Below are 72,089 nucleotides of genomic sequence, written 5' to 3' on the forward strand. Positions count from 1 at the left end.
GGAATGCTTAACCCACTGCCGATTCCAGAGTGGAAATGGGAGCACATAGCTATGGATTTTGTAGTGGGGTTACCGGTGACGTCCAACAAGCTAGACTCCATATGGGTGATTGTGGATAGACTGACTAAATCTGCTCACTTCATTCCAGTCAGGGGCAACTATTCTGTGGACACGTTAGCGCAGGTATATGTAGACGAGATAGTCAAGCTGCATGGAGTTCCAGTGTCGATAGTATCAGATAGAGGACCGCAGTTCACCTCCAGGTTTTGGCGGAGTCTGTAAGCTGCTATGGGTACAAGATTGGATTTCAGCACTGCTTTCCATCCACAGACAGACGGTCAGTCAGAGAGGACCATCCAGACCATAGAAGATATGCTGAGAATGTGTGTGTTAGACTTTGGCGGTTCTTGGAGACAGCATCTACCTCTGGTGGAGTTTGCCTACAACAACAGCCATCATGCTAGCATAGAGATGGCTCCTTATGAAGCTCTGTATGGGAGGAAGTGTAGAACATCTGTTGGCTGGGAAGAGGTAGGAGAGAAGGCTCTTGCAGGGCCAGAGTTAGTTGAGATTACCAGTCAGTTAGTGCCTATCATCAGAGAGAGGATCAGAACAGCTATAAGCAGACAGAAAAGCTATGCAAACATCCGTAGGAAGCAGATAGAGTTCCAGGAGGGGGATATGGTATTGCTGAAGGTGTCTCCAATGAAGGGAGTGGTTCGCTTTGGAAAGAAGGGTAAATTAGCTCCACGGTACATAGGTCCCTTTGAGATCTTGCAGAAGATCGGGCCTGTGTCGTATAAGCTGGATTTACCTGCATCGATGGAACGAATTCACCCGGTATTTCATGTTTCTATGTTGAGAAAGTTTGTGTCGGATCCGAGTAAGGTGCTCAGTGAACCTGATGTAGCGATCCTTGGGGATCTCACTTATGTGGAACAGCCAGTGCGGATCATTGACACCCAGATTCGAAAGCTGAGAAACAAGGAGATACCAATGGTGAAAGTCCTGTGGAACCACCACAACCAAGAAGAGTGCACCTGGGAGACACGGGAGTCGATGCTCCAGCAATATCCATATCTGTTTTAAGGTTAGTTTTTCCCCGTTTCTATGTGTTTATGTGTTTAGTTGTTTGAGGAACATTCGGGGATGAATGTTCTTAAGGGGGGGAGAATGTAATACCCGGCTCGAGTCCGGCCTCGGAATTCCTGTAGTCTGGTGGAATCTCGGGTGTCGAAACCCTCGAGAAGGGTAATACATATGTTTTCTTATGTATTTTGACTTGTTTTAAAGTTTTAAGTATAAAGGAAAATGAGTTTTTGAAAGAAAAGAGCCAAGGGAGAAAATGGCAAGTTCGGCCGCCGAAGGTGACTTTCGGTCGCCGAACCTTGCATGGTTTCGGATTCACGTTTGGCCGCCGAAGGTGGTCTGGCCAGCCACCTATAAAAGGGCGCCAAGTCGGTGGAAGGATGATATTTTGCTTCCATCTTCAGCCAGAGGTGAGTCCAACACCCTCCCTAGTTGACTTTCATGATCTTGCTCAAATCTTGTAAGGTTTTGAAGAGTTTTCATGTGTTTTTGAAGGTTTTGAGAGTTTTGAGCAAAAGAACCAAGTTTTGAAGTTTGGGGAGTTGTGAGGAGATTTCTCCATATCTCCACGTTAGGACCACTTGATCGCTTGTTTGGAAGAGGTAAGTCAAGATCCAGAACCTCTTTTACTGATTTTTGAAGGTTTTATGGGAGTTGTATGGATAGTATGCATGAATAGGGTTTTGGTTGAGGTTTTGCATGATTTTGTGTTTAAGCATGTTTAAGTGTTGTTTGATATGTTTCTTGGGGTTATAAGTGAGTTTTAGGCCCTTTTATGCATGTTTGATGGTATGTGCTAGTTGGGAGTAGTTGATATGCATGTTGGGTAAGTTTGGGGGAAAGGTTTGCATGAAACAGAGCAGGGTTTTGCCCAGCGGGCAAAACCAGGTTCGGCCGCCGAACCCCTTGTGGAGGCAGTTTCGGCTGCCAAAACTTGCCCCCGAAAGCTAGGCTTTCGATTTAGAAAGGGACTTTCGGCCGCCGAAAGAGGGAGTTCGGCCGCCGAAAGAGGGAGTTCGGCCGCCGAAAGTGTGTGAGTTTTGTCTCTGGACGTGACCTTCGGCCGCCGAAGGTGCCGCTGAACATGCATGAGTTTCGTCTCTGGAGAGGGATTTCGGCCGCCGAACCTGCCGCCGAAAGTGCCCTGTCCAGCTTTCTTTTGCATGTTTTATGTGATTGTTTGGGGATCTTGTAGAGGGTTTTTGAGGAGTTTCTTAGAGATGTTCTTGAGTTAGTTTGGTCCCTCATTTGAGTCCACCTATGTAGGTACGGACCAGAGGAACCCCAGAGAGCAGCAGTGAGCACTGCTTCAGAACCTGCAGAGTTAGTACAGAGTCAGCCAGAGGTGAGTGGAACTTCTCTTTTCAGAACTAAACGGCTTTGAGCATATGTCATGCATCATAAGATTATAATAGGATGATTGCATTAGTTTCACGAAGATGACGCATTGCATAATACGATGTATATGAGGCTGTGGATAGACCAAGGTGACTTCAATAGCCCAAGCTCTGTTATAAGACCTAGCCGGGCCAGGCAGCCATCTGTAGGTAAGACCTGACTAGATCAGGCAGCAGAGATAGTGATAGGCGGTTGTCGAAGCCGTCAAAAATAACCTATTATCAATCAACAAATAAATTTGCAGATAGTGGCAATAGGGTCGAACCACAGGGATTTGACACTACGGATTTTCCTAATAATGACTTGGACAAGTAAATAACAAGAAATTAAAAGAGGGGGGTTTTGTTTTGATGATTAAAACTAAAAAGCAAGAGAAAGCAATAATTTAAAGATGAGTAAATCAATAAGAGAAAAGCTTCTAGTTGAAGTATGGATCTATTTCAGATTGTTTAGAATTGATCATTGATTCTTTAATACTCCTATTTATTTCAATAAATTAGTTTAGGATGTGGAAGACGCTTCTCACAATCCAAATTCCTCCTTAGTTCTAGTTTGATTAGGAAACGTTCGCTAATCAAACACTAGTTAACAAGTTGCCAAGGAACGTCCTTGGGGCCTTTGGCATCGAACAACTGTTAACTGCATTAAGACTTAGAGAAACCTAATTCTAACCTTGCCAACCGCGTGGTCAAGTTTAGATTATGCAACTTGATTAAATGTGTGTTTAAATAATCTAAGCAATTACGGACCTAAACTGTTCAAACAATTGTTACTCAAGCAATTAAAAGCAATAGGCCTAAATTGATTCTAAAAGCAAAGCAACAATTATAGAAAGATCTAATTGCATAAATATTGAAATAAACAAGAGTTCAACAATGGAGTATTAAACCTCCCAATTCATCACAAATCTGAATTTTCCAACTTCAACTAGAAAAGAAAAGTGTTTAGCCACTCATGGTGGACAAAATCACAAAAGAAAAGAAGAAGAAAAGAAGGAGACAAGCTGCTGTATTTTTCTGCAGAATTGCTGAAGATGAGATGTTATGCTGGTTTGGATGTTGCCCTTATATAGCTGGAGAATCCCAATTCCAATTTGATTAGGGTTTTGGAATCTCAATTTGATTTGGTCTTCTTTGTAGTCTTTGATTCCTCTTTGGTTTTTGTATTTGATTGAGAATGGAACTCTCTAAGTGAAGGGCGTGGCTCTTGGGACTGATCTTGTGGTGTTTGAAGTGGACTTGGACTTCTTTTCTTTGAATTTCTAATTTCTGCTCTTTTCCCGCCTCTGCTGTATTTTCTGCTATTAAAGTGATTTGGGCAAATCCTGCGAGTGATTTGGGCAAATCACTTGCTCATTTTGCCCCAATCGCTTCCTGGGGTTCAGTCCAGTTTCTGTCTCTGTCTCTGCGAGTGATTTGGCCAGTTCCTGCGAGTGATTTGGCCAAATCACTCAGACCCAATCACTTTTCCAGCTTTTTCTTCACTTTTTCTCCAACTTTCCAATTTCTTCCTTTTCTGCAAAAACATGACAAAAACACAAATTAAGCTAGAAAAATGTGTAAATAAACAGTAATAAATATAATAAAAATGTGGCTAAATTATGCTTGATCAAATACCCCCACACCTAGCTTTTTGCTTGTCCTCAAGCAACAAACAACTTAGTCAATCAAGCTCCTTTTTCTTTTGAGCCTAAGTACCACTTAATCAGCCCCCCTAGACTCCTAAATTGAAACACTACAGTGTAGGATGCATGTACTAAGGTTGTCCCCTTCTTTCCTTGTTTCCTATCGCTCACCATGGCCAAGGGAAAGTTTTTTATTTGATCATGCTTATTAATTTATATTAGGTTTAATGCAATCCCTTAAGAGTGACTTGCCCTATTTTAAGCATTTTTAATTACCAGCACTTTTTATCCTTGCCTGAAAAAATCACCAACCTTTTTACGCGATGGTGCATATGGGTGATACACCCCCGGTTACTCAGTTGGTCACTTGTCCAAGTGGCTACTAGCTCTGTTCATAATCTTAGACCATCGAAACTTTATTTTATGCTTGAAAAGTCACCAACCTTTTTACGCGACGGTGCACATGGGTAATACACCTCCGGTTACTCAGTTGGTCACTTGTCCAAGTGACTATTAGCTCAGTTCATAGCCTTAGATCATAGGAACAGGTTGTGCTTTTTGATTTGCTGAGTTTTTCTTTTTCTTTTTCCTTTTTATATCAATTTGGGCAAATCAACTCAAAGAGAATTACATTAACTTTTATTGCATGTATTTTATTTTCCTTTCCTATTGGCCACAGCAGTTTCAAGAACTCAATTTAAGAAGAAAAACTTCCTAAGTAAAGGCTACACACTGTGCATGGTTCAATTTAGGTTTAAAGGGTTGGATAATCAATGGGGTCATGAGATAGGGAGCTCTTTTAACCTTGTTATCTATGCTGAGTAGAGCAAAAGCTAAGTCAAAATTCTGTGTGTGTGTGTGAAAAAAAATGTGTGAAAAAAGAAAAAATTTTGGTGTGTGTTTATGGGGCAAAAAGATGTAAAAAGAAACAAAAAGAAAGCAAAAAGATAATGTAAACAATGCAAAATAACCTAACAGTAAATACCCCCACACCTATCCCAAACATTGTCCTCAATGTTTAAACATAAATATGAAAAAATTAATAAGGAGAAGGAAAGGGACTGCCTGGGATGTGGGTGATTAGGCCAAGTGATTTGGGCAAATCACTGGTCAAATCACTGTTGTGGCTGGTCTGTGGGCAGAAAATGTTGAACTAGCAGCTGCAACATGCTTTCCATGTGCTGCATCCTGTCTTGAGCCTCCACCGAATGGTCTTGAGGTGCCTTTTATGTCCTCCAAGGTCCACCCAATGGCTTTCTTGTGCTTCCTCAACACATCAAGGAGCTTTTCCTCTTCTTCTTGGCTGAGCTGGTTGGAAATAATTACTGAAAGTGTATTTTCAGCTCCCAAGTAGGCATATTTGAGGTGGCTGGGCAAGGGTTTCAGATCTGGTGCAGTTGCTGTCTGGGACTCTGCTTGGATGGTTGTTTTGGGCAGATCAACATCTGCCTTTCCTGGCGATTTGGGCAGATCACCGCTGATGATTTGGGCAGATCGACTGTCTGATTTGCCCCAGTCGCTTTCTGGCAGTTTTTCTTCCATGGCCTGTTTTTGCAATTTTTCAGCCTTGCTGTCTTGCAACTCTTTTCCACTCCTCAATGTGATGGCACTGGCCTTTTTCCTTGGATTTATCTTAGTTTGGGAAGGTAGCTTTCCTTGTGACTCAAGTTTGCTCAAGGATGAAGCCATTTGCCCCACTTGTTGCTTCTTTGCTGGCTGTTCAGGAGCTGTTTGCCCAACTGGTCTGGGCATCCTATTTTCTGCTTGCTGAAGTGGTGTGGGCATGCTGCGTCCTGCCTTAGTTGGCTGCTGGTCCTGTTTGGGGGCTGGTTCTAGAATTTTTTTGGTAAAAATTTCTGGTTTTTGGGCTGGTTTGGTTACAACAGCTTGCATATTGTATTCTGCCATTCTATCGGCTGTTTGGGCAATTTCTGCAGCTGTATTTGCAAGGGTTGGTTCTGCTGATTCTGGTGCAGCAGATTTTGGTACAGCAAATTCTGGTTCAGCAGTGTGTGTTTCAGCAGGCTGTGATTTTTGGACAGCAGCAGGGAATGCAGGCTGTGGACAGCTATTGCTGTCTCTGTTTTCAGCAGCTTGGACAGCCAGATTTCCAGCTTGAATTTCAGCTTCTTCATGTGCAACAGGGGGTTCTGCCTTTGCTGGATTTTCTGCAGTAGAAGGCGTGGTAGTGGGTGAATTTGCTAATGCAGAAAATTTTGCAGCAGGTGCAGCAGCAAAATCTGCTGGTGCAGAAAATTCTGCTGTAACCTGGACTCGGGTTTCTGGTTTAATTTCTGCAGTGGTGGGCGTGGCAGCGGGTGGATCTGCTGGCGCAAAAAAATTTGCTGGTGCAGTAAAATCTGCTGGTGCAGAAAATTCAGCAGGTGCAACAGCAGTCCTGTTTGATGGTGCAGTGGCAGATCGGATGGTAGACTCCGGATTAGTTGCTGATTTTTGGACAGTAGGTTCAGCGGCTTGTTCTGTTTCTTGGGAACTTTCATCATCGTCCCATAGATCTTGAAGCTCTTCCTCTTTTCTTAATATGTGTGTATTCCAATGGTCAACCGCTTGATCCACTTGCTGTTGGAGAATTTTCCCAGAAATTTCCAACTTCCTTACCATCTCTTCAAGTTTCATAGTGGAGTTTTGAGGTGTTGCTTGGGCTTGATAGTTTTGGTAGTAGTTAGCCCTTGCATAGTCATAATTCGGGTGGTCCCTCCAACATGGATTGTAGGTATCAAGGTAGTAGGGATCATGTCTTGGCTGGCTATTGAATCCTCCAAAGGCATGTACTTGCTGGTCATATTGATAAAGTGTGGGACATTGATCAGTTGGGTGTCCCTCATATCCACAGATCCTACATGGTCTTGGTGGCTGAAAGTGTTGAGCTCGACCTATGACATAACTATCCACAAGAGAGGTTAGTTCAGAAATTTGAGAAGAGAGAAAAGACATACTTACCGTAGCCATACTTGTAAGGTCTTGGTAGTGCGTTCAATTTCAGGATCGTAAAGAAGAGCTTCTTTACGATCAGCCCTGGTCATAAAAGGAAAATACGTTAGTTAGATCAAATCCCCGGCAACGGCGCCAATTTTTGATAGGCGGTTGTCGAAGCCGTCAAAAATAACCTATTATCAATCAACAAATAAATTTGCAGATAGTGGCAATAGGGTCGAACCACAGGGATTTGACACTACGGATTTTCCTAATAATGACTTGGACAAGTAAATAACAAGAAATTAAAAGAGGGGGGTTTTGTTTTGATGATTAAAACTAAAAAGCAAGAGAAAGCAATAATTTAAAGATGAGTAAATCAATAAGAGAAAAGCTTCTAGTTGAAGTATGGATCTATTTCAGATTGTTTAGAATTGATCATTGATTCTTTAATACTCCTATTTATTTCAATAAATTAGTTTAGGATGTGGAAGACGCTTCTCACAATCCAAATTCCTCCTTAGTTCTAGTTTGATTAGGAAACGTTCGCTAATCAAACACTAGTTAACAAGTTGCCAAGGAACGTCCTTGGGGCCTTTGGCATCGAACAACTGTTAACTGCATTAAGACTTAGAGAAACCTAATTCTAACCTTGCCAACCGCGTGGTCAAGTTTAGATTATGCAACTTGATTAAATGTGTGTTTAAATAATCTAAGCAATTACGGACCTAAACTGTTCAAACAATTGTTACTCAAGCAATTAAAAGCAATAGGCCTAAATTGATTCTAAAAGCAAAGCAACAATTATAGAAAGATCTAATTGCATAAATATTGAAATAAACAAGAGTTCAACAATGGAGTATTAAACCTCCCAATTCATCACAAATCTGAATTTTCCAACTTCAACTAGAAAAGAAAAGTGTTTAGCCACTCATGGTGGACAAAATCACAAAAGAAAAGAAGAAGAAAAGAAGGAGACAAGCTGCTGTATTTTTCTGCAGAATTGCTGAAGATGAGATGTTATGCTGGTTTGGATGTTGCCCTTATATAGCTGGAGAATCCCAATTCCAATTTGATTAGGGTTTTGGAATCTCAATTTGATTTGGTCTTCTTTGTAGTCTTTGATTCCTCTTTGGTTTTTGTATTTGATTGAGAATGGAACTCTCTAAGTGAAGGGCGTGGCTCTTGGGACTGATCTTGTGGTGTTTGAAGTGGACTTGGACTTCTTTTCTTTGAATTTCTAATTTCTGCTCTTTTCCCGCCTCTGCTGTATTTTCTGCTATTAAAGTGATTTGGGCAAATCCTGCGAGTGATTTGGGCAAATCACTTGCTCATTTTGCCCCAATCGCTTCCTGGGGTTCAGTCCAGTTTCTGTCTCTGTCTCTGCGAGTGATTTGGCCAGTTCCTGCGAGTGATTTGGCCAAATCACTCAGACCCAATCACTTTTCCAGCTTTTTCTTCACTTTTTCTCCAACTTTCCAATTTCTTCCTTTTCTGCAAAAACATGACAAAAACACAAATTAAGCTAGAAAAATGTGTAAATAAACAGTAATAAATATAATAAAAATGTGGCTAAATTATGCTTGATCAAATACCCCCACACCTAGCTTTTTGCTTGTCCTCAAGCAACAAACAACTTAGTCAATCAAGCTCCTTTTTCTTTTGAGCCTAAGTACCACTTAATCAGCCCCCCTAGACTCCTAAATTGAAACACTACAGTGTAGGATGCATGTACTAAGGTTGTCCCCTTCTTTCCTTGTTTCCTATCGCTCACCATGGCCAAGGGAAAGTTTTTTATTTGATCATGCTTATTAATTTATATTAGGTTTAATGCAATCCCTTAAGAGTGACTTGCCCTATTTTAAGCATTTTTAATTACCAGCACTTTTTATCCTTGCCTGAAAAAATCACCAACCTTTTTACGCGATGGTGCATATGGGTGATACACCCCCGGTTACTCAGTTGGTCACTTGTCCAAGTGGCTACTAGCTCTGTTCATAATCTTAGACCATCGAAACTTTATTTTATGCTTGAAAAGTCACCAACCTTTTTACGCGACGGTGCACATGGGTAATACACCTCCGGTTACTCAGTTGGTCACTTGTCCAAGTGACTATTAGCTCAGTTCATAGCCTTAGATCATAGGAACAGGTTGTGCTTTTTGATTTGCTGAGTTTTTCTTTTTCTTTTTCCTTTTTATATCAATTTGGGCAAATCAACTCAAAGAGAATTACATTAACTTTTATTGCATGTATTTTATTTTCCTTTCCTATTGGCCACAGCAGTTTCAAGAACTCAATTTAAGAAGAAAAACTTCCTAAGTAAAGGCTACACACTGTGCATGGTTCAATTTAGGTTTAAAGGGTTGGATAATCAATGGGGTCATGAGATAGGGAGCTCTTTTAACCTTGTTATCTATGCTGAGTAGAGCAAAAGCTAAGTCAAAATTCTGTGTGTGTGTGTGAAAAAAAATGTGTGAAAAAAGAAAAAATTTTGGTGTGTGTTTATGGGGCAAAAAGATGTAAAAAGAAACAAAAAGAAAGCAAAAAGATAATGTAAACAATGCAAAATAACCTAACAGTAAATACCCCCACACCTATCCCAAACATTGTCCTCAATGTTTAAACATAAATATGAAAAAATTAATAAGGAGAAGGAAAGGGACTGCCTGGGATGTGGGTGATTAGGCCAAGTGATTTGGGCAAATCACTGGTCAAATCACTGTTGTGGCTGGTCTGTGGGCAGAAAATGTTGAACTAGCAGCTGCAACATGCTTTCCATGTGCTGCATCCTGTCTTGAGCCTCCACCGAATGGTCTTGAGGTGCCTTTTATGTCCTCCAAGGTCCACCCAATGGCTTTCTTGTGCTTCCTCAACACATCAAGGAGCTTTTCCTCTTCTTCTTGGCTGAGCTGGTTGGAAATAATTACTGAAAGTGTATTTTCAGCTCCCAAGTAGGCATATTTGAGGTGGCTGGGCAAGGGTTTCAGATCTGGTGCAGTTGCTGTCTGGGACTCTGCTTGGATGGTTGTTTTGGGCAGATCAACATCTGCCTTTCCTGGCGATTTGGGCAGATCACCGCTGATGATTTGGGCAGATCGACTGTCTGATTTGCCCCAGTCGCTTTCTGGCAGTTTTTCTTCCATGGCCTGTTTTTGCAATTTTTCAGCCTTGCTGTCTTGCAACTCTTTTCCACTCCTCAATGTGATGGCACTGGCCTTTTTCCTTGGATTTATCTTAGTTTGGGAAGGTAGCTTTCCTTGTGACTCAAGTTTGCTCAAGGATGAAGCCATTTGCCCCACTTGTTGCTTCTTTGCTGGCTGTTCAGGAGCTGTTTGCCCAACTGGTCTGGGCATCCTATTTTCTGCTTGCTGAAGTGGTGTGGGCATGCTGCGTCCTGCCTTAGTTGGCTGCTGGTCCTGTTTGGGGGCTGGTTCTAGAATTTTTTTGGTAAAAATTTCTGGTTTTTGGGCTGGTTTGGTTACAACAGCTTGCATATTGTATTCTGCCATTCTATCGGCTGTTTGGGCAATTTCTGCAGCTGTATTTGCAAGGGTTGGTTCTGCTGATTCTGGTGCAGCAGATTTTGGTACAGCAAATTCTGGTTCAGCAGTGTGTGTTTCAGCAGGCTGTGATTTTTGGACAGCAGCAGGGAATGCAGGCTGTGGACAGCTATTGCTGTCTCTGTTTTCAGCAGCTTGGACAGCCAGATTTCCAGCTTGAATTTCAGCTTCTTCATGTGCAACAGGGGGTTCTGCCTTTGCTGGATTTTCTGCAGTAGAAGGCGTGGTAGTGGGTGAATTTGCTAATGCAGAAAATTTTGCAGCAGGTGCAGCAGCAAAATCTGCTGGTGCAGAAAATTCTGCTGTAACCTGGACTCGGGTTTCTGGTTTAATTTCTGCAGTGGTGGGCGTGGCAGCGGGTGGATCTGCTGGCGCAAAAAAATTTGCTGGTGCAGTAAAATCTGCTGGTGCAGAAAATTCAGCAGGTGCAACAGCAGTCCTGTTTGATGGTGCAGTGGCAGATCGGATGGTAGACTCCGGATTAGTTGCTGATTTTTGGACAGTAGGTTCAGCGGCTTGTTCTGTTTCTTGGGAACTTTCATCATCGTCCCATAGATCTTGAAGCTCTTCCTCTTTTCTTAATATGTGTGTATTCCAATGGTCAACCGCTTGATCCACTTGCTGTTGGAGAATTTTCCCAGAAATTTCCAACTTCCTTACCATCTCTTCAAGTTTCATAGTGGAGTTTTGAGGTGTTGCTTGGGCTTGATAGTTTTGGTAGTAGTTAGCCCTTGCATAGTCATAATTCGGGTGGTCCCTCCAACATGGATTGTAGGTATCAAGGTAGTAGGGATCATGTCTTGGCTGGCTATTGAATCCTCCAAAGGCATGTACTTGCTGGTCATATTGATAAAGTGTGGGACATTGATCAGTTGGGTGTCCCTCATATCCACAGATCCTACATGGTCTTGGTGGCTGAAAGTGTTGAGCTCGACCTATGACATAACTATCCACAAGAGAGGTTAGTTCAGAAATTTGAGAAGAGAGAAAAGACATACTTACCGTAGCCATACTTGTAAGGTCTTGGTAGTGCGTTCAATTTCAGGATCGTAAAGAAGAGCTTCTTTACGATCAGCCCTGGTCATAAAAGGAAAATACGTTAGTTAGATCAAATCCCCGGCAACGGCGCCAATTTTTGATAGGCGGTTGTCGAAGCCGTCAAAAATAACCTATTATCAATCAACAAATAAATTTGCAGATAGTGGCAATAGGGTCGAACCACAGGGATTTGACACTACGGATTTTCCTAATAATGACTTGGACAAGTAAATAACAAGAAATTAAAAGAGGGGGGTTTTGTTTTGATGATTAAAACTAAAAAGCAAGAGAAAGCAATAATTTAAAGATGAGTAAATCAATAAGAGAAAAGCTTCTAGTTGAAGTATGGATCTATTTCAGATTGTTTAGAATTGATCATTGATTCTTTAATACTCCTATTTATTTCAATAAATTAGTTTAGGATGTGGAAGACGCTTCTCACAATCCAAATTCCTCCTTAGTTCTAGTTTGATTAGGAAACGTTCGCTAATCAAACACTAGTTAACAAGTTGCCAAGGAACGTCCTTGGGGCCTTTGGCATCGAACAACTGTTAACTGCATTAAGACTTAGAGAAACCTAATTCTAACCTTGCCAACCGCGTGGTCAAGTTTAGATTATGCAACTTGATTAAATGTGTGTTTAAATAATCTAAGCAATTACGGACCTAAACTGTTCAAACAATTGTTACTCAAGCAATTAAAAGCAATAGGCCTAAATTGATTCTAAAAGCAAAGCAACAATTATAGAAAGATCTAATTGCATAAATATTGAAATAAACAAGAGTTCAACAATGGAGTATTAAACCTCCCAATTCATCACAAATCTGAATTTTCCAACTTCAACTAGAAAAGAAAAGTGTTTAGCCACTCATGGTGGACAAAATCACAAAAGAAAAGAAGAAGAAAAGAAGGAGACAAGCTGCTGTATTTTTCTGCAGAATTGCTGAAGATGAGATGTTATGCTGGTTTGGATGTTGCCCTTATATAGCTGGAGAATCCCAATTCCAATTTGATTAGGGTTTTGGAATCTCAATTTGATTTGGTCTTCTTTGTAGTCTTTGATTCCTCTTTGGTTTTTGTATTTGATTGAGAATGGAACTCTCTAAGTGAAGGGCGTGGCTCTTGGGACTGATCTTGTGGTGTTTGAAGTGGACTTGGACTTCTTTTCTTTGAATTTCTAATTTCTGCTCTTTTCCCGCCTCTGCTGTATTTTCTGCTATTAAAGTGATTTGGGCAAATCCTGCGAGTGATTTGGGCAAATCACTTGCTCATTTTGCCCCAATCGCTTCCTGGGGTTCAGTCCAGTTTCTGTCTCTGTCTCTGCGAGTGATTTGGCCAGTTCCTGCGAGTGATTTGGCCAAATCACTCAGACCCAATCACTTTTCCAGCTTTTTCTTCACTTTTTCTCCAACTTTCCAATTTCTTCCTTTTCTGCAAAAACATGACAAAAACACAAATTAAGCTAGAAAAATGTGTAAATAAACAGTAATAAATATAATAAAAATGTGGCTAAATTATGCTTGATCAGATAGTAAGACCTGGCTGGGCCAGGCAGGCAGAGTTGTAAGACCTGGCCGGGCCAGGCAGACTGAGGTTATAAGACCTGGCTAGGCCAGGCATCCTTTCATTGGGATTTTTGGTGGTCATGTCTATCCCTGAGATGATGTGCTATAATGCATTTCACAAGATCATGTTTTCACATTATGGTTTATAGTTCTGCTCATTGGGCTTGTATAGCTCATCCCTCTCCCCTATCCCCCAGGTTTGCAGGTTCAGAGTCTAGAGGGAGTGTGATAGGCGGTTGTCGAAGCCGTCAAAAATAAACCTATTAAACAATCAACAATAAACTTGTAGATAGTGGCAATAGGGTCGAACCAGAGGGAATTGATACCAATGATTTTCCTAATAATGACTAGGTCAAGTAAATAACAAGTAATTAAAAGAGGGGGGTTTGAGTTGATAGATTAACACTAAATAGCAAAAGAAAGCAATAATTTAAAGATGAGTAAATCAATGGATGAAAAGCTTCTAGTTGAAGTATGGATCTATTTCAGATTGTTTAGAATTGATCATTGATTCTTTAATACTCCTATTTATCTCAATAAATTGGTTTAGGATGTGGAAGACGCTTCTCACAATCCAAATTCCTCCTTAGTTCTAGTTTGATTAGGAAACGTTCGCTAATCAAACACTAATCAACAAGTTGCCAAGGAACGTCCTTGGGGCATTATAGCATCGAACAACTGTTGACTGCATTAAGACTTAGAGAAACCCAATTCTATCCTTGCCAACCGCGTGGTCAAGTTTAGATTATGCAATTTGATTAAATGTGTATTTGAACAACCTAAGCAATTACGGACCTAAATTATTCAAACAATATTACTTAAGCAATTTAAAAGCAATGGGCCCTTATTGATTCTAAAAGCAAAATAATAATTATGGAAAGATCAAATTGCATAAATATTGAAAGTAAATAAGAGTTTAACAATGGAGATTTAAATCTCCCAATTCATCACAAAATCTGAAATTCACCAACTTCAACTAGAAAAGAATGAAACTAGCCACTCATGGTGGGCAAAATACACAAAAGAAAGAAGAGAAAAAGGGAAGAAGCTGCAGAATTTCTAGAGAGTTTCTGACGAGTTGAGTTGCTGATCAGAAGATGCCTTTGCTGGTTTGGAGGCTCTCCTTTTATAGCTAAAGAATTCTATCTATCTAGGGTTTTGAGATCCCTTTTTGATTTGGTGTTTGACTCCTCTTTTGATGTTGAATTTAATTGCAATTGGAATTCCTTGGATGAGAAGCTCTTTCGTGGCTCTTGGTTTTATGTTGGTAGTGATTGGGTTGGATTTGGACATCTGAAAATTCGAATTTCTGTTTTCTGCCCAATTTCCCGCTCTGCTGTCAGTTTCTGCTGTCAAAGTGATTTGCCCGGTGATTTGACCAGTTTCTTCAAGTGATTGGGCAAATCACTGACCCAATCACTTTTCTGTGAGTCAGTCCAGTTTTCTGCTCTCTGTCTTCTGCGAGTGATTTGGCCAGTGTCTTCGAGTGTCTTGGGCAAATCACTGCCCATATCACTTCTGCCTGTTGCCTCCAGGTTTCTGCTGTCAAAGTGATTTGCCCGGTGATTTGAGTGTTTTGGGCAAATCACTGACTCAATCACTTTTCTGTCAATTTTCTGCACTTTTTCTCCAATTTTCCAATTTCTTCCTTTTCTGTAAAAACAAGATAAAAACCATAAATTAAACTAAAAATGTGTAAATAAGCAATAAAAAGGATAATAAAAATGCGGCTAATTTATGCTTGATCAGAGTGCATCAGGGTATGGAAGAAGAAGAGTTATGTAATAGCTAGTGTGGACATGTACATGTAAAGAGATTGTAGTTGTGTAATAAGATGTATAGACTTGTGCTTGATCAGTTAGAGTAATCTCTTGTTGTAGACACATGATCAGTTTATGTATGTTTCTTTTATTGTTAATGTATATGAGAAAACCCAGGCTTAACATTATGAGTTGATAGAACAGAAATAGTGCATGCACAGGTTAAACCCTGGAGTAAAGAAAAGTTTTAATGGCGTGACAGAAAATGTATGATCATGTATGGGATTTCACAGGTATACAGACAGTATAGCAGGCTTACTACGGGTCCCGGCGACCTTAAGTCGATTTGGATCCTAGTGCCGGTAGCAGTTCGGTTTCCGGGCTGTTACAACTTTATTGTAAATTTGTAAATTTTTATTACTTATAGTAGTAGCAAAAATGGTTTAGTTGTATAAAATGTTTGAATGAATGGAAGTATTTGTTTTATAATGTTTACTTTTGACCGTGAAAAATAGGTGAAATTGAAAATGCTGAAGATTTTAAGAAAATTATAGATTTTAAATCAAAAGACCGATCTGTTTTAATATATAAAAATTAAAGAAATTAAGTGTTTATAATTACTACTATAAAATTATTACCTTTGAAATTATTATATCTAAACTAAGTCATAGATTATCTGATACTAACGTGTAGACCCTGTTTGAATCTATTGTATTTAACTTTCTCATAAGCCAATATGTCTAAAATAAAACAATAAAGGTCCTCAAACTTGTCAACATACTCTCTTACTAAGAGGCTTCCTTAACCTGAAAAAGGCATCCTATTTTTTCTTTGTGTAACTTTCTGACAAATGCTCTTGGCAAAATTCATATACAAATTGATCTCAAGTCAATCTGACTCTATGTCTATGATGTATGCTATCAAACCAGCTATCGGCCTTACCTTGAAGCAATCCATGTACATTATCTACCTTATCTGCATCAGCCAACCTCATTAATTCAAACTCTTTTGTCACTTTCTTTAACCATTTATTTGCAATATCAGCATCAGAACCCTCAAAATCATAAGCCCCTAAATGCCTAGCATGATCCACTATCTCCCACGAATCTCTAAGTTTAGCTGTAACGGCTGTTGTAACTACTTGTACTACAAAAGCACCCAGGTCTGTATTTAACTGAAAAGGAATGGTTGGTGCTACAAGTGGAACAAGAGGTGGAGTTGCAGGTGTAACAGGAGGTGCAACTGGAGGTGTCGAGAAAGGTGGTGGTGTAGCGGGATATGCCCCTAATTCAATACCATCAGAAGTAGAATCTCTATGCCCATCTCCACTCTCAGGTAAAAGATGATCCGCCACCCCTTCTAGAGGTGGAGGTGTAACTGTAGGATCGCTACGAGATCGGCCAATATTAGCTAATCTAACTGTATGAACATAAGGCCTCGACTTCTATTACCTATTCTGGGCAGTATTGTCCTACAAATAAAAATACAAAAAGAATTATCAGAATATAATTAAAAACATTAACCCAAAAAAAAAGTCTACAAAATCTATAAACTTAAGCTCTGATACTAAAAATTATCACACCCACTCTCTAACCTGTAGGGACGGATATGACTCGAAAACTGACAGAATTTTTCTTGAATATATATATAATGAATACGTATAACCTGCTATAATTTTAAAATATAAGAAAAACATTAAGGAGAGGACTCTCTAGTTAATTCATAATATATTTACACCACTATTCCCTCTATGAAGATAAAAAAAATTATATATATACACCAAATAAAATACATTCAGTAGCCTGTTCATATAATTTATATACTAGACTCTGAAATTGACGAAGTGGAAGAAATGACAATACTAGAAGATGTAGACTGTTAGGAGTGGATGAAACAGTCCGGCTCAAACTGACCCAAATAATTTTTGGATCCACTTTCCACTTGGCCCAAAATGGTTAACCCAAGTTATTTAGTAGTTTCATGCTAGCTATTATATACAATTCGGAATTGTCGTATTCTGTCGATGTGGGATGCGGTACAAGTAAGCAGCTGACCGTTACACTCGGTCCCGCTAAATTTATGACATACTCATCGCAACTGAATCGAATACAATTGCTAAATCAGGACCGGACCCTTGGATATTGTGGTTCGCTAGTACCTCGAGCGGCTCCACCTCGTCTCACACGGGTAGCCCTTTCCTTGCAGGTCCACTAGCTTTGCACAATTTATCTGATCCAGGGTGACTCTGATACCAATTGAAACAGTCTGGCTAAAACTGATCCAAATAACTTTTAGACCCACTTTCCACTTGGTCCAAAATGATTAACCTAAGTTATTTAGTAGTTTCGTGTTAGCTATTATATATAATTCAGAATTGTCGTATTCCGCTGATATGGGATGCAGTACAGGCAAGCAGCTGACCGTTACAGTGGATCACCCAAAAGAATTTGTAATATTAAAAATATAAGGGGTAAGTACAATTTACTCAGTGAGTGGATAAATAAATAATAAAAAGGGAATAGATAAACTTTAGGTACTTAGTAGTATCAAATATTAAGTTAAATTAGGTCAGCTGAATAAATACAATTTAATTCATTTAATATAAATTAAGTTGAATGAACATTTTGCTAAGATATCACCGCTGAAATAATAAATACAAAATCATGAATGTGATAAATAAAATCCGCATACACAAATATAGAATCATGAATGTGATAAATAAAATCTGCATACACTCATAACATACTCCTTGTGGATAATACTGGTATATCAAATGTGTTAAAATAAAATAATAATAGTCTGAGAGCAATACTAATATAACGACTCGAAAATCGGACCGCTATCGGCACTAGGGTTCAGATAGACTTAAAGTCGCTGGAGCCCGTAGCAAGTCTATTATACATCCTGTTACACCTGATAAAATCTCATACACGATTTAATAAAAACATAAACATTTTATGAGTCAAAACTCACCTGTGCATGTATTAAAACTGAAATCATAAAACTCATATTAGACCTCTCATCAAATGCTCCAATATGGTTAACATAGCATGCCTCAAGCTTAATTCAAACATAAACTCATACTTAAAACTTTTACATAAGGATCATGTAAACAGGGATTACAAGGACAAATACTAGGGCAAAGCACAATTCTAAAACCATAAAACAATACATGTCTACATCTATACTATTACAATAGACTATACCAGCAACTCAGCCGACCTCCCTGAGCTAACTCTGATCCTGAAAACCTGGGGTTAGGGGAAAGGGATAAGCTACAAGAACCTAGTGAGCAGAACATAAAAACAGTTCAATAAACATATGATCGTATGAATGTGTCACAACACAAACAATTCACATCAAGATAGATTTGTCACCAATAACCCTTTACAAATTCCAATGGTACCCGACCCACGACGGGTGCTCCTCAAGACTTCCTCTTAAACATATCATAACATATCCATAATGTCAAGGGCGTAGAATAGGCAACCCTGGTCTTTTCCTTACATAGTACCAAGGGCAAAGAATGGGCAGCCCTAGTCTTTCTATATCCGTCATAGCATATCATATCATACTCGAGGACTAGTGGGTCATCCAACATCCATCCACAACAACAAATAAATTATGCAATGCATCATATTCGTGAATTCTAATGCAAACAACCTAATTACATATACATGGCATTCGTGATGCATGAGCATGCTTAAAAATTTTGATTTCTTTAAAATAATATATCAGTTCAGTTCTACTCACCTCTGTCTGACGCTCGCCTAAAATTGACGCAATTATCTCACTACAGGCCTTTATAGTCTCCTAAGTTCGATCCTACATAGATGGACTCAAATGAGGGACCAAACATAACTTTTACAATACTCTAAACAACCCCCCAAGAACCCCTAAAAACATACCAAAATATGCATAGAAAACAAGCAAAAAAAGGCTAGGCAAGGGACTTTTGGCGACAGGTTCGGCGGCCGAAGGTCCCTCACAGATCTAAAAGTCAAAACTTTTGGGGGCAAGTTCGGTGGCCTAAAGCTCTTCACAGATCCGAATATTACAACATTTGAGGGCAGGTTCGGCGGCCTAAAGCCCTTCACAGATCCGAAGATCAACCCTTCGGGGGTAAGTTCGGTGGCCTAAAGCCCTTCACAGATCCGAAGGTCAACCCTTCGGGGGCAGTTTAAGCGGCCAAATAGCTGCCTCCACAGGCAGGTTTGGCGGCCGAACCTTGCTTTGGCGGTCGAATATGAGTTTTCCAACAAGGCAGAACCCGATTCTGCCATATACTCACAGCCATAAAAAAACTCCCTTTCTCACATGCAACAGCCTAACAGCTACCACAAATACTTAACGCACATAAGAGACCTCAAAACTTGCTCTGAACTTAACATGCATCAACAGATACCCAACAGAAAAGCATCTCACATCAAAACTAACATAAACATTAAACTTTTTGGATAAACGATCATGCATGCCCTAAAGACTTGTAAAACTTAGGTTTTAAAATCTTGAGAAAACATAGGAGAAGCAAAGATCAACTCACCTCTTGAAGAAAACGGAACACACAACAATTAAAACTTGAAGGAAGAGGGGAAAATCGTTTTCCAAAGGTCTCCAATGGCTAAAACCTGAAATCCAAACTCGAATCTTCAATAAAAACAAGGTAAAAACTCATGAATTCTCCAAGAAATTTAAGAAATTCTAGCAAGAACATCTGGAAAAGGGCATGGACTTGCTTGTACCCGAAGATGGAGAAAAAACCGAACCTTAAAACCTTTTCAAAAAAACTCAAATTCATTTTATGAAAACTCCATTTTTCCCTTCTAAAGATTTCAGTTTCGAGATTCCGGATTCCAATGAAAATCGCGTCAGAAAGTGGAAATTCCGACTCGCGGAGTTTAACCGGGTATTACAACTGGCATTTTAGACTCTATGATGACAATGTTGACTCAAAGGCAAATAAAATACAGGTTATACACATATGCAGAACCGCCCCAAAGGGTGACCACCTGACATACGCCCCCAAAGACTGTATGTATATCAAGCGTTATCCCAAAGACAATATAAATAAATGCTAAACTGAAAATAAATTATCTATCATCAGGTGTTATATACAGAGTGTAATCGGCTATTTATTCAGCTGTATTTTAAATTTCATTTCCATTAATTTAAGAAATCTGAATTCGTTTTATCCATTTCCATTATATATATATATATATATATATATATATATATATATATATATATATATATATATATATATATATATATAAGAAAAATATCAATGTTATATATTTATCCACTCACTTTGTAATACCGGGCTAGACTCCGGCATCGAAATTCCTACCGTCCGGCGGGATCTCAGATTTCGAAACTCTCTAGAAGGGTAAAACATGTGTTTTCTAAAATGTTTTCACTAATTTCATGGTTTTAAATGAAAAAGAAATTGAGTTTTGAAAAGAAAAGGGCAAGGAGGAGGAACCCAGGTTCGGCCGCCGAACCTCAAGTTCGGCCACCGAACATGGGGCTGTTTCGGGAGTGCTTTAGGCCTCCAAAGGCTTTAAGGGAAGAAACCAGGTTCGGCCGCTGAACCTCAAGTTCGGCCGCCGAACATGGGAGTGTTTCGGAAGCAGGTTTGGCTTCCGAAGGTGTTCTGCTCAGCCACCTATAAAAGGCCCCCAGATCGGAAATGGGAGAGTTTTCTCTCCCCATTTCGGTCATAGGTGAGCTCATGCCTCCTTTGGTTGATTTCATGTATTTCCTTCAAATCTCCCAAGGTTTTTATAAGTTTTATGGTTGTTTTGAAGAGTTTTAAGGCTTAGATCGAAGTTTTGGAGCTTGGAGATCTTTGGAGCTTGGATTCTCCATATCTTCAAGTTAGGATTGTACCAACCCTCGATCTTCAAGAGGTAAGTGTAGATCCTTGCTTTCCTTTATGTTTCATAAAGTTTTAAGTAAGTTTAAAGAAGTTTTAATGCTTGAGTATGGGTAGATATGCATGTTAGGGTTTATGTGGGTTTTATGCCCAATGTATGTTTATGTGATGTTTGTGTTGGGGTTTGAGTTAGTTTATGCCCCTTTATGCATGTGGGAGTGTGTATGCATGTTTGGGAGAGAGCATGTGTAACAGCCCGGAAACCGAACTGCTACCGGCACTAGGATCCAGATCGACTTAAGGTCGCCGGGACCCGTAGTAAGCCTGCTATCCTGTCTGTATACCTGTGAAATCCCATACATGATCATACATTTGCTGTAAAAACATAAAAGTTTTCTTCATTCCAAGGCTTAACCTGTGCATGCACTCTCTCTGTGCTCTACTAATCCCTACTAGAGCTCCTCATGGCTCTAGGCGGATCAATCTCATAATGTTAAGCCTGGTTTTGCTCATAAACAAGAATAAAGAAACATACATAAACTGATCATGTGACTCCACAAAGGGATTACAACTTTTATAAGTCAAGCACTATGCTATACACTGTACATATACACTATCTCTATACATTTACATGTCCACACTAGCTATTACACCACTCTGTACTTTTCCTGTACCCTGCTGAGTTCTCTCTGACCTCTGAACCTGCACAACTGGAGTTAGGGGAGAGGGATGAGCTACGATAGCCCAGTGAGTAGAATAGTAATAAAATACCAGGTGATAAAACATGCTCTCATGGAATGCAACACATAATCACATCACCTCGGCCGGACGGATCAAAACTCCCTCTATCTCATCTGGGGTACCTAAGTACCATGTGCCTGGTCCCCGTAGGGCTGTTCCAGGTCTTTGTGTGCCTGGTCCCCGTAGGGCTATTCCAGGTCTTTCCTCTGAGGGCTAATGAATCCTCACGAAGTCCGTGCCGTCTCACATAAACAATGTACAAGGAGCAATGCCAAGTACAAGGATAAATGCAATGCATCATCTTTGTGTACACTAATGCACTCACCCTATAGCATATTCATGATGCATGAAGCATGATAAAATATCAGTTCTCATATTAAAACATTAAGTTAAATTCCACTCACCTTTGGTTATCTCTGAATTGACTCTGCAGGTTCTGACACTGGACTCACTGCTGACTTCCCTGATTCCTCTGGTCCGTACCTACACAGGTGGACTCAAATGAGGGACTAAACTCACTCAAGAACATCTCTAAGCAACTCCCCAAAACCCCGCTAAACTCACTCAAACCAACACATAACACATGCTAAAGAAAGCTGGACAGGGCACTTTCGGCGGCAGGTTCGGCGGCCGAAACCCTACTCCAGAGACGAAACTCATGCATGTTCGGCGGCACCTTCGGCGGCCGAAGGTCTCGTCCAGAGACGAAACTCACACACTTTCGGCGGCCAAACTCCCTCTTTCGGCGGCCGAAAGTCCCTTTCTAAACCGAAAGCCTAGCTTTCGGGGGCAACCTTTGGCAGCCGAAACTGCCTCCACAAGGGGTTCGGCGGCCGAACCTTCCTTCGGCGGCCGAACCTGGTTTTGCCCGAAGGACAGAACCCTGCTCTGTTTCATGCAAACTTTGCCCAAAAACCTACAACCATGCATATCAACTACTCCCAACTAGCATATACACATATATATGCACAAAGGGGTCTAAAACTACCCTAAAACCCCAAACAAACACAGCACATAACACTTAAACATGGTTGAACACCACAAATCATCAAAAACCTCACCTAAACCTAAACATGCATACTACCCATACAAACTTCAGAAAACCTTTCAAAAGCATCAAAGAAGCTCAGGATCTTCACTTACCTCTTTCACAACTTGAGGATGAAGGATCCTAACGTGGAGATATGAAGAAAAGCTCTTCCAAAGCTCCAAGCTTCAAAACGTGGTTCTTTTGCTCAAAACCTTCAAAAGTCACCAAAACTCTTAAAACTCTTGAAAGATTTGCTGAAAATCATGGAAAACATGAAAGTCAACGTAGGAGAGGCTGAAACTCACCTCTGGCTGCAAGTGGAGGAGAAATAACCTCCTTCCACCGACCCTTGGCCCTTTTATAGGTGGCTGGCCAGACCACCTTCGGCAGCCGAACGTGAAGCCGCAACCATGCAATGTTCGGCGGCCGAAAGTTACCTTCGGCGGCCGAACCTTTGCATGTCTCCCTTATTGCTTTTCTTTCAAAACTCCATGCTTTTAACACGTCAAAACATGAAAACAAGTGAAAATACTTTGGAAAACATATGCATTACCCTTCTCGAGGGTTCCGACACCCGAGATTCCACCGGACTACAGGAATGCCGATGCCGGACTCGAGCCGGGTATTACATTCTCCCCCCCTTAAAAAAACATTCGTCCCCGAATGTCCCTAACACAACATAAACACATAGAAAAGGGGAAAACTAACCTTAAAACAGATATGGGTATTGCTGGAGCATAGCCTCCCGTGTCTCCCAGGTGCACTCTTCTAGATTGTGGTGGTTCCATAGGACTTTCACCATTGGTATTTCCTTGTTTCTCAGCTTTCTGATCTGGGTGTCAAGGATCCGCACTGGCTGCTCTACATAGGTGAGATCACTTAAGATTTCCACCTCAGGTTCCCGAAGAACCTTCTCTGGATCTGACACAAACTTTTTCAACATAGAAACATGGAATACCGGGTGAATTCTTTCCATAGAAGCCGGTAAATCTAGCTTATACGACACAGGCCCGATCTTCTGCAAGATCTCAAAGGGACCAATGTACCGTGGGGCCAGTTTACCCTTCTTTCCAAACCGAACCACTCCCTTCATCGGAGACACCTTAAGCAATACCATATCCCCCTCCTGGAACTCGATCTGCTTCCTACGGATGTCTGCATAGCTTTTCTGTCTGCTTACAGCTGTTTTGATCCTCTCTCTGATGATAGGCACTAATTTGCTGGTTATCTCAACTAACTCTGGCCCTGCAAGAGTTTTCTCTCCTACCTCTTCCCAGCAAACAGGTGTTCGGCACTTCCTCCCATACAGAGCTTCATAAGGAGCCATCCCTATGCTAGCATGATGGCTGTTGTTGTAGGCAAACTCCACCAGAGGTAGATGCTGCCTCCAAGAACCGCCAAAGTCTAACACACACATTCTCAACATATCTTCAATGGTCTGGATGGTTCTCTCTGACTGACCGTCTGTCTGTGGATGGAAAGCAGTGCTGAAATCCAACCTTGTGCCCATTTCAGTTTGCAGACTCCGCCAAAACCTGGAGGTGAACTGAGGTCCTCGATCTGATACTATCGACACTGGAATTCCATGCAACCTTACTATCTCGTCTACATACACCTGCGCCAACTTGTCCACAGAGTAGTTACTCCTGACTGGAATAAAGTGGGCAGATTTAGTGAGTCTATCCACAATCACCCATATGGAGTCTAATCTGTTAGACGTTGCCGGTAACCCCACTACAAAATCCATAGCTATGTTCTCCCATTTCCATTCTGGAATCGGCAGTGGGTTAAGCATTCCAGCCGGCTTCTGGTGCTCTAGCTTCACCCTTTGACATGTCTCGCAGGCTGACACAAACTGTGCCACTTCTCTCTTCATTGCTGGCCACCAATACACCCTTCTCAGATCTTGATACATCTTGGTGGCTCCCGGGTGAATGCTATACCGCGCATTATGAGCTTCCCTCATAATGTCTGCCTTCAAACTGCTATCATCTGGTACACATAACCTCTTACCGTGCCGAAGAATCCCCTCACCGTCAAATCTGAACTCTGAACTGTTGCCAGATTGAACAGTCCTGGCAATCTTCACTAACTCGGGATCTTCGTGCTGTTTCAGAGCCACTTGCTCTAGAAACACTGGTGTCACTCTCATCTGTGCGAGCAAAGCACCCGTACCAGATAACTGCAATTGTAACCCTTCTTCCACGAGCTTGTAGAAATCCTTCACCACCGGTCTTCTCTCTACTGCAATGTGGGATAAACTGCCAAGTGACTTTCGGCTTAAGGCATCAGCTACAACATTAGCTTTGCCCGGATGATACTGGATCTTACAATCGTAATCACTGAGCAATTCTACCCACCGTCTCTGCCTCAGGTTTAACTCTCTCTGACTTAAGATGTGCTGCAGGCTCTTATGATCCGTATAGATCTCACACTTTACCCCATAGAGGTAATGCCTCCACATCTTAAGTGCAAAGATAACAGCTGCCATCTCCAGATCGTGTGTCGGATAGTTCAGCTCGTGCTTCTTCAGCTGTCTAGAAGCATAAGCTATCACTCTATCATTTTGCATCAACACACAACCTAATCCCACTCGGGATGCATCACAGAACACTGTGAAATCGTCATCACTGATCGGCAGAGCTAACACCGGTGCTGAAGTTAACCGTCTCTTCAACTCTGCAAAACTTTCCTCACATTCCTCTGACCACACAAACTTTTGATTCTTTCTGGTCAGTCTGGTCATAGGAGCAGCTATCTTCGAGAAGTCCTAAACAAACCTCCGATAGTAGTCTGCCAAACCCAGAAAACTCTTGATCTCTGTCACTGTAGTGGGTGTAGGCCAATTGGCTACTGCCTCTACCTTTTTGGGATCTACTGCTATACCTTCCTCTGATACAACATGTCCCAAAAAGGAAATGCTCCTTAGCCAGAACTCGCACTTGGAGAACTTGGCATACAAGCCATGCTCTCTCAAGGTTTGCAGCACTATCCGCAGATGCTGGGCATGGTCCTCTGCATTCCTGGAGTACACCAAGATATCATCAATAAAGACGATCACAAAACGATCCAAGTACTCCCTGAAAACCCTGTTCATGAGATCCATGAATGCTGCAGGGGCGTTAGTCAACCCAAACGGCATCACAAGGAACTCATAATGCCCATATCTGGTTCTAAAAGCAGTCTTAGATACATCTCCTTCCCTGATCTTCAACTGATGGTATCCGGATCTCAGATCTATTTTAGAAAAACAACCTGCTCCTGCCAGCTGGTCGAATAGATCATCGATCCTGGGTAAAGGATACTTATTTTTTATCGTGACTTTGTTCAACTGTCTGTAGTCGACACAAAGTCTAAGAGGTCCATCCTTCTTTCTGACAAATAATACTGGAGCACCCCAGGGTGAGGTACTCGGGCGGATGAAACCCTTAGCTACCAAATCCTGTAACTGCTCTTTTAACTCTCGCAACTCTGCTGGTGCCATCCTGTAGGGAGGAATAGAGATCGGTCTGGCATTGGGCATCAACTCAATCTCGAACTCTATTTCCCTATCAGGTGGTAGTCCTGGAAGCTCTTCAGGAAACAAATCTGGGAAGTCTCTAACAACTGGTACTGAGGATGGTTCCCTAACCTGACTGTCTAGCTCTCTCACATAAGCTAGGAACCCCTGACACCCCTTCCGTAACATCCTACGAGCCTGGAGGGCTGATATCAAACCCCTAGGTGTCCCTCTCCTGTCTCCTCTGAAGACACACTCTGACCCATCCTGGTCTCTGACACTGACTACCTTGTCTCTACAGTTCAGGGTAGCATCATACGTAGATAACCAGTCCATCCCTAGAATGACATCAAAATCTGTCAACTCTAGAACCACCAGGTCAGCTGGAAGGTATCTACCCTCTATGCACACTGGACTGAACCGACAGACTGACTCTGCCAAAGATGGATCACATTTGGGTCCACTGACCCATAGAGGACACTCTAACGGAGACACCATCAGACCCAACCTCTTTGCAGCTCTAGAAGAAATGAAAGAGTGAGAAGCACCGGGGTCCATTAAAGCATACACCTCTGAACACCCAATGATGAGATTACCTGACACCACCGTGTTCGACGTGTCTGCCTCCTGCTGAGTCAGGGTGAAAATCCGTGCTGGGGCTGACGGACCTGCACCTCGGGAACCCATCCCTGATGAAGAGGCTGCCCCTCTTCCTCTTCCTCTGCCACTGCTTGGTGGTATGGCTGAAGCTACGGGCTGTACTACACTGCCCGCACTCATCTGCTGGGATGGTGCAACCAAAATCGCCTGAGGACATTCCCGTGCATAATGTCCCTCCTGCCCACATCTATAGCAGGCTGTGGATCCCAACTGACAAGCTCCTCTATGCTGTTTGCCACACCTCTTGCACACTGGAAAATCTGCGCCAGAACTGGAGCCACTACTCATTCCCAGACCCGACTTAAGCCTGTTCCAAAACTTGCCTCTCTTTCCTCTGAATTTCTCCCATCTCATCTTACTTGCACTTGCTGTACTCTGTGAGGAGGAACCGGGTTTAACACCAGAAGACTGTGCCTTAACTACACCTTGACTTATGGCACTGGCCTCCATCTTTCTAGCAGCATCCACAATAGAGTGGAAACTTTCCTTCTCCGCATGAAGAATCAAAGAGAAATACCTGGGATGAAGCCTTGTGGCATATCTCTTTGCCTTCTTCTGATCTGTCTCATATGCCTGACCGACATATGGCAACAATTCCAGGAACTTATCTGTATATGCATCAACACTCATCTCCTCCGTCTGTCTCAACTGCTCAAACTCCACAACCTTTAGTTCCCTGGAACTGTCAGGAAAAGCCCATCCAGCAAATTCGTTGGCGAACTCTTCCCATGTCATACTCTCAAGTCTCGGGTCCACATAGTTCTTGAACCATTCTCTAGCTTTCTTACACTTTAAAGTGAACCCTGCCATCTCAATAGCTCTACCATCATCTGCTCCCAACTCACTTGTTATCATTCTAACTGCACTGAGATACTCAAAGGGATCATCTCCTGTATTGAATTTAGGAGCATCCAACTTTAAGTACTCGGTCATCTTCACCTTACTTCCCCCTGAAGAACTGGGTTGCTGTGCTTCCACAACAGGGGCTACGGGTTCAGGAGGTGGTGGTGGAGGAACTGGTTCCCTCACTTCAGGTTGTACTGGACTTGGATGAACAGGTGGGGGTGGATACATGTGATATGGTGGATAAAAGGAAGGATAGGGCATATATGGCATGTAGGGTGGATATGGAGCAAAGCTAGAGTAATCCGACGTGCCTCCCATTGGGTACTCTGGGCCCTGAGGAAAGGGTGGATAACCAAACCCCGAGGCCTGCATACCTCCCTGGGACTCCCCCATACCTTCTTCTGACCTTCCTACACCCATGCTTACATCTCTACTCTGATCCTCTTCCATCACACCTCTTTCTTCTACTGACCTTCCCCCTCTGCTTACTCCTCTCCTGCTCTCGTCAGAAGACCTTCTCGGGTCTCGTGACGTTCCTTCCCTGCTTGACCTGTGAGATCTTGCCCTTGGCAAGGCAGGTGGACGAGCAGCTGTACCCTCACTTACAGGTGGGACTCCAGTCAATCTCGCGGATCGACGAGTTCCTCGCATCTTCACTCTCTAGGAAAACAACAAATCACATAATACATAAGCAACACATCAAAAAATGCACATGCATAACTCATGGCATTGCAGCATATCGACAGGACGAACATCCTATCCTCGTGGACATGTTTTTCCTATGATGCTTGACCTGCTAAACCTCTCTATGAGCCCAACTCTCTCTCTAGAGGTCCGACCATATGAACCTAGGGCTCTGATACCAATCTGTAACAGCCCGGAAACCGAACTGCTACCGGCACTAGGATCCAGATCGACTTAAGGTCGCCGGGACCCGTAGTAAGCCTGCTATCCTGTCTGTATACCTGTGAAATCCCATACATGATCATACATTTGCTGTAAAAACATAAAAGTTTTCTTCATTCCAAGGCTTAACCTGTGCATGCACTCTCTCTGTGCTCTACTAATCCCTACTAGAGCTCCTCATGGCTCTAGGCGGATCAATCTCATAATGTTAAGCCTGGTTTTGCTCATAAACAAGAATAAAGAAACATACATAAACTGATCATGTGACTCCACAAAGGGATTACAACTTTTATAAGTCAAGCACTATGCTATACACTGTACATATACACTATCTCTATACATTTACATGTCCACACTAGCTATTACACCACTCTGTACTTTTCCTGTACCCTGCTGAGTTCTCTCTGACCTCTGAACCTGCACAACTGGAGTTAGGGGAGAGGGATGAGCTACGATAGCCCAGTGAGTAGAATAGTAATAAAATACCAGGTGATAAAACATGCTCTCATGGAATGCAACACATAATCACATCACCTCGGCCGGACGGATCAAAACTCCCTCTATCTCATCTGGGGTACCTAAGTACCATGTGCCTGGTCCCCGTAGGGCTGTTCCAGGTCTTTGTGTGCCTGGTCCCCGTAGGGCTGTTCCAGGTCTTTCCTCTGAGGGCTAATGAATCCTCACGAAGTCCGTGCCGTCTCACATAAACAATGTACAAGGAGCAATGCCAAGTACAAGGATAAATGCAATGCATCATCTTTGTGTACACTAATGCACTCACCCTATAGCATATTCATGATGCATGAAGCATGATAAAATATCAGTTCTCATATTAAAACATTAAGTTAAATTCCACTCACCTTTGGTTATCTCTGAATTGACTCTGCAGGTTCTGACACTGGACTCACTGCTGACTTCCCTGATTCCTCTGGTCCGTACCTACACAGGTGGACTCAAATGAGGGACTAAACTCACTCAAGAACATCTCTAAGCAACTCCCCAAAACCCCGCTAAACTCACTCAAACCAACACATAACACATGCTAAAGAAAGCTGGACAGGGCACTTTCGGCGGCAGGTTCGGCGGCCGAAACCCTACTCCAGAGACGAAACTCATGCATGTTCGGCGGCACCTTCGGCGGCCGAAGGTCTCGTCCAGAGACGAAACTCACACACTTTCGGCGGCCAAACTCCCTCTTTCGGCGGCCGAAAGTCCCTTTCTAAACCGAAAGCCTAGCTTTCGGGGGCAACCTTTGGCAGCCGAAACTGCCTCCACAAGGGGTTCGGCGGCCGAACCTTCCTTCGGCGGCCGAACCTTCCTTCGGCGGCCGAACCTGGTTTTGCCCGAAGGACAGAACCCTGCTCTGTTTCATGCAAACTTTGCCCAAAAACCTACAACCATGCATATCAACTACTCCCAACTAGCATATACACATATATATGCACAAAGGGGTCTAAAACTACCCTAAAACCCCAAACAAACACAGCACATAACACTTAAACATGGTTGAACACCACAAATCATCAAAAACCTCACCTAAACCTAAACATGCATACTACCCATACAAACTTCAGAAAACCTTTCAAAAGCATCAAAGAAGCTCAGGATCTTCACTTACCTCTTTCACAACTTGAGGATGAAGGATCCTAACGTGGAGATATGAAGAAAAGCTCTTCCAAAGCTCCAAGCTTCAAAACGTGGTTCTTTTGCTCAAAACCTTCAAAAGTCACCAAAACTCTTAAAACTCTTGAAAGATTTGCTGAAAATCATGGAAAACATGAAAGTCAACGTAGGAGAGGCTGAAACTCACCTCTGGCTGCAAGTGGAGGAGAAATAACCTCCTTCCACCGACCCTTGGCCCTTTTATAGGTGGCTGGCCAGACCACCTTCGGCAGCCGAACGTGAAGCCGCAACCATGCAATGTTCGGCGGCCGAAAGTTACCTTCGGCGGCCGAACCTTTGCATGTCTCCCTTATTGCTTTTCTTTCAAAACTCCATGCTTTTAACACGTCAAAACATGAAAACAAGTGAAAATACTTTGGAAAACATATGCATTACCCTTCTCGAGGGTTCCGACACCCGAGATTCCACCGGACTACAGGAATGCCGATGCCGGACTCGAGCCGGGTATTACAGCATGTAAGGTTTTGGGTTGTTTTGGGTGTTTGAAAGGCTTGTATGCATAAGAGGCTGAGTTCTGGATGAACTCAGGTTCGGCCGCTGAAGGTAGTTTCGGCCGCCGAACCTGCCTGTGGATGCATGGTTTGGCCGCCTAACCTTGCCCCCGAAAGTTGAGTTTTGGATATGGAGCAGACTTTCGGCCGCCGAAGGTGCCGCCGAAAGTGCCTGACTTTCGGATCTGGAGAGAGACTTCGGCCGCCGAAAGTGCCCCCGAACCTGCATGGCTTTCGGCTCTGGAAGGGACCTTCGGTCGCCGAAAGTACCGCCGAAAGTGCCCTGTCCAGCCCTTTCATGGTTGTTTTCTCTGCATGTTTTGAGAATGTTTTAGGGGGTTTTTGGGGAGTTGTTTATGAGTTGTTTAGAGTGTGTTTGGCACCTCATTCGAGTCCACCTGTGTAGGATCGGACCCGAGGGACCGAGGAGGCCAGCAGTGTTAGCTGTTGCAAAGTCAGTCCAGCGTCTACCAGAGGTGAGTAGAACGAAACTATGCTTTTAAATTAATGAAACTTTTAGCATGATCATGCATCACGAATGCCATGTTATTATAGGTTGTTTGCATTAGAATTCACGAATATGTTGCATTGCATAATATGATGATGATGTGGATGGATATTGGATGATCCTTAGCCCTCAATATGAGATGAGATGACATGATATGATGATGATATGGTACGGAAGTCCAGGAAGACCCATTCTACGTCCCTGGCACTATGTAAAAGAAAAGTCCAGGAAGACCCATTCTAGGTCCCTGGCATTTTGGAATGTTATGATATGTTATGTAAGGGAAAAACCAGGACCCATTCTACGTTCAGGCACTATTAGATATGTAGAGGGCTATAGGTGACAAGTCCGTCCTTGATGTGATTTGCTGTGACGTGATGCATTTCATAATGGCACGTTTTACTTAACAGTTTTTAGTTCTGCTCACTAGGCTTTTTAGCTCACCCCATTCCCTTAATCCCCAAGTTTGCAGGTACGAGACAGTCCGGGAAGTCAGCTAGAGTAGGAAGTTTTATGTATGTAATAGCTAGTAAGTGGACATGAGAAAGAATATGATGTAATGAATAGTACTAAACAGTCATGTAATGTAAAGAATTGTATTGAGGATAGAATTGTGCTTGGCCCTAGTGTGTGTTAATTCCCTTTTTGGTATATGATCTTTCTAATGAAATGTATTAATGATGTTTATGTAAACCAAACTTAAGGTATAATATGTCGCCCAATTGGAGCATTTGATGAGGGCTCCAGTGTGGGGTTTATGATTATGAGTTGTGCATGCACATGGTAAGCTTGGTAAATGAAAGAAAAAGTTTAAAATCTTTATGTATATGTATGATCATGTATGAGATTTAACAGGTATACAGGATGTATATTAAGCTTGCTACGGGTTCCGGCGGCCTTAAGCCGATCTGGATCCTAGCGCCGGTAGCGGTCCGGTTTCCGGGTCGTTACACACTTATACTCAGGGCAAGATAAAAATAATGTTTCAAGTGATAAATAAATATTTTAAGATGAAAATATAAAATGTGAAATGCAAATTTTATATTTTATATATATATATATATATATATATATAGTATTCCGACGTAATTAGATTTTTAAAAACACTCAATAAAATATAAATATTATTTAAATCAACTTATAAAAATTATAAATCCTAAAAATAGAATCTGATTGATCTAACTAAAATTTATCTTTTTTAATTTTTAAATCACAAAAATTATTATTTAATAGTAGAGAAAATAAATTAAATCGTAATAATTTAAATAAAAGGGATAAAATTCACTTGTTCAAATTTTGAAATTTATAGTCAGAATATTAATTTAAAGAAGAATGTAGTTTGAAATTTTAAAAATTTATGAATTGATTAAATTGAAAAGGAGAAGATTTGATTTAAAAAGAATTTTTTTTTTGAAAATGACAAAGTAAACCTCTGATTTTCAGGAGTGAGGAAGGCTGGTTTTGGGACCCTTTCCGAACCCAGAGCTCTTATTATATATATATATTTTTAATTCTTTTTATATTCATGAGATTTTTTAGGCTTAGTATAATATATATATATAATATTAGATAAAAATTATTAAATAATTTAAATTAATTATTTTAAATAAGGGAAAAATAAATCTCGAAGAAGTTATTTGAATTAATTTTTTAAAAAAAAATGGAAATTGCGTCCGAGATTTTTAAGATCTACCCTTTTTTTTGGGTTGGAAACTTCGACTGTTTTTCAGTCTCAAGTCCACTGCGTGCTTTGTAAGTGGTAACCAAAATCTACGGGCTCGTCCCTTGCACCAAATATTTGACTCTTTTCACTTAATTTAATTAATTTTTTTAATTATTAAATAATTTAAATAATTTATTAAATGTTGGATAAAAATTTATATAGTTAAGTATTTGTTACTTATTGTTAAAAAGTAATTTAATATATTAAAATCATAAAAAAATTATTTGAGATATTTTTAGGTAATTAAGAATTTGTTAAAAAGGAGTAGTAGCGAAAATATTTCTAAAAATTATTAGAACAGCAAAATTTTTAACTGAGAAAAAAAGTAGTTTAAAAACAAACAAATAAATAAGAGCAAGGGTCCTATTAGCCCGAAAGTTTGATAGGGCTGAAAAATATTCAAAAATTCGTCAGGGTTAGAGAATGTCCGGATACTCACCAAATTGAAAAGTGTCTGAAAAATCACCAGAGCTGATTGGGGCGAGAAAGCCCAAAAATTCGCCAAGACGTTAGTATATCGCTCGGATCAATAAGAAGGAAGCAAGGATAGTGTGCGCTAGTTTAGATAAAAGTTGACTTAGTTCGACGGGCTAAACTAAGGCCGCACGGTTCCACTCAGAACAGTCGATATGATTTACACTTCAAGACCATGACACATTTTGTGACTAGGCCACCAAGAGAGTATTCGCTAGACCAACGACCAGGGGTCAACCTTGATTAACCAAATTTTCAAGCTGTTATTGTGACCAAGTGTTAAGTTTGGTTTGTTATTTTTAATTTTCGTAAGGCAATTGTTATTTATGGGCAGGAGAAGGTTATACGACGCGAACAGGAAAAGACCAATCTAAATGAGCCACGTGGAGTAGGTAAAACAATGTGAACATGTAAAGGCCAATTTAAATGAGTCACATGCCCTAAATTATAAAGACAGCTGTCATCTTTGAATTTAAAAAATCGAAAAACAGGGGGTAACTTTTGATATTACACAATAATTTGATACTCAAAGAAATGGTCACGTGACAAGAGTCTGATAAGACTATACCCGATCCCACCGAGAGAAAAAAAAAGACTCGAACACTTCTGGTCAGCTTCAAGTCGATTCAATTCATCAGTACTCGCCCTCTCAACTACAGGGCGAGACTCCACAGGAAATTATTGTTAATGCCTGTAATCACGGGACCCCGACCAATTAACTCAAAAGATCCTTTATCAACGAGCCGGCTATATTATTGTCAAATTTTTAAAAAATATTATAATTAATCTACCTTCTTACAGTATAAAAGATAAAGATCACAGAGACAAATGTATGCTATTCTCTTGAACAATTACTCTTAAATTCTAAGCAATCCTTTATACTCGCCCTTGTTTTCCATGTATTGACTTGAATATCGGAGTAGCTGCTGTAGGCGTCAACCACCTCACGTTCTCTTTCTTACAGGATTGACCAATCGCAACACAACTCTATTCAGACCACAATAGTTTTGTTTCAACAATATCAATTACTAATCTATTTATATGATTGAAATTATACAAGAATAAATTTTAATGGGTTAGAATATTTATTTTTGTTAGAAGAATCATATTTCAATATTATATTATTTTAATAATATTATTTTTTTATAGATTTATATATTACCACCATAGCGAAAATTTTTTTTTCTTATTTTATAATAAAATTGATGATGATGAATCGTGAATAAATGATTGATAGTTTATATTAAAAAATATATTTGCAAAATATTTATAATGGTATCATTAAAAATATTTTTTAATTAATAAAAAATAGATAAGAATATCAATTTATTTACTTTTTATAAAATTTTATTTTTTAAATATATATTTATGTTATACTCTCATTATCTCATAATTTTTATTTATTTTAATTTTTTACATGTAATCAGAAAGGTAATTTATTTTATTAATTTTTCAATTATACTATTTTAAAAATATTAAATTTTATTAAATATTAAAAAATATTTTAAATATTTATTTAAAAATAATAATTTATAATTAATTAATTTGAAAATAATATAAAATTAAATAAAATTATAATAGTCAATTTATATATTATTATAATAAAAAATAATAATTCAAAAATGATAAAAAAAATCAAGAAAAATAATAAAATAAAAAATATATTTTATTTGCTTATTTAAATTGTACTCCTTTAGTTCCTACATTCGCCATAGAGTAATATGTTATCTCAAATTTAAGGTTTTTTTTTTTTTTTTTTTTTTTTTTTTTTTTACTTTTTACGCTTAATTGGCCGTGGATTAGAATGATCGGAAATATATATTTTTTAATAAAGAAAAAAAAAATAAGGAAATTGCGTCCTCAGACCGACTAAACTTTGAGATTTGTAAGATCTACTCCTTTCTTTGGGTTGGAAACTTCGGCAAAGGTACAGCCTCAAGTCCACTGCGTGCTTTGTAAGTGGTAACCAAAATCTACGGAATGGTCCCAACCTTGTACCAAATATTTGACTCTGTTTATTTTATTTAATTAATTTTTTTAATTATTAATTAATTTAAAATAATTTATTAAATGTTGGATAAAAATTTATATAGTTAAGTATTTATTACTTATTGTTAAAAAGTAATTTAATATATTAAAATCATAAAAACAAAAAAAGATTTAAGATATTTTTAGGTAGTTAAGAGTTTGTTAGAAAGAAGTAATAGCGAAAATATTTCTAAAAATTATTAGAACAGCAAAATTTACACGCACCATCGTTTACGAATTCATTTGAGTTTTTAAAGGGCTCAAAATCCGTTTGTGATTTTTGTTTGTAATTCGAGGAAATCTTGCAGTGATGGAAGGTACAGAAATTATTGCAAGGAAACGACAACGGGTCAATATATATGACTTCCCCTCAAACTGGGGCAGGATCAGGTTTACTTCCAGTCTCCTGAGTGTACGACGAGTTATTCGTAACTGGAGACGTCTTTCACTTTCTCGGGTGTTATATATCTGAGATTTTCACCAGTCGGGAGTAGTGGACTTGTCTGATCAGAGAGAATCAAATAAGTGTCAGGAAAAGAAGGAAATGGACGGACAGAAAGCAATGGTTTCAGTCACACTATGGCTAATCTTTGTTCTGCTGTGTGCTACTCTGGGAAAATTCAAACTAGCTGCAGCTCTCGTCGACAGAAGAAAGCTTGCGTCCAGTACCTCGGGTAGGGACAACTTTTTATATCCTACGTTCTTCTTGCTCATTGCCTGACTTTGTTGATTTCTGATACTGGGTTTTTTTCTTTTTGTAAAATAATTCTAAGGTTTCATAAGCATCGATTGTGGGGCGGATCGAGATTATTTGGACAAAGAAACTGGAATATTTTACAACTCTGACAAAGATTTCATAAACACTGGAAAAAACGGGAACGTGTCTCCTGAATATGATTACAAGGATCCTTATTTTGGACATGTATTCCAAAGTTTAAGATTCTTTCCTAAAGGAAGAAGGAATTGCTATACGTTGAGACCTGAGCAAGGTAAAAATCAAAATTATCTTATCAGAGCATTCTTCAGATATGGAAATTATGACTCCAACAATGAAGTTCCAAGGTTTGAGTTGTATCTCGGTGTTAATCTTTGGACGACAGTGCAACCTTCAAGTCCAAATTCAGTACGTGAGATTATTCATTTTTCTTTAACTGATACCATTAAGATCTGCCTCGTAAACATTGGCCATGGAACACCTTTTATTTCAGCATTGGAATTGAGGCCTCTCAACCCTTCCATTTATAGAATTGAGTCCAAAGACCTATATCTAGTGGAACGATATGACCTTGGTAATAATTCGACCAATAGATATGTCAGGTACAAGGATGATGTTTATGATCGGTTCTGGCTCCCATGGACGTTTGTCGATTGCATTTCATTGAACACCACCTCAAATATTGACGTCCAGAATAGCAGCAATCCCCTTAGAACACCCCTTCAAGTTTTAAGAACTGCAGTCCAACCGATGAGTCCCCTCTGATCATTTAATCACTCAATTTTCACTAATAATTATTATGACTATGAATACTATGCCTGCTTTCACTTTGCAGAAATATTACAGATTTCTCAAGGTCCAAGAGAATTCACCATCAATTTTAATGGTGAAAACTATGGACCTTTTACCCTCCAATACTTGCAGCCACTCAGCATTTGTACTCGACCTCGTAAATCAAGAACCATTGGATATGTTTATTTTTCTATCGATCCGACTGTACAGTCTCACCATCCACCAATCCTCAACGCCTTGGAGATTTTCATTCCGTGGATGGACCCCGTTTCCCCCACAGACCCAGCAGATGGTAGCTACATTGTTCAATTTATATTTCTCTTCCGCTCTGTGATTTTACATGATGCTTATTTTCTCACCCTGTGATCTTTCTTGTGAATTAAATTAGTTGATGCTATAATGGCCATCCAGCAAACATACAATATTAATAAAGATGATAGCTGGCAAGGAGACCCATGTATGCCTAAAGCTTATTCTTGGACAGGCTTGAATTGCAGCTACTACAATAATTCTCCTAGGATCATCTTTTTGTGAGTTCTTTTTCAAATTATCTTTCTGATAAGACTATAACCAACAGCATATTATAAATTTTTATCAAGATATACAGCTTCTATTTTGATTAAGTTTCTCAACTGATGCTTTTACTCGGCAAATCATGAGCAGGGACCTCAGTGCAAGTACATTGAATGGAAGCATTTCTTCCTCATTCTCCAAGCTCAAAGCGATACAGTACTTGTAAGTATTAATTGACTTGTAATTAATAAATTTTTGGTTCTGAGTTAGATTCTACAGAAACACCAGCTGCCCACTACCATCTGCTGTTTCACTTAGTTACTACCATATTTCTGTGGCATCTATTTATGCTGATTAAAAAAAAAATCTATTGATAGGCCGTTTCTTTGTCTTTTTAGAGACTTATCAGGCAATGAACTTACTGGAACAGTTCCAGAATTCTTAGCACAACTGCCAAATTTAACTGTTCTGTAAGTTAATTAGCTTTGATAATTGCCATGAGAAATTTCAGCTTAGAGTATACAGGTGATTTACTTCATAGTCTTTTGTTTTTTCCTCAGAAATTTAACCGGAAACAAGCTCACAGGTTCAGTTCCTCGGTCTCTTGTCCAAAAATCTAACAGTGGTCTATTGCAGCTGAGGTTTGAGCTACCTTAGATCCTTCATCTGTAGTCAATCTATGTAGTTGGTCTAAAGTTGGCCGTGTCCAAATGCTTTTACTTTCTTTTAATTTTGCATCTTTTCAATTGTTTTTCCTACATACGAGGTGAACAGTTTCTTCTCTTATGGTTAGGCATCACATCATAATCAGTCATATGATAATTGATCACTAAGATATTTAATGATGTTCTACTTAATGCCAGCTTGGACGGAAACCCAAATCTTTGCCACACAGATTCCTGTGAGAAACAGAAGCGAAATTTTCCACTTCCAATAGTTGTAGCATCCGTTGCAATACTTACGGTGCTTCTCAGCAGTATATTTGTCTTTTGGAGAATGAAAAGACGAGAAGGTAATATTTCATTTTACAATCATGATCATCTTCATTGCTCCAAGGATGATTCCACTCCATCTATTTTGATGCTTTCCCAGGAACATCACAATCTAAGAAGGAAGGATTAGTAAATTCAAAGAATCGATCTTTTACTTATACAGATATTGTCAGTATTCCTGATAACTTTGAAACCATTATTGGAGAAGGAGGGTTCGGAAAAGTTTACATGGGGACTCTGAAAGATAACACTCAAGTTGCTGTCAAATTGCTCTCTCAAAATTCAAGGCAAGGCTATAAGGAATTTCAAGCTGAGGTCAGAGAGAAAGATTCTGCAATTCTTTTATTGACTTGAATTATTTATTCTCTCTGTCAACCTTGACTTCAAGATTTATACCATATGTTAGCTAAAATGGATTAGCAATTTGGAATGCAGGCACAACTGTTGATGATTGTTCATCACAGAAACTTGGTTTCTCTAATTGGCTACTGTGATGACCGTCATAATAAGGCTCTGATTTATGAATACAAGGTTAATGGAAATTTGCGAGAGCATTTATCAGGTAACCAACTTATTCTATGCCTCTCATTTTTCTTGAACAACACCAACTGAAAGAGAAGATTGTTTACATATTTTGATTGCAGAGACAAGTGGAAGTACTTTGAATTGGAATGAAAGACTTCATATTGCAGCAGATGCAGCACACGGTTCCTATCTGATCCATTTCAGATTATTTAACTTTTCTCTTCATTGATAATTTCTTACTTCTTTGAGTCATCTAATTCTCTATGGGGAGTTGCAGGACTGGAATATCTACATAACGGTTGCAAGCCACCCATAATCCACAGGGATTTGAAGACTTCCAACATCTTATTGAATGAAAAATTGGGAGCAAAGATATCTGATTTCGGGCTATCAAGAGCTTTCACAAATGAAAGTGGTTCACATATAACAACTCGTCCTGCAGGCACACTCGGCTACCTGGATCCTCAGTAGGTTCTCATCTCCACATTTATTCTAATGCTCTCTAAACTTTTTCAGCTGGTGATCTGCTGATATCCAGTTTCTTTTCATTTTTCAATTAGGGCTCAGTCATCAGGAAACTTTAATAAGAAAAGCGACATATACAGCTTTGGGATAATTCTACTTGAGCTGATAACTGGTCAACCTGCCATAAGAAGAGACTTCAATGGAGAAATTATTCGAATACAAGAGTGGGTTACACCAATATTTGAGAATGGCGATGTCAGAAGCATAGTTGATCCCAGGCTACAGGGAGACTTCGATACCAATTCTGCCTGGAAAGCTGTGGAAATAGCTCTGTCCTGTGTACTGAATACAGCAACTCGAAGGCCAGACATGACTGATGTATTGATTGAACTGAAGGAATGTTTGGGTATGGTAACAGCTGTTGTTGGATCTCAGAGGATGGATAGAGGAAGGACAAGATCCATCAATTCACTTGAAATGAGGTCTTTGGAAATCTACACTGAAACGGCTCCTAGTCCAAGGTAGTCTCATATCACGTCCCGATGTCAATGGTAGGGGTGTGCATCGGTCGGTTCGGTTCGGTACCGAATCGAACCGGCCAAAACCGAATTAACCGAATTGTTTCAAAATGTAAACCGAACCGAACCAAATAAGATAAAAAACCGAACCGAATCGAACCGAACCGGTTCGGTTCGGTTCGGTTCAAAACCGATTTTTGAAACTTTTTTTCTAATTTCATTGAATTATATTATAATTTGGGCCTAATAAAAATTGATTTAAACCTAATATATTTAATTAATCATAAAATTCAATCAATTAATCATAAAATCCAAATTAATCAACAATTCAAACATCAAAACAATATCAACAATTAACCTAATATACTTAACCTAATATACTTAATCAAATATAATAGTTAAATTATAAAACAATTCAAACATCAAAACAACATCATCAGAATATAATAATAAGTAGTCCATACTTCATATAATCCACTAACAACCAACCATAAATCCACATTCAGATATCCTCCATTTAATAAACATAAAACCTAATAAAATAGTTAATTCCAAAATATCCATCAACAGTTATATCACCAACAATCAACCCTCTATTCTTCAATTTCTCCATTCTTCAATTTCTCCATTCTTCAAATGCCAAGAAATTATAAACAGCAGTAAACCCGGCCTTTACTTCTCTCTTGCTTCCCACTGTGGAATAAAGTCATTGAGCTCATCCAGTAAATAAGTCTTTAAGTGCTGATTACTATGAAAGTTAAATTTGATGTTGGAATTAAATTTTCTGTCTAATTGAAAAATGGTTTGAGCCTTAAATTCATCTGTTTATTTTAGATGTTGATTATTATCAACTCTTACATTTTCTTTTTGTTTAATATTCTGAAACAGCATGTTGAAGATCATCACTTATATTCACTGAATTACATGCATTGGGGTGATCCAAAAATGTGGTATGGGGTCCCAGGGAAGGATGCCATTAAATTGGAAGAGGCAATGAGAAAGCATTTACCTGATCTTTTTTAAGAACAACCTGACTTGCTTCATAAGCTGGTGAGTAAAGAAAAACATGAAAAAAAATATTAGAATTATTAAACTAAAATTCAAATGATTAAAACTAAGAGGTTCCAGTTTTACATTCTGCAAAAAAACACAAACATCTAGACAATTTTGACCTAGCCTATTAATGTGTTATGCACTTGCATGGGCACCAAACTTTTCCAAGTTCTGGTACAACCTGACAATTATGATAGAAAAGAAAATTATAATTACAAGAAACTTGGAAACAGAAGCTCCCAAAACTAAGAGCAGATCTCTAAAATAATTCTTGGCACCACTCGTTTAGCATAAAAAATCAAATAACATAAACAAGACGCAGTTCCACAAGCAGTAAATCCATCAAATGAACTGTAGCACTAAAACTAAAGGAAAAAAGAAATCAGCAAAACACTAACAGATCAAAGTAGCAACAAAATTTACCAGAAACACAATACCAAAACACTTGAAACAAAACCCAAAAAAGCATAATTCAAACACTTACAGCAACCAAATTTCATCCTAGAAAGAACCCAGAAATTACTCACCAAAAAATGTTCTTAAAAAAAAAAATACCTGAGCTAACTCTACCAACACGGTGAGACTGAGCAACTGAACCTTCTTTGAGTATTTAGAGTGTTGTGAATCACCTGTGAGAGAGACGGCTGTGAAACACTGAAACTTACAAGCTAAACTTACAAGCTAAGTTCATGAAACTTACAGTGAGTCTCGCGAGCGACGGCTATGAGAGAGAGAGACGCGAGCGATGGCCGTGAGAGAGAGACGCGAAGGGTGGCAGGGTGGGTGGCCGGTGGGTGGCTGTGGGACTAGCGACTGGGGTGGGTGGCTGTGGCTACGGATTGAAGACGCGAAGGATGGAGATTAGGGATTTGGTTTGAGAGAGACGAAGGTATGCGCCGCGTGGAGAGTGACGACCGACGCCGACGATTCCGTGGAGAGTGACGACCGACGCCGACAGTGAGGTGAGGAGTCGTCAACGTTGCTAATTCGCGAGGCGGCGTGGAATGGAGATGGGTAGCGTGACTCAGGCTTTTAGATTTAGGGCAAATATAAGGGTACATTTCAAAACGACGTAGTTTAGTGATTTCGGTTCGGTTCGGTCTAATCGAAATTTTTGAATCTAAAACCGAACCGAACCGAAATCACCGATTTTTCAGAAAATTAAAACCGAACCGAACCGAATTAAAAATAAAACCGAACCAAATTTTTAGTTCGGTTCGGTTCGGTCAGTTATTTCGGTTTAAACCGAAATCTGCTCAGCCCTAGTCAATGGGAGCTGAAAATATTTGGTGTGCAAACCTTTATTTTGTATGTTCGCAGGTAATAATTAGATAACTATATTTTAATTCTTATATTATAATTAACGAATTAATTTATATATTTTTTCTTTTCATAATATTCTTATTGTACTACACAATACAAATAAAAGAAACTTTTTTATTTAAAAACTTAAATCCTCTTTCTTCTTTTGTCATTCATCCAAAGGTGAATGGCAAGTTGATAGAGATGTATTATGAAATTTGAAAATTTTATTGTAAATTTATATATTTTCATTGCTTATAATAGTAGTAAAAATGGTTTAGTTGTATAAAGTGTTTGAATGAATGAAAGTATTTGTTTTATAATATTTACTTTGACCGTAAAAGATAAGAGAATTGAAAATGGTAAAAATTTTAAGAAAACTACTAACTTTAAATCTAAATTTTGATTTATTTTAATATATAAAAATTAAAGAAATTAAGTGTTTATAATTACTACAATAAAATTATTACCTCTAAACTAAGTCATAGATGATTTGATACTGACGTGTAGACCCTCTCTAAATCTATTATATTTCGCTTCCTCAAAAGGCAATGTGTCTAAAATAAAATAATAGAGGTCTCAAACTTGTCAACATACTCTCTTACTGAGAAGCTTCCTTGAAACAACCCGAAAAAGGTATCCTGTTTTCACTTCCTGTAACTTTCTGATAAATACTCTTGGCAAAATTCATATACAAGTTGATCCCAAGTCAAGTCAATCTGACTCCATGTCTGCGATGTATGCTATCAAACTCACTATCGGCCTTACCCTGAAGTAATCCATGTACATTATCTACCTTACTGCATCGGTCAACTTAATTAATTCAAACACTTTTATCACTTTTTTTAACCATTTATTTGCAATATCAGCATTAAAAGAACCCTAAAAATCATAAGCCCTCAAACGCTTAGCACGATCCACTATCTCCCATTAATCTCTAAGTTTAGTTATAACTACTTGTACCACAAAATCACCTAGGTCTGTATTTATCTGAAAAGGAATAGCCGATGCTATAGGTGAAACAAGAGGTGGAGTTACAGGTGTAACAGGAGGTGCAACTACAGGTGTCGAGGAAGGTGGTGGTGCAGTCGGATATGCCCCTGATTCAATACCTTGAGAAGCAGAATCTCTATGCTCATCTCCACTCTCAGTTAAAACATGATCTGCCACCCCTTCTAGAGGTGGAGGTGTAACTGTAGGATCCCTAGGAGGTCGGCCAATATTAGCTAATCTAACTGTATGAATACCATAGTCTCGACTTCTATTACCTACTCTAGGCGGCATTGTCCTACAAATAAAAATACAAAAAGAATTATTAGAATATAATTAAGAACACTAACCCGAAAAAAAGTCTACAGAATCTATAAATCTAAGCTCTGATATCAAAAATTATCACACCCGCTCTCTAACCTGTAGGGACGGATATGACTAGAAAACTGACATATTTTTTCCTGAATATATATATATAATGAATACGTATAATCTGCCATAATTTTAAAATATAAGAAAAAAACATGAAAGAGAAGATTAGTGGCTAGTCTAGTTAATTCATAATATATTTACACCACTATTTCCTCTATAAAGATAAAAAAAAAATTATATATATACACCAAATAAAATACATCCAGTAGTATGAGCGTATGCACTCCAAGGCTTAGCCTGGTGGAAAGTGCATCCTGTAGCCTTGAAAGGTCTAAGGTTCGATTCCCCCAACCCCTATTTCAAAAAAAAAAAAGTAGTATGAGCGTATAATTTATATATCATTCTCCAAAATTACAAAAAGTTATAAAGGACTTAGGATTGGTCCGATCTCCACCAGACTCTGAAACTGAAGAAGTGGAAGAAAGGACAATACTAGAAGATGTAGACGTCTAGGAGTGGATCAACTAAAAGAATCTCTAATATTTGGTGTGCAAGACTTTATTTTGTATGTTCATAGATAATAATTGGATAAATTATATTTTAATCTTTATATTATAATTAATGGATCATTGTATATATTTTTTCTTCGCACAATACTTTTATTGTACTATACAACACATATAAAAGAAATTTTTATATCTAAGAACCCAAATCCTCCTTCTTCCTTTCTCATTCTCTCCTCCAAAGGTAAATGGCAAGTTGATAGATGTGTATTATGAAATTTAAAAACTTTATTATAAATTTGTATATTTTTGTTGCTTATAACAGTAGCAAGAATGGTTTAGTTGTATTAGGTGTTTGAATGAATAGAAGTGTTTATTTTGTAATGTTTGTTTTACCTGCGAAAGATAGGAGGAATTAAAAATGGTGGAAATTTTGAGAAATCTATAGATTTTAAATCTAAAGACCAATCTGTTTTAATATATAAAAATTAAAAGATTTAAGTGTTTATAATTACTTGAATTCTATACCCAAAAATTTGTAAAATAGCAGTAAGTCAAAAAAATTTCAAATCTTTTTGTGTTTGTGTATAAGAAAAAAAAAGTTAATATTATATATTTAGTTTCATTTTATACTAAGAGAATTGAAAATTTGAAAGTTTTGAGAAAGTTACAGATTTTTGAATTCAGATACTATTCATTTTAATACATTAAAATTGAAGGATTTAAATATTTATAATTATTTAAATTTTATATCCTAAAAATTTAAGAAATGACGACAAGTCTGATAATTTTAAATTATTTTGTATTTATGTATAAAAAGAAAGGAATTAATGTTATATATTTAGTTTGATTTAATAATAATGAAATTGAAAATGGTAAAAATTTTGAGAAAACTGCAGATTTTGAATTCAGTATTGATCTGATTAAATACTTAAAAACTGCAGAATGAAAAAAAAAAAAAGAGGATATAGATTTTTAAATATAAAAATTTCTTTTAGAGGTGTAGTATGGTGTAATAAGAATATCGTGGAAAGAAAACATAATTTTTAGAGATTTGACCAGCTATTTATATTTAAATTAACGGAGAAATTGATAAAGAAACCGTACACCAGACATAATGAAAATAAAAACATATGAATTTAAATATTTAAATTTTAAAAATATAAAAATTAATTTAATAATTATAATATAATTTAAAAATTAAAGTTTAATTTATTCATAATAATTTTATGAAATAAGTGAAACCTAGGTTTTACGAAGAAAAAAATTAGTCTCCTTTAAATTTCCATCGGATAAGAGAGACTGTATTAAATTGAGATCTAAGCTTTAAGACTTGCTTAACATATTCTCACTCCTGAATAAGCTTACAACATCGACATCTGAACCATTAAAATCAAGTTATGAGTGACTTGAACTATATCAACCGTTAATTTAATTTTTTTTAAAATTTTTTAAATGAAACTCATATTCATATTTAAATACTATTTTAAATTAAATCTTTAATGAAATTAATAAAAAATATTTTCCTAATGAAAAATACGGAGTACTTTTTATTATAAAATCAATATCAAACCTTAATTTTAAAAAAAATTATAAAATATTTTTTATAATATTAAAATATAAATATATAAATAAGCATTTAGCAAATAAAAAGTTTAAATTTTTTTTATCAATTATAACTTAATTTTAAATGTTTATTTCAATAATATAACTACTTCACTAATTTTAACCAATAATAGTTAAATTAAAATTTTATTATTTATGAAAAATTATTATTTAAATTTTTATATTACAAGAAAATTTACTAATTGATTTCTTAATTTTAAAAATATATTAAAATATTTTTAATATTTTAAAAAAATTTAATAATTAATTTTTATATTAATTTTAATAATTATTTATTTTATTATTTAATCCATATAAATTTAAAAAAACTTATTAATTTATCTCTCAATTTTATCAAAAATTTACTTATTAATCTCTTGAAAGTATTATAAATTTTAAAATTAAATATATTATTAATAATTAAAACAACATTTTATTAAATAATTAGAATTATGATAATATTTTAATATTTTCATTAAAAATTTAAATTGCTATTGTTTATTTTCCTATTATCATTTTTTAATTTAAAATTTTTATTTAAAATTTAATATTATCAAAGTTAAATTTATTTCAATAATATTATCTTAATTTTGATATTTTTATTTATTAATGTATATAACTAAAATTTAAAATTTTATTTATAATAAATATTAATTTTTTTTAATATTCAAATATAATTATTGATAATTAAAAAAACAACATATTATTTAATAATTTTATATTATCAAATTATTTATACTGTTCATAATGATTTAAACTTTAATTTAAAAATTGAAATATTTATTTAAAAATATATTTTTATCATAATTAATAATATATAAAAAATATATAAATTCAGATTTCAATTATTATATTAAATAATATATGGTCAAAAAATAAAATTTTAGCACTTTTGTATTTATAAAGATTTTCGTTTTTAAATTTAAAGAAAAAATTATCATTTTTTTGTTGTTTTTTTTTATTTTATGGAATGCTTAAAAAAATTATATATTTTGAATAAAAAATTATGTGTATTTTTTTAAAATTACAGTTTGTATAAATAATATATAAAATATCTAAAAAATTAAATTAAATATAAATAAAAATAAAAATAATGTAATAGTAAAAAATCATAAAATCAAAAAGAAAAATTATTTAACCTTTAAATATTATCAGTAATTTAATAAATATAATAATTTTGAATAATTTGAAATTCATCTATAATTTATTTCATTATAATTTTTTGAATTAAATGCAAAAATATACATATAAAAAAAGTAATTTTAGATAATTTTAAATTCATGTACATATAATAAAATAAATTATTATTAACTGAATAAAATTCATTATCATTATAGTTTTTAAATATATTTAAGAATCCATTTATTTCATTATAGTTTTTAAATAAATTTAAGAATGTGCATTTTGATAAATAAAACTATAAATTTTAATAAAAATATTTAAATTAAAATAAAAAAAATATTTAAATTATTTCACATATTATTTCTAATAAAAATTAAATGAAAGGAAAATATAAAATATATCCGCTAATAAAAAAGTAGATAGAATTGATGAAGAATCAACAATTTTATCCTATTTACATAGGAAAATCCTTTTCTTTATTTAATTCCACAAAAAAATTATACTCTTTTCTTTGAAAAAAAAAACCATTCTCTTGTAAAATTATTTTTTTTTATCTATTAAAATGAATAATTATATAAGATATTTGTTCAGTTCAAAATTTTAAATTAAAAATTTAAAAAAAATGTACATACCTATTCTTTAATATATTTGTTAACCGAACATTCGATTAATATTTCAGCATTATTAAATATAATACTATAAATTATTTTATTTATATTAATAATATTGAAATTAAGTCTCTATCTGCAATATAATTAAAATAAAAATATAAAATTTATATTTTATTTCTTATATTTTTTATAAAATTACATAATATTAAAAAAATTTATGACACATATAATTAAACCTTTCAATAAATTCAGCATTTGAAACATTACAATCGTAGCATCTCGCTTCACCATTATTATAAATTTTTTTACTGTATTTTCTATAAGTTTTATACCATGAATTATTCTTATTCAAAATAATTTATAATATTTCTTTAAAATAATATTCAGTATTCTAAAAATTAAATATAATTATAAATTATATTATTATATTTAAAAATGGTTACAGATAGAAAGTAAACATGTTAATATAGAAAATAAATATTGATAGATGGATTAATTACTTAATTTTAGAAATTGTATAATCATAGATTTGATTTTTCTTCTTATTTAGATATCGTCTCTCATGTATAAATAGGTTATAATTTCTATTGTGAAATACAACAAATATTATCATTTTATATGTTATTAGAGTCATTCTCGTAGAGATTTTTTTTTCTCTCATCAAGTTTTAAATTTTTGGAGGCTTAGGGCTCCTGTTCTTTTGTGTTACCCATCTAAGGTAATATTTGTCTCTTATTGTCCACCTAGAGAGGACGCCGAAGTTGCCTTGCAACCCGCTTGTCAGATCTGTGGTTCGTTTGCCGTTTGAATGTTGGATGGAGGCGTTTTTTTGTACTGTTTACTGGGTTAGATTTTGTTATCTTCCTTTAATTTCTTTGAAGGTAAAGGAGTATAAAAGTTTGGTTGAAATGGTTTTTGACAGTAAGACACATATTAAAATTATCCCAACATCTTCAATAGCGGCTAAAACAGATAAAACGTGTCTTATTTCCTCTTCATCTAAATGGGTCATTGATTCTGGTGCCACGGATCATATGACAGGTAATCCTCACATTTTTACTAGCTTTCGATCTCATAAAACACATTTTCTTATTATTATAGCCGATGGATCAACCTATAATATTGAGAGTTCTGAGACTGTTAAACCTACTCCTTCTATTACCCTATCATCTGTGCTAAGTTTACCTAATCTTGCTTTTAATTTAATCTCTATGAATAAACTTACCAAATACCTAAATTGTTGTGTTTCTTTTTTTTTTCTGATCATTATCTCATTCAGGATCTTATGATGAAGCAGATTATTGGTAAATGACATGTATCTGGGGGTCTCTACATTTTGGATGCATGTGTACCTCAGTCTATTGCTTGTTCCAGTGCCGTGTCTCTGTTTGAAGCACATTATCGGTTGGGACACCTTCTTTATCAATTTTGAAGAAGTTATGCCCTCAATTTTATGAGATATCTTTACTGGAATGTGAGTTATGTCATTTTGCAAAACATCACCGAAGCTCTTTAAGTCCTAGAATCAATAAACGAGCTGAGTTTGCTTTTGAATTAGTTCATTCAGATGTTTGGGGCCCATGTCCGGTTGAATCTAAGACTGGATTTAGATATTTTATCAATTTTGTGGATGATTACTCTAGAATTACTTGGATTTATTTTATGAAGTATTGATCAGAAGTGTTTTCTCATTTTTCTACATTTTGTGCTGAAATCAAGACTCAATTTAATGTTTCTGTGACAATTTCACGGAGCGACAATGCTAAAGAATATATGTCAGAATCATTCCAGGCTTATATGACTCAACATGGTATTCTTCACCAATCGTCATGTGTTGATACACCCGCTCAAAATGGGGTAGCTGAAAGGAATAATCGACATCTTCTGGAGACTGCTAGAGCTCTATTGTTTTAAATGCAAGTTCCTAAGCAATTTTGGGCTGATGTTGTCTCTATTGCATGCTTTCTCATTAATCGCATACCCTCCGCAGTACTAAACGGTAATACTCCTTATAATGTCCTATTTTCTAAAAAACTATTATTTCCTCTCGAACCATGACTGTTTGGCAGTACTTGCTATATTCGGGATGTCAGACCTCATGTAACTAAATTTGATCCTAAAGCTTTAAAGTGTGTTTTCTTGGGATATTCTCGCCTTCAGAAGGGGTATTGGTATTACTGTCCATACCTCAACAAGTATCTGATCTCAACAGATGTAGTCTTTTCCGAAAAAGTTCCTTTTTATCCTGTTGTACAAATCTCTCCTGATCAAGAGGATGATGATGAGTGGCTCATCTATAGAATCATATCTGATGGTGGGACCTCTTCGAGTATGCCTTCTACTATACAATCTGATGGTAACATTCCTCCTAATACTCATCCTCCTGTTAACCCATTAATTGTTCAAGTTTACTCTCGGAGACTAGTACCTGATGATACATGTCCTGCACCAGAATCTTCTTCACCATCAGATCCACCACCGAGTGACCTTAATCTCCCCATAAGTCTTCGTAAAGGTAAACGACAGTGTAAATCTATCTATTATGTTGCTAACTTTCTGTCTTATGATCACCTGTCTTCTTCTTCTACCTCCTTAATTGTCTTTCTAGAATTCATTTCTTTGCCTAAGACAGTTAAAGAGGCCCTGATTCATTCTGGATGACGTGATGCAATGTTTGAGGAGATCAAGACTTTAGATGAAAATCATACTTGGGAACTAGTTGATCTGTGGGTTGTAAATTAATTTTTACCATCAAAGTCAATCCAGATGGCTCCATAGCGAGGCTTAAGACTCATCTTGTCGCCAAAGGTTATACCCAAACCTATGGCATTGATTATTCCCACACTTTTTCTCCTGTGGCAAAAATGACCTCAATCCGCTTGTTCATCTCCTTAGCTGCTTCTCAGCATTGACCTTTACACCAATTAGATATCAAGAATGCATTTTTACATGGTGACCTCTAAGAGGAGGTGTATATGGAGCAACCACCAGGGTTTGTTGCTCAGGGGGAGTATGGAAAAGTCTGCTATTTAAAGAAATTTTTGTATGGTTTGAAGTAGAGTCTCTGTGCATGTTTTGGAAAGTTTAGTGAAGTTGTTCAAAAATTTGGGTTGAAAAAAAATAAGTGTTACCATTCAGTCTTCTATAGAATTTTAGATACTGATATTATTCTCCTTGTTGTATATATTGATGATATTGTCATTACAGAGAATAATAGTACATGGATCTCTTCTCTTAAAAACTATTTGCATGCGAGTTTTCATATCAAAGACTTGGGTCAGCTCAAGTATTTCTTAGAAGTCGAAGTCTTGAGGAGTAAAAAGGGAATTTTTCTGTCTCAAAGGAAGTATGTCCTTGACTTACTTGCAGAAACTGGGAAGATTAGAGCTAAACCATGTAGCACACCAATGATTTCTAATATATGTCTTACAAAAGATGATGGAGACCCTTATGATAATTCAGAGAGGTACAGGAGATTGGTTGGAAAGCTAAACTATCTTATGGTGATAACTAGACTAGAAGTGTTGTAAACCAATTTATATCTGCACCTACGGTGATAATCAGGCTGCTCTTTATATTGCTTCCAATCCAGTATACCATGAACGGACTAAGCATATTGAAGTTGACTGTCATTTCATCCGTGAGAAAATTCAAGAAAATTTAATCTCCATCAGTTATGTGAAGACAAGAGAGCAATTGGGTGATCTATTCACCAAAACTTTAAATAGGTCTCGAATATAATATTTTTCTAACAAGTTGGGCATGATAAATATTTATGATCCAACTTGAGGGAGTGTTACAGATTATAGGAAGTAAATATGTTAATATAGGAAATAAATATTGATAGATTGATTAGTTATTTAATCTTAGGAATTGTATAACCATAGGCTTGATTTTTCTTACTGTTTATATACTGCTCTCATATATAAATAGATTGTAATCTCTATTGTGAAATACAACAAATATTATCATTTTATAAAACTTATATAATTAAATAGTATAACAAAAATTGAAATACTTATTTAAAATGTTATGTCAACAATTTTTTTTAATTCAATTCGTGAAATTTCACTAAATCTTTATGAATTGGATAAAAAAAATATATATTGTTTTCTTTTTTTTTGAAGTCAATATATATATATTGTTTTCTATTTTAATTATAACTATAAAAAATAATATATAAATAATTAATAAAAATATTATTATAAAATAATTTATAATTTATTAATTAAAAATTTAAGAATATTACTGTTCTTGAAATTGATCTGCTTCTATAATATTTGAATTAACTATAATTGTACTTATTGAAATAGTTTGCATTTATAGTTCACTGAAAAAAAAGTTATTTTTTATTAATAAATTATTTTGAAAAATAAAAACTTATTAATTATTTAACATACCATCATAATAAGAAATACTAATATTTGATAATGCTACAACTGGCATGATTTCATCTTCCTTAACAAGATTTTTAAGAATTTGACTTTCATTTTCATTGGCATCTTTCCATAATATTAAAATAGTTACTTCAATCTAAATAGTTAAAAATAAAATAAATAAAAATAAATTTTAAGAATTTGACTTTCATTTTCAACGGCATCTTTCCATAATATTAAAGATAGTTACTTCAATCTAAATAGTTAAAAATAAAATAAATAAATAAAAATTTAATAGTAAAAATATTAAAATAATAAATCATTATCTATTATAAATTTAACTAATTTTAAAATTGAAGTAAAAAATGTGTATTTTTTTATTTATTATAATTTTAACTAATTTAAATTTTATATTTAAAAAACGTCTTGTTTAATAAATATATTTGAAATTATTAATTTTAATTAATTTAAATAATAAATCATTATTTATTTTATAAAAAAAGTAAAACTCATAAATTGGATAGTGATCTAATCAAATACTATTTGAATAAATATAATAATTTTAGATAATTTTAAAATAAATCATTATCTAAATCAAATATTATCTATTATAAATTTAAATAATTTAAAAATTAAAATCAATTATAATAAATAAACAATTTAGAGGCATAATGAATAATCCTAATATTTTCCTCTTCTCACTTTTATAAATAGTATAGATAATGTTAAAATCAGTGGATGAATTTAATTAATAATTTTTTTAAAACGTTAAAAACATTTTAATATATTATTTAAAATTAAAAAATTAATTAGTGAATTTTTTTATAATATAAAAATTAAATAATAATTTTTTATTATTTAATATGCTCAAATGAAGTTTTTTAATTAGTATAATAATACATATTTTTCATAAAGAATGTGAAACTTGTTCCACGTCGAAGACTTACTAAAATTTAAAATTATATATAATAATGGATAAAAATTATTAAATCATTTAAATTAATTATAAAAAATTTAATAAAATTTAAAATTATATTGTCATACCCACTCCCTAACAGGTAGGACAAATATAATTCAAAAAATTAATAAAATTTCCTCATAATATTATATATATATATATATATATATATATATATATATATATAATAAATACTACAATTTTAACATATAAAAAAAATTTTAAAAAGATGGTGGTTGAACTAGTTAATTTATAATATATTTATACTATTATTTTTTCTATTATGATAGAAAAAAAATTATCTCCAACGGTCTGAATATACAATTTATATATCATCTTTTTTTTGAATCAATTTATATATCATCTTTTAAAATTATAAAAAAATCAGCAATTTGAACATTTAATTTATATATTATAGTTTAAAATTATAAAAAATTATAAAAGATTTAGAATTAATCCGATCTCCACTAGATTCTGAAGCTGAAGAAGTGGAAGGAAAGACAATCATAAAAGATGTAGACCTGAGTGAGTACAATTTAGTCAGTGAACGGATAAATAAACAACAAAGAAAAATAGATAAAATTTAAGTACTTAGTAATACTAAATATTAAGTTAAATTAGATCAACTAAATAAATATAATTTAATTCATTTAATATAAATTAAGCTGAATAAACATTTTACTGAGACATTACTGTTGAAATAATAAATACAGAATTATGAATATAATAAATAAAATTTGTATACACTCATAACATATTTTGTGTGGAATGTGGCCAATTTGAGTGTGTTAAAATAAAATAATAACGGTCTGACTCTACAATGACAATGTTGGCTCAAAAACAAATAAAATACAGGTCATATATATGTGCCAGCTACCCAAAAAGTTACTATCGATATATCCCAAAAGTTGTATGTACATCAAATATGCTAATTTAAAATAAATTACTTGTTATCAGGGTATTATCTGTTCGGTATATAGAATATAATTAACTATTTATTCGGTTATACTTTATATTTCATTTCTATTAATTCAAAAAATCTAAATTCATTTTATTCATTTTCTTTTTAAATAAAATAATATATATATATATATATTTAAAAAAAATCAATACTATATATTTATTCATCCAAATATATCGAGAGCAAGATAAATTTAAATAGCAAGAATACCTCTATTATTTATCTATATACAAGTTGTATTCTCTCCTACAATTAAGAAAAAAAAATATATTGAGTGATAAATAAATATTTAAAAATGAAAATATAAAACATGAAATATGAATTTTATATATATATATATATATATATATATATATATATATATATATATATATATATATATATATATATAATTTGATAATATTCTGTTAAAACTAAATTTTTCAAAATTTTACAGGCTCAAAAATACTCAAAAACTATGAATATTATTTAGATTATAAAAATTATAAATTTTAAAAATAGAATCTCATTAATTGATTTGACTAAAATTTATTTTTTTTTAATTTTTAAATTATAAAAATTATAATTTAATAGTAGAGAAAATAAATTAAATTTTAATAATTTGAATAAAAGGGATAAAACTTATTTATTTAAATATTAAAACTATTAATTTAAATAAGCATTTAACTGATAATTTTAAAAATTTATAAATTGATTAAGTTGGAGTGAAAAAGATTTAAATTAAATTTTTTTTTTTAAATAACAGAACAAACCTTGAGTCCCTTTCCGAATCATAGCTCTTATTATATATATATATATATTATTTATTTTTATATTCATGAATTTTTTTAATTAGTGGATATAATATATATATATAATAATGGATAAAAATTATTAAATAATTTAAATTAATTATTTTAAATAAGTGAAAAATAAATTACAAAGTTATTTGAATTAATTTAAAAAAAAAAAAAAGGAAATTGCGAGATTTTTAAGATCTACCCCTTTCTTTGGGTTGGAAACTTCGGCAAAGGTACAGCCTACAGCCAGCTTTTTTTCACTCTCTAAGTCCGCTGCGAGCTTTGTAAGTGGTAACCAAAATCTACGGAATGGTCCCAACCTTGTACCAAATATTTGACTGTTTATTTTATTTAATTAAATTTTTTAATTATTAATTAATTTAAAATAATTTATTAAATGTTGGATAAAAATTTATATAGTTAAGTATCTGTTACTTATTGTTAAAAAGTAATTCAATATATTAAAATCATAAAAAAAAGATTTGAGATATTGTTAGGTAGTTAAGAGTTTGTTAAAAAGAAGTAATACTCATCTCTTGATGCGATGTCTGTTTATCACCAAATTTCAATGGACAGATCGGATGAGGAGAACATCTCGTTCATAACTGAATACGGGACTTACAGTTATAGAGTTATGCCCTTAAGACTGAAAAACGCAGGAGTATCATATCAGAGACTGATGAATAAAATCTTTAATGGTTTGATAGGAAGGAATGCGGAAGTGTATGTAGACGACATGATGGTAGAGTCAGGCTTTTCAACAACACTTAGCAGATCTGAAAGAAATATTTAGAGTATTAGAGCAGTACAGAATGAGACTGAATTCAATAAAGTGTGCATTTTTAAATCAGAGGATGAAAGTTCATAGGCTTCATGAGATAGAAGCATTTCTATATTTTGTGATTGCATAATTCTATATTAGAATTATTATAAAAAGGATAGCAGCATTTCTCCCGGTTTGAATATTATATTTCCCGTAGAAACTAATGTTAAGGTACGGAAAAATTACTTTTACAATTTTATATATAAAGTAATTTTTTTATTAAAATAATAATTTTAAGTTTAATAAAATAAAAGAATAATTTAACCATAAAAAACAATAATGAAATCAAAGTTATACCAATGATGATAATAAAATTACCGAATTTATATAGGCCTCTCTTTTCCATTTCAAAAAAAAAAAAAAAGCCTCTCTTTTATATTATTTACAAATACCGAATTTAAATTAAATTAATTCACATTATTTAAATGAATTAAAGATGCATTTATTATAATAAAAATAAAAACATTTAGGTAAGGTATATTTTAAGAGTTTTCAATAATTTATATTAGAATGACTTAATAATAAAATTTTAAAAGGGAGAGTAAAGATAATATTTATTTATTTATGGATTTGATAGGTCTACGGTGATAAGGGAAAGAAAGGGCTTTAATAAAAGACCTGTCTTCTTCATCTTCAATTTCAACGACGTATTTCGCAAGTTTATTTATTTTGTTTGTTTCATTCATTTTCCACAATAAATAACAAATTTTCTTTTTCATCTTTCAAACAATGACTTCAATGTATCTTCGATAGTCAATTAAATTTAGAAGAATTATTATTTTATCTTTTTAATTTAGTAAAATCAATTATATAATTTCTTTATTTTTGAAAATATGCTTATTTTATCTTTAGTTTCGATAGTCAATAGTAAATTTATTTAGTTTAAAAATTAAAAAAACTAAAATCTATAGTACATTAAATCTAATTAAATCAATTTGAACTTATTTTACACTTTATTTCAATTTTGTTTCATACTTTTAATTCAATACTTAACAATATTTAATTAGAAGTTGTTCATTTCAATTCTACTAATTTTGTGACGACCCGAAAATCAGACCGCTACCGGCGCTAGGATCCGGGTCGACTTAAGGCCGCCGGGACCCGTAGCAAGCCTGACATATAACCTGTAAACCTGTATAATCCCATACATGATCAACAACATGCATAAAAATTAAAACTTTTCTTTCCATACGCATCAACCAAACTCAACCTGTGCATAACATTAACATAACTTTGATCCCTCTGTGGGATCTCATCTGTGCCCTCAAAGGGTAACATAACCTGTGTTGAGCTGGTTTACATAAACATCATCAAAATCTCTAAGATCATGTATAAAAAGGGATACAACATTCTATGGTCAAACACACACTAACATCCATAAAACTCATTACATAACTATACTGTACTTTTACATTACAATTTGATCATGTCCATTGCTAGCTATTACATAGGCATGACTTCTTTACTCTATCCGGACTCCCGTATTATATCCTGTACCTGTAAGCCTGGGGGAAAAGGGAGAGGGGTGAGCTAAAAGCCCAGTGAGTAGAGCTATTAAAACACGTTAACACTATGCTCTATGAAATGCATCATAACACAAACAATTCACATAAGGGTTGGGCGAACTCGTCACCAATTAGTCCAAGTTAACTCTGTGCCAGGCCTGTAGAATGGGGTCCTGGTCTTTCCTGTCAGAACATACATTACTTACCATTTTCCCAGGGCCTCCTCTGGCTCCTGGTCTTCAAGTCCCATAACCGTGCCTTACTCTGTGCCAGGCCTGTAGACTGGGGCCTGGACTTGTTTACTCTGTGCCAGGCCTGTAGCATGGGGCCTGGTCTTCCTGTCTTGGACTAACTGGGTCATCCGACATTCACCCACAACAACAACAATTTATGCAATGCGGCATATTCGTGAAAACTAATGCAATCATCCTATTGCATAATCATGATGCATGAAACATGATAAAGCATTTAATTTAGAAGATTAAGTTATAGTTCCACTCACCTCTGGCTGACTCTGACAATACCGAAGCAGCTGAACTCACTGCTGGGGTCCTCGGTTCCTCGGGTCCGAACCTACACAGGTGAACTCAAATGAGGGACCAAACATACCTGAACATAACTCTAAAATATTCCCCAAAAACCCCCTAAAACATCCTGAAAATATCACATAGAGATATGCATGAAATGGCTGAACAGGGTACTTTCGGCGGCACCTTCGGCGGCCGAAAGTCCTGGACAGAGACGAAACTCAGGTAGGTTCGGCGGCACCTTCGGCGGCCGAAAGTCCCAGACAGAGACGAAAGTCTCTTTTCGGGGGCAACTTCGGCAGCCGAAAGGCCTGCCTCCCCAGCCATGTTCGGCGGCCGAAAGTGCCTTCGGCTGCCGAACCTGGTTTCTGCCAAAGGGCAGAAACTTGGCTCCTTTGTGCATTTCGCCTCCAAACCTTAAATCATGCATATTTTTCAACCAAAGCATGCATACAAGTTCCTAGGGGCCTCAAACATGCATATACCCCATCTACAACACTTCAATCACACACAATCAAGCTACATTGTTCAAAAAGTCATCAAAAACCCATAGGTTCAACATATGCCCTAACATGCATTCTATCCCTTAAAACTTCATAAAACTTGTTTAAATCATACATTGAGCTTAAGATCGGCTCTTACCTCTTGAAGATCGAGGGTTGAGGAGATCTAAACTTGGAGATGGGAGAAGTTCCAACTTTTGGTCTCCAAGCTCCAAAACTCGTTCTAAGCTCAAAGATCTTCAAAACCAAAGTTATAAACTTGTAAAGATCATGGAAAAAGGAAGGAAAAACTCAAGGTTGGGGAAGGATGGCGGAATGCTCACCTTGGCCGAAATGGGGAGAAAAAGCTCGCCCATTTTCGGCTAAGGGACCCTTTTATAGGTGGCTGGCCAGGCCACGTTCGGGGGCCGAATGTGCCTCCGCATGCATGCCATGTTCGGCGGCCGAACATGAGGTTCGGCGGCCGAACCTGGACTTCCCTCACTCATGCTTTCGGGGGCCTAACGTGCCTCCAAAATGCATGCATGTTCGGCGGCCGAACTTGACTTTCGGCGGCCGAACCTGGGTTTTCCTCCAAAGACCTTTCATGTAAAAACTCATTTAATTTCTTACTTAAAAACATGAAATACATGAAAACATTTCATAAAATCATAGTTTTACCCTTCTAGAGGTTTCCGACATCCGAGGTCCCACCGGACGGTAGGGATTCCGATACCGGAGTCTAGCCGGGTATTACATTCTCCCCCCCTTAAGAACATTCGTCCCCGAATGTTCCTCACCTAGTACATGCATAGCATAAAACGTAACATACATACTAAACACATAGAAACTAACCTTAAAAGAGATGATGATATTGCCGGAGCATAGACTCCCGTGTCTCCCAAGTGCATTCTTCTATATTGTGGTGGTTCCACAGGACTTTCACCATCGGGATTTCCTTGTTTCTCAGCTTCCTGATCTGGGTGTCTAGGATCCGTACTGGCTGCTCAACATAGGTGAGATCCTCTTGGATCTCCACATCAGGCTCACTAAGAACCTTGCTCGGATCTGACACGAACTTTCTCAACATAGAAACATGGAAAACCGGATGGATTCTCTCCATTGAAGCAGGTAAATCCAGCTTGTACGATACATTCCCAATCTTTTGCAAGACTTCGAAGGGTCCGATGTACCGCGGAGCCAGTTTACCCTTCTTCCCGAACCGAACCACTCCTTTCATTGGAGACACCTTGAGCAATACCAGATCCCCCTCCTGAAACTATACTAGTCTTCTGCGGATGTCTGCATAACTCTTCTGTCTGCTTGCAGCTGTCTTGATTCTTTCTCTGATCATGGGCACCACCCTGCTGGTGATCTCTACTAGCTCGGGTCCTGCTAAAGACCTCTCTCCTACCTCTTCCCAGCAAACAGGTGATCTGCACTTCCTTCCATATAAAGCTTCATATGGAGCCATCCCGATGCTAGCATGATGGCTGTTATTGTAGGCAAACTCCACCAAAGGTAGATGCTGCCTCCAAGAACCGCCAAAGTCCAGCACACACATTCTGAGCATATCTTCTATGGTCTGGATGGTCCTCTCTGACTGTCCGTCTGTCTGTGGATGGAAGGCAGTGCTGAAATCCAACCTAGTACCCATAGCATTCTGCAGACTCCGCCAAAACCTGGAGGTGAACTGGGGCCCTCTATCTGACACTATAGAAACAATAACCCCATGCAGTCTGACTATCTCATCAACGTACACCTGCGCCAACTTGTCCACAGAATAGCCACTCCTGACAGGGATAAAGTGAGCAGATTTGGTGAGTCTATCCACAATCACCCATATGGAGTCCAATCTGTTGGACGTCGCCGGTAACCCCACTACGAAGTCTAGCTATATTCTCCCATTTCCACTCTGGAATAGGTAGCGGGTTAAGCATTCCAGCCGGCTTCTGATGTTCCAGCTTCACCCTCTGACATACTTCGCAGGCGGACACAAACTGTGCCGCTTCTCTCTTCATAGCTGGCCACCAATAAACTTTCTTCAGATCTTGATACATCTTGGTGGCTCCGGGGTGAATGCTGTATCTTGCATTATGAGCCTCTCTCATAATGTCCCCTTTTAGCCCAATGTCATCTGGTACACACAATCGACTCCCATAGCGGAGGATCCCCTTGTTGTCAAATCTGAACTCGCTGCCTTTGCTCGACTGAACAGTCCTGGCAATCTTTACTAACTCTGGGTTCTCATGCTGTTTCTGAGCCACCTGCTCCAGAAACACGGGTGTCACTTTCATCTGAGCAACCAAAGCACCTGTACCAGACAACTCCAACTGTAGACCTTCCTCAATGAGCTTGTAAAACTCTTTCACCACTGGTCTCCTCTCTGCCGTGATGTGGGATAGACTGCCTAGTGACTTCCGGCTTAGGGCGTCTGCCACAACATTCGCCTTACCCGGATGATACTGAATCTTGCAATCATAGTCACTCAGCAACTCTACCCATCTCCTCTGTCTCAAATTCAAATCTCTTTGACTCAGGATGTACTGCAGGCTTTTATGATCGGTGAAGATCTCACATTTTACCCCATAGAGGTAATGCCTCCACATCTTGAGTGCAAAGATTACTGCTGCCATCTCAAGGTCATGTGTGGGGTAATTCAACTCATGCTTCTTTAGCTGCCTAGAAGCGTAAGCAATCACCCTCTCATTCTGCATAAGCACACAACCCAGTCCCACACGGGACGCATCACAAAAGACTGTAAAGTCTGCATCACTAGATGGCAGAGCTAAAACTGGTGCTGAAGTCAACCTCTTCTTAAGCTCTTCAAAACTCTCCTCGCACTGGTCGGTCCACACAAATTTCTGATTCTTCCTGGTTAGTCTGGTTAGAGGAGCTGCTATCTTTGAGAAGTCCTGAACGAACCTCCTGTAGTAACCTGCCAAACCCAAGAAACTCCTGATCTCTGTCACTGAAGTGGGTCGAGGCCAGTTAGCCACAGTCTCTGTCTTCTTGGGGTCTACCTCTATTCCATTCTTTGACACTACATGCCCCAAGAATGAAATGCTCCTCAGCCAGAACTCACACTTTGAGAACTTGGCATACAAGCCATGCTCCCTCAAGGTCTGCAAAACCAACCGCAGATGATGGGCATGCTCCTCTGCATTCCTGGAATACACTAAGATATCATCTATGAAGACAATAACAAAGTGATCCAGGTACTGGCTAAACACTCTATTCATGAGATCCATGAATGCTGCAGGGGCGTTAGTTAACCCGAACGGCATCACAAGGAACTCAAAATGTCCATATCTGGTCCTGAAAGCTGTCTTTGGTACGTCCTCTTCCCTGATCCTCAACTGATGGTACCCCGATCTCAGATCTATTTTGGAGAAACAACCCGCTCCTGCTAGCTGGTCGAATAGATCGTCGATCCTTGGCAATGGGTACTTATTCTTGGTAGTGACTTTGTTCAACTGCCTGTAGTCGATACAAAGTCTAAGGGATCCATCCTTCTTTCTCACAAACAAAACTGGAGCACCCCAGGGTGAGGTACTCGGTCGGATGAAGCCCTTGTCTACCAGCTCCTGTAACTGCTCCTTCAACTCTTTCAATTCTGCTGGCGCCATCCTGTAGGGAGGGATAGAGATCGGTCGGGTTCCAGGCATCAGTTCTATCTCGAACTCTATCTCCCTAGCAGGTGGTAAACCTGGCAGCTCGTCTGGGAACACATCTAAGAACTCTCTAACCACTGGCACCGAGGCGGGCTCTCTGACCTGACTATTAAGCTCTCTCACATGAGCCAAGTACCCCTGACATCCCTTCCTAAGCAACCTACGAGCCTGAAGAGCTGAGATCATACCTCTAGGTGTACCCCTCCTGTCTCCTCTGAAGACGACCTCTGATCCATCCTGACCTCTGAACCTGACTACCTTGTCCCTGCAGTCCAAGGTAGCACCATGGGTAGATAACCAGTCCATCCCTAGAATGACGTCAAAATCTGTCAAATCTAGAACCACTAGGTCGGCGGACATGCATCTCCCTTCAACAAAAACTGGACTACACTGACAGACTGACTCTGCCACTGATGGATCACACTTGGGTCCACTGACCCAGAGAGGACACTCTAACCCAGAAGTCATCAATCCCAACCTCTCCACGGCCCTCGGAGCAATAAAAGAATGAGATGCACCAGGGTCCATCAATGCATATACATCCGAACATCCAATGACGAGATTACCTGCCACCACGGTGTTGGATGCGTCTGCCTCCTGCTGTGTCATTGTGAAGATCCGTGCTGGGGCTGACGGACCTTCTCCTCTGAAACCCGCTGAAGAAGAGGCTGCTCCTCTCCCTCTGCCTCTGCCACTGGCCTGAGTCATGGCTGGAGCTGCTGGCTGCTTAACTGTCCCCTGAATGATGGCACTAGCTTCCATTCTCCTAGCCATATCTACTATGGCGTGAAAACTCTCTCTATCTGCTGACTGTACCAAGGAGGAATACCTGGGATGGAGCTTCATGATATACCTCCTCGACTTCTTCTGGTCTGTGCTAAGGTCTTGCCCAGCAAATGGCAGCAACTCCATAAACCTGTCGGTATATTCGTCTACACTCATGTCATCAGTTTGCCTCAACTGCTCGAATTCTATCATCTTCAATTCCCTTGAACTATCAGGGAAAGCCCATCCTGCAAACTCGTTTGCAAACTCTTCCCAAGTCATGTTGTCCACTCTCGGGTTCACATAATTTTTGAACCACTCCCGTGCCTTTTTGCACTTAAGCGTGAACCCGGCCATCTGAATGGCTCTACTGTCATCCGCCCCTATCTCATCTGTAATTGCCTTGACCCGCTCCAAGTACACGAACGGATCATTACCGGTTTCAAACTGGGGAGCACCCAGCTTCATATAGTCTGTCATCTTAACCTTGCTCCCACTGGCTGAGCTAGGTCTAGGTGGTTGAGCAACTGGGGCTGCTGGTTCTGCAGGTGGTGGAGGTGGTACAACATTTTCTGAGGTAGGGTTTGCTGGATTTGGATAGTAGGGTGGAGGTGGATACATTGGGTACTGAGAGTATGGTGGGTAGTATGGTGGGTATGGCATCTGTGTGGGATAAGGGGTGAAACTAGGGTAATCCGATGTACCTCCCATCGAATACCCGGGATGTTGTGAGAAATGTGGGTAGTGAGGTGGCTGTACAAATCCCGAGGCCTGAGTGCCTCCTTGGGATTCTCCCATCCCTTCTTCTGACATACTGACTCCCAAACTGCCATCCCTCCTCTGTTCTACGTCCATATCATCCCCCATATCCTCTGACGCTCCTCCCTGAACTGTTCCTCTGACTGATCTGCTTCTACCCAGATCCAGAGACCTTCTAGGGTCTCTTGCTACTCTGTCCCTGTTGGACCTGCTTGACATTGCCCTAGGCAATGTAGGAGGACGGGCGCTCATGCCCTCATCCTCAGGTGGTACTCCAGTCAACCTTGCTGATCGACGAGTTCCTCTCATCATGTTTTCTGAAAAACAGCACGCATCACAAGCAACATTAGCATCATATGGTTCATGTGGGCACACATGAACCCGCATCACATACATCACATATCATAGCATATCATTAATGCACATGCATATTATCATGGCATTTCACATCATCATGCAAGACAGGACTCCACATCCTATCCTAGTGGACATGATCTTTTCCTATTGTGCTTGACCTTCTATAACCTCTATGAGCCCGACACTCTAGGTCCGACCATATGAACCTAGGGCTCTGATACCATTCTGTGACGACCCGAAAATCGGACCGCTACCGGCGCTAGGATCCGGGTCGACTTAAGGCCGCCGGGACCCGTAGCAAGCCTGACATATAACCTGTAAACCTGTATAATCCCATACATGATCAACAACATGCATAAAAATTAAAACTTTTCTTTCCATACGCATCAACCAAACTCAACCTGTGCATAACATTAACATAACTTTGATCCCTCTGTGGGATCTCATCTGTGCCCTCAAAAGGTAACATAACCTGTGTTGAGCTGGTTTACATAAACATCATCAAAATCTCTAAGATCATGTATAAAAAGGGATACAACATTCTATGGTCAAGCACACACTAACATCCATAAAACTCATTACATAACTATACTTACCATTTTCCCAGGGCCTCCTCTGGCTCCTGGTCTTCAAGTCCCATAACCGTGCCTTACTCTGTGCCAGGCCTGTAGACTGGGGCCTGAACTTGTTTACTCTGTGCCAGGCCTGTAGCATGGGGCCTGGTCTTCCTGTCTTGGACTAACTGGGTCATCCGACATTCACCCACAACAACAACAATTTATGCAATGCGGCATATTCGTGAAAACTAATGCAATCATCCTATTGCATAATCATGATGCATGAAACATGATAAAGCATTTAATTTAGAAGATTAAGTTATAGTTCCACTCACCTCTGGCTGACTCTGACAATACCGAAGCAGCTGAACTCACTGCTGGGGTCCTCGGTTCCTCGGGTCCGAACCTACACAGGTGGACTTAAATGAGGGACCAAACATACCTGAACATAACTCTAAAATATTCCCCAAAAACCCCCTAAAACATCCTGAAAATATCACATAGAGATATGCATGAAATGGCTGAACAGGGCACTTTCGGCGGCACCTTCGGCGGCCGAAAGTCCTGGACAGAGACGAAACTCAGGTAGGTTCGGCGGCACCTTCGGCGGCCGAAAGTCCCAGACAGAGACGAAAGTCTCTTTTCGGGGGCAACTTCGGCAGCCGAAAGGCCTGCCTCCCCAGCCATGTTCGGCGGCCGAAAGTGCCTTCGGCTGCCGAACCTGGTTTCTGCCAAAAGGCAGAAACTTGGCTCCTTTGTGCATTTCGCCTCCAAACCTTAAATCATGCATATTTTTCAACCAAAGCATGCATACAAGTTCCTAGGGGCCTCAAACATGCATATACCCCATCTACAACACTTCAATCACACACAATCAAGCTACATTGTTCAAAAAGTCATCAAAAACCCATAGGTTCAACATATGCCCTAACATGCATTCTATCCCTTAAAACTTCATAAAACTTGTTTAAATCATACATTGAGCTTAAGATCGGCTCTTACCTCTTGAAGATCGAGGGTTGAGGAGATCTAAACTTGGAGATGGGAGAAGTTCCAACTTTTGGTCTCCAAGCTCCAAAACTCGTTCTAAGCTCAAAGATCTTCAAAACCAAAGTTATAAACTTGTAAAGATCATGGAAAAAGGAAGGAAAAACTCAAGGTTGGGGAAGGATGGCGGAATGCTCACCTTGGCCGAAATGAGGAGAAAAAGCTCGCCCATTTTCGGCTAAGGGACCCTTTTATAGGTGGCTGGCCAGGCCACGTTCGGGGGCCGAATGTGCCTCCGCATGCATGCCATGTTCGGCGGCCGAACATGAGGTTCGGCGGCCGAACCTGGACTTCCCTCACTCATGCTTTCGGGGGCCTAACGTGCCTCCAAAATGCATGCATGTTCGGCGGCCGAACTTGACTTTCGGCGGCCGAACCTGGGTTTTCCTCCAAAGACCTTTCATGTAAAAACTCATTTAATTTCTTACTTAAAAACATGAAATACATGAAAACATTTCATAAAATCATAGTTTTACCCTTCTAGAGGTTTCCGACATCCGAGGTCCCACCGGACGGTAGGGATTCCGATACCGGAGTCTAGCCGGGTATTACAAATTTATTTTCTAAAAAGTAAATTAAAATAAAAATAAATAAATTGAATCGAATTACTGAGAAGATGAACTAACCTTTTGAATTAAATTAATTGATCCATATTTTATTTTTAACTTGAACTAAATTTTGTTCACCTTAATCAGAATTTTGTGCAAAGTTGCGTGAAATTTTTTGCAATAACATGTGAATAAATTATAAAAAATTATTTAAAGTACATAATTTATTTAAAATAAATTTAGAGAGTTGCAACATATATTTATGAGAATTATATAATACCATATGAGATATTTTTGTCACTTTTTATGTTTTTAATAATTTTTTTGGTTATCAAGGAGATTAAACAAGAAACTCAGGTCGAGCACCACCGGGTCTGGGTGAAACCCACTTTGTCTCTCATCAAGACCCCACTCATGCCGTTGGAGGAACAGCCAGAATGCAGGAACGCCCGGAGAAAGATCTCGCCCAGTGAGTAAGCCGGCCGGTCAGCACAACAATTTGCTTCTCTGCAAATATGTTGTACAATGATGTTCCAATCTGGTCTTTGTATGCTCTGAATAGCAGAAACAATATCTTTGTACTCTCTTGGGACTAATCTGGTCTTTGTATGTTCCAATCTGGTCAAATTGCTCTCCCAAAATTCAAGGCAAGGCTACAAGGAATTTCAATCTGAGGTCAGATTCTGCAAGTTCAATGTCAATCGAATTACTAGCTCTTTGTTTGAATCCTAACTTCACTTATGTTAGCTAAAATGCATTAGCAATTTGGAATGCAGGCACAACTGTTGATGATTGTTCATCACAGAAACTTGGTTTCTCTAATTGGCCACTGTGATGACCGTCATAATAAGGCTCTGATTTATGAATACATGGCTAATGGAAATTTGCGAGAGCATTTAACAGGTAACCAACTTGTTCTATGCCTCTCATTTTTCTTGAACAACACCAATTGAAAGAGAATATTGTTTACATATTTTGATTGCAGACACAAGTGGGAGTACTTTGAATTGGAATGAAAGGCTTCATATTGCAGCAGATGCAGCACAGGGTTCCTATCTGATCCATTTCAGATTATTTAATTTTTCTCTTCATTGATAATTTCTTTATTCTTTGTGTTATCTAATTCTCTATGGGGTGTTGCAGGACTGGAATATCTACATAACGGTTGCAAGCCACCGATAATCCACAGGGATTTGAAGACTTCCAACATCTTATTGAATGAAAAATTGCGAGCAAAGATATCTGATTTCGGGCTATCAAGAGCTTTCGCAAATGAAAGTGGTTCACATATAACAACTCGCCCTGCAGGCACACTCGGCTACCTGGATCCTCAGTAGGTTCTCAGCTCCACATTTATTCTAATGCTCTTTAAACTTTTTCAGCTAGTGATCTGCTGATATCCAGTTTCTTTTCATTTTTCAATTAGGGCTCAGTAATCAGGAAACTTTAATAAGAAAAGCGACATATACAGCTTTGGGATAATTCTACTTGAGCTGATAACTGGTCAGCCTGCCATAAGAAGAGACGTCAATGGAGAAATTATTCGAATACAAGAGTGGGTTACACCAATAATTGAGAATGGCGATGTCAGAAGCATAGTTGATCCCAGGCTACAGGGAGACTTCGATGCCAATTCTGCCTGGAAAGCTGTGGAAATAGCTCTGTCCTGTGTACTGAATACAGTAACTCGAAGGCCAGACATGACTGATGTATTGATTGAACTGAAGGAATGTTTGGGTATGGTAACAGCTGTTGTTGGATCTCAGAGGATGGATAGAGGAAGGACAAGATCCATCAATTCACTTGAAATGAGGTCTTTGGAAATCTACACTGAAACGGCTCCCAGTCCAAGGTAGTCTCATATCACGTCCCAATGTCAATGGGAGCTGAAAATATTTGGTGTGCAAGCCTCTATTTTGTATGTTCGTATGTAATAATTAGATAAACTATATTTTAATTCTTATATTATAATTAATGAATTAATTTATATATTTTTTTTCACACAATATTCTTATTGTACTATACTACACAAATAAAAGAACTTTTATATTTAAAAACTCAAATCCTCCTTCCTTTTTCATTTTCTTCTCCAAAGGTGAATGGCAAATTGATAGATGTGTATTATGAAATTTGAAAATTATTGTAAATTTGTAAATTTTTATTACTTATAATAGTAGTAAAAATGGTTTAGTTGTATAAGGTGTTTGAATGAATGGAAGTATTTGTTTTATAATGTTTACTTTGACCGTGAAATTGAAAATGGTGAAGATTTTAAGAAAACTACAGATTTTAAATCTAAAGACCGATATGTTTTAATATATAAAAATTAAAGAAATAAAGTGTTTATAATTACTACTATAAAATTATTACCTCTGAAATTATTACCTCTAAACTAGGTAATAGATGATTTGATACTGACGTGTAGACCCTGTCTAAATCTATTATATTTAGCTTCCTCATAAGGCAATATGTCTAAAATAAAGCAATAAAGGTCCTCAAACTTGTCAACATACTCTCTTACTAAGAGGTTTTCTTGAAACAACCTGAAAAAGGCATCCTATTTTTTCTTCCTGTAACTTTTTGACAAATACTCTTGGCAAAATTCGTATACAAATTGATCCCAAGTCAATTTGACTCTATATCTGCGACGTATGCTATCAAACCAGCTATCGGCCTTAAAGCAATCCATGTGCATTATCTAGCTTATTTGCATCAGTCAACTTCATTAATTCAAACTCTTTTATCACTTTCTTTAACTATTTATTTGCAATATCAGCATCAGACGAACCCTCAAAATCATAAGCCCCCAAATGCCTAGCATGATCCACTATTTCCTACAGATCTAGAGGTTTAGCTGTAACAGTAACTACTTATACCACAAAAGCACCCAGGTCTGTATTTATCTGAAAAGGAACAGCTGGTGCTACAAGTGAAACAAGAGGTGGAGCTGCAGGTGTAACAGGAGGTGCAACTGCGGTTGTCGAGGAAGGTGGTGGTGCAGCCGAATATGCCCCTGATTCAATACCATGAGAAGCAGAATCTCTATGCCCATCTCCACTCTTAGGTAAAACATGATTTGCCACCCCTTCTGGAGGTGGAGGTGTAATTGTAGGATCCCCATGAGATCAGCCAATATTAGCTAATCTAATTGTATGAACACCACGACCTCGACTTCTATTACCTACTTTGGGCGGTATTGTCCTACAATAAAAAATACAAAAGAATTATCAGAATATAATTAAGAATACTAATAAAAAAAAAAGTCTAAAGAATCTATAAATCTAAGCTCTGATCTCAAAAATTGTCACACCCACTCTCTAACCTGTAAGGACGGATATGACTCGAAAACTGACAGAATTTTTTCTGAATATATATATAATGAATATGTATAACCTGCTATAATTTTAAAATATAAAAAAAAATGAAGGATAGAACTGGTGGCTAGTCTAGTTAATTCATAATATATTTACACCATTATTCCCTCTATGAAGATAAATATATATATATATATATATATATATATATATATATATATATATATATATATATATATATATATATATATATATACCAAATAAAATACATCCAGTAGCCTGAGCATACAATTTATATATCATCCTTCAAAATTACAAAAAATTTACAAAGAACTTAGGATTGGTCTGACCTCCACCAGACTCTGAAACTGAAGAAGTGGAAGAAAGGACAACACTAGAAGATATAGACTGCTTGGAGTGAATCACCCAAAAGAATCTGTAATATTAAAAATATAAGGGGTGAGTACAATTTACTCAATGAGTGGATAAATAAATAATAAAAGAGAATAGATAAATTCTAGATACTTAGTAGTATCAAATATTAAGTTAAATTAGGTCAGCTGAATAAATATAATTTAATTCATTTAATATAAATTAAGTTGAATAAACATTTTGCTAAGATATTATTGATGGAATAATAAATACAGAATCATGAATGTGATAAATAAAATCCGGATACACTCATAACATTCTTCATGTGGATAATACTGACATATCAAGTGTGTTAAAATAAAATAATAACAGCCTGAGAGCAATACTGGCATTTTAGACTCGATGATGACAATGTTGGCCTAAAGATAAATAAAATACTGGTTATACACATGTGCATAGCCGCCCCAAAGACAATATTATGTATATCAAGCATTATCCCAAAAACATTATAAATATATGCTAAATTGAAAATAAATTTGATGTAGAGCAACTAGCCTTGGACTTTAAAGCATATTTAGACCGAGCCTAACTTTTGCTGCCGACGTCCGATGGAGAACCAGGATTGCTTTTCGAAAAGGGAATTTCGAGATGCACGACTTTCAAAAGTGTGACGAGAGTCGTAGGTCTTGTCACAAAGTTCGATATGTAAATTCCATCGTCTTTCAGCATATCTTTTCTCTTATATCATTTTAGCCAAACGATATCAGATTGGTATCAGAGTAAAGTTCGACCATGACAGATTAGCAAGAGGTGCGACTTGCTGCGATTGAGGCATATTTGACAGAATTGAAGGAGATGATCAGACAGCTGACCCTACAGTAGGGAATCCACTAACCCACCGCCGCCGCACACCCCCAGCCAGTCGCCAATCCTATGCCTGTAAATCTCCAACAGAACTATCAAGAAGGTTACAAGATCAAGATATCTTTAAAACTTTTCTGATTCGTTGAATGTGAAATTTGTTCTTATTGGCTGACAATGGTTGAACGTTTCTTCGAAGTTATGAACGTGAAAGAAGATCGCAAAGTTTCAATTGTGACTTATAAGTTAAAAGGAGTACAGCAGTCTGGTGGAATTCGATTCAAAACGAACGTTATCGAAGGAGGCTGGAACCCATATGAAACTAGGTGTTGATAAAGTAGATGATTGAACAACGGTTCTTGCCTGGTGATCAGGCTTAGATTTTATATAACCGGTATCATGACTATGTATATGAGAACCGAAAGGTGAATGAATATACCGAAAAATTTATTTAAATGAATTAAAGATGCATTTATTATAATAAAAATAAAAACATTTAGGTAAGGTATATCTTAAGAGTTTTCAATAATTTATATTAGCATGACCTGATAATAAAATTTTAAAAGGAAGAATAAATATAATATTTATTTATTTATGGATTTGATAGGTCTACGGTGATAAGTTTCCAACCATTGTCACGAGCTAAAAACGTTTAAGGGAAAGAAAGGGCTTTAATAAAAGACTTGTCTTCTTCATCTTCAATTTCAACGACGTATTTCGCAAGTTTATTTATTTTGTTTCTTTCATTCATTTTCCACTATAAATAACAAATTGACTTCCTCATTTTCCACGATAAATTTGAATTTTTTAAAATTTGATTCTACTCAATTCATTTATATTCTTAAAATAAAAAAAAATAATTATTAATTTAAAACAAAGAAATTAAATAATTAAAATATATTTTAATTTTAATATAATCCAATAATTTTGATATTATATATTTTGATATAATCTTATAATTAAATATAATATTATATATTTGAAAGAATTTTAATTATTTTAAAGATAATTAATAAAAAAATTAAATATATCGACTTTTCATTTGACAAAATTAAAATATAGAAGCTAAATTACTGACATTTTAAAATAAAAAGATATATGAGTTAATTTTAACATATTTTAAAAAATAATTTAATCATTAAAAACAATTATCAAATTAAATTTATATCTATAATAAAAATAAAAACACAGAATTTATAAAGGTGCCTCTTTTATATTATTTACAAAATTAATGCTTATAACAAAATTAAATTAATTTACGTTATTTAAATGAATTAAAGATGAACTTATTATGATATAAATAAAAACATTTAGGTAAGGTATACTTTAAGAGTTTTCAATAATTTATATTAGTGTTATCAATGGCTGTAGCAATAATAAAATTTAAATGGGGAGAATAAGAAAATTATTAAATAACTTTAATACATATAAAAATTATAAAAAATTATTTAAAGTACATAATTTATTTAAAATAAATTTAGAGAGTTGCAACATATATTTATGAGAATTATATAATACCATATGAGATATTTTTGTCACTTTTTATGTTTTTAATAATTTTTTTTGGTTATGAAGGAGATTAAACAAGAAACTCAGGTCGAGCACCACCGGGTCTGGGTGAAACCCATTTTGTCTCTCATCAAGACCCCACTCATGCCGTGGGAGGAACAGCCAGAACGCAGGAACGCCCGGAGAAAGATCTCGTCCAGTGAGTAAGCCGGACGGTCAGCACAACAATTTGCTTCTCTGCAAATATGTTGTACAATGATGTTGCAACCTGGTCTTTGTATGCTCTGAATAGCAGAAACAATGTCTTTGTACTCTATTGGGACTAAAACCCTTCTCGGTAACCAAATCCACTACTTCTCTACAGTCAAATTCCACAGTCAAGTTTGAGTTTGAGATACCCAGC

The 72,089-nt window shown here is 37.0% G+C and overlaps 2 protein-coding genes and 1 long non-coding RNA gene across 3 annotated transcripts; 1 reads left to right on the forward strand and 2 right to left on the reverse strand.

Annotated features, from left to right (window-relative positions):
• Positions 1-5,493: 5,493 nt before the first annotated feature.
• Positions 5,494-20,305, reverse strand: LOC122725130 (protein piccolo-like). The gene is made up of 7 exons (XM_043961868.1): positions 20,288-20,305; positions 16,422-16,441; positions 15,913-16,358; positions 15,658-15,710; positions 10,347-11,228; positions 5,775-6,691; positions 5,494-5,656 (listed from the first exon to the last, which is right to left on the reverse strand). The coding sequence occupies exons 1-7, from the start codon at positions 20,303-20,305 to the stop codon at positions 5,494-5,496; spliced, it is 2,499 nt and encodes an 832-aa protein (XP_043817803.1).
• A 15,645-nt stretch (positions 20,306-35,950) lies between these two features.
• On the forward strand, positions 35,951-40,112 carry LOC110607706 (putative leucine-rich repeat receptor-like serine/threonine-protein kinase At2g19230). Its single transcript, XM_043961968.1, is given in 12 exon segments — positions 35,951-36,108; positions 36,208-37,233; positions 37,330-37,471; positions 37,605-37,676; positions 37,853-37,924; positions 38,015-38,095; positions 38,318-38,484; positions 38,544-38,761; positions 38,882-39,008; positions 39,091-39,153; positions 39,249-39,438; positions 39,532-40,112. Coding segments are annotated over 12 exon segments (2,718 nt in total). The 5' UTR covers positions 35,951-35,978; the 3' UTR covers positions 39,962-40,112.
• Positions 40,113-40,393: 281 nt separating this feature from the next.
• On the reverse strand, positions 40,394-42,205 carry LOC122725141. The gene is made up of 4 exons (XR_006352590.1): positions 41,708-42,205; positions 41,563-41,636; positions 40,964-41,001; positions 40,394-40,647 (listed from the first exon to the last, which is right to left on the reverse strand). It is a non-coding gene; the product is annotated as an uncharacterized LOC122725141 (long non-coding RNA).
• Positions 42,206-72,089: the final 29,884 nt, after the last annotated feature.

This window comes from Manihot esculenta, chromosome 11 (genome assembly GCF_001659605.2).
Source record: "Manihot esculenta cultivar AM560-2 chromosome 11, M.esculenta_v8, whole genome shotgun sequence".
Taxonomy (NCBI): Eukaryota; Viridiplantae; Streptophyta; class Magnoliopsida; order Malpighiales; family Euphorbiaceae; genus Manihot; species Manihot esculenta.

What these genes read in the sequence shown, in the direction of transcription:
- LOC122725130 (XM_043961868.1), bottom strand. An exon ending in TGTACATGGATTGCTTCAAG is followed by an intron (nt 15,711 to 15,912) that starts GTAAGGCCGATA and finishes GTTTTATTTTAG; the next exon opens with ACATATTGGCTTATGAGAAA. An exon ending in AGCCAGCAAAGAAGCAACAA is followed by an intron (nt 6,692 to 10,346) that starts GTGGGGCAAATG and finishes ATTCTCCAACAG; the next exon opens with CAAGTGGATCAAGCGGTTGA.